This window comes from Aythya marila (genome assembly GCF_965140915.1).
Source record: "Aythya marila genome assembly, chromosome: 4".
NCBI lineage: Eukaryota > Metazoa > Chordata > Aves > Anseriformes > Anatidae > Aythya > Aythya marila.
Window position 1 is genome coordinate 48,534,256 of NC_139045.1, and position 72,089 is coordinate 48,606,344.

The window sequence follows — 72,089 nt, forward strand, 5'->3', positions numbered from 1 at the left end:
CACTGGCAGCAAAGTACTAAAGGATTGTATCCTGTTGAGGAAGCACAGTGTAAAGACATGGGATTTCAATGGGATCACTCAGGGAGGCAAAATCTCTGTGTGCTTTTGAGCTGGGCACTTCCCCACATTCCCAACTCACAAGCTGCTGATGTTGGCCATTCAGTTAGGTGTGTGCACTGACCTGCTGGGGGCTGTGTGTTTGAGGGTCGTTCCCTCTCTGGGTTGTGCAGTCCTTCTGGAAAGTCAATTTTTCATCACCTCTTTGTGTCCCTTTAGGTACTATGAATTCTCATGACCCACATACACATAAACCAGATGGACAGTCCAGTCTCAGCGAGGGTCAGCTCAGAGTGCCCCAACTCATTTCGAAACATCACTGACCTGACCTACTACGTGATGCAGAGCTACCCATTTTCTGGTGTAAGAACTCACAGCAATAGCAGGAATATATTTTTTTTGCACAGTGCCCAATATATTTTACTTGCATGATGCTGACTTGCTACTTCTTGAACCTCATGAGCCTCCTTTGTCTTTTCATGGATTTCATGGGATCTCTGGGAAAAAACAAGAGAAATTTGGCTTCTTCAAGAATTGGGGATTTCATTTCCAAGGAACCCACACTCATTCCTAGCTTGTGCACGGTGGGGCTCTGCTTGCAGAAACCCCATCCTCAGCTGGGGGCACGGAGGGGGTCGGGGCTTTGCTGGTGGGTGGGCGGGGTTTAATTTTGGGGTGGGCGTGGTTTATCGAGAGTGGGCGGGGCGTGCGGGCCGAGCCCGCCCCCGGGGGCAAGAGGGGCGGCGCGGCGCGGCGGTGTCCCGCATCCCGGTGCGGTGAAGCTCGGTGCAGCTCGGCTCGGCACGGCTCTGCTCGGCTCAGCACGGCTCGGCTCGGCCGGGATGGAGCTGGGGACGGCGCTGGTGCTGGCGCTGCTGCTGTGCACGGCTCCCGGTAAGCCATCGGAGACAGGGGGTCCCGGGGAGGAGCCGTCCTCAGCCCCGCAACCTGCCGGGGATGCCGGCGAGTGGGGCGCGGGGATGTGCGGGGATGTGCGGGGCGAGGGGGGAGGCTGCCGGCTCGGCATTGCCTCCTCGCCACCCATCGAGGCCGGCCGAGGACTGGGGGTCCCTCCCCGTGCTGCCCGCAGGTGATGCTCGGGCTGGGGGTGGCGGAGTGGGGGCAGCCCGGCGGGGGCAGCGCCTCCGGGCCAGGGGGTTTTGCTTCGGAGGCAACGGGGGGCAGCGGGAACGGGGTGAAGGAAAGCGCCCCTGGGTGCGTGGGAGCTTCAGTTCCTAGTAAAATGCATTAAAAAAAGGGTTTCTTCGCGGAATTCATTGATTGGTGGCCTCAAAGAGTGGAAGCGTGCTCGATTTATTATAAGAAAAGCTGGTAATCCCTTTCCCCAGGGAGTGAGATCATCAGATGAAGGTTCACTTTATTTCAATGTCCCACATCCTCTCGTTAGACCTTGAAGTTGGCAACGCAAGAAAACAGGAACTCCACCCTGGCCGGCTGAATTGTCGTGCTCTGCAGCTAGCTCCTGACCATCTGCCTGGGCTTCCTGTTATGACAGAGTTTTTGAACTTTCTGGGATGTGTGAAAAGTCATTATTTACCCTTCCCTGTTAAGTAGGTGATGGGAAAGTGTCTGCTTAAAGCATACTGCCTAAAAACTCGTCTATGATGCTTTACTTGTTGAGTAGCATTTGCTTTTGTCATTGCATTGATCCGAAGTTTGTTTATGCCTGTTTTCATAGGTTTGTTTATTTCTCTGGATCAGCCAAGTCTCAGCATCCAAAAAGATGTCCTCACCATAACAGCAAATGATACTCTAAACATTACTTGCAGGTAAGGGCCAATCTGTCCAGTCTAATTTTGGTAGGGTGACTTATGTAGTGGGTTTCTGTACAGAATTGGAGGTGATTCTGTCTCTCCCCCATCATTGCTCCTGTTCCACCCTCCTTCCTTGTCACCCCTCACGTAGCCTTTCCCTGGCAGATTCTTGGAGTATGGCATATAAAATGCTTCAGAGCAGGCTTAGTATGACACGGGAGGGAGCTGGGTGCTGTGTGACTTAGATTCATCATAACTTTGTTCTCAGGTAGCTTCCTCATTGATATTTACAGTAGGTCTGCTGATGTGAATTTATCCTGCATGGTCTGATGCTCCATGGGATGGGATGAAGACAGTTCTTCTCCAGAGACCTTAGGAGATAGCAGGGCTGGGGTTCACAGCTTGGCATCAGTACCGATGCTTGTGATGTGCTCACGCTCCCCTAATGTTTGATTTTCCAGTGGCCAGAGAGCTCTGTACTGGTCCTGGCCAAACAACCAGAGCAGTGCTGAGAAGCGCATCTCCGTGACGGACTGCAGTGATGGCCCCTACTGCAAGACTCTTACTCTCCTCAGAGTCATTGGCAATGACACGGGGGACTACAGGTGCCTTTACAGGGACAACCAGGCAGCCACAACCATTTACGTCTATGTTCAAGGTAAGTGCTTACGCAGTTCTCTCTTCCCCTAGCCTGACAAGAAAAAAGGGGTATTGAATATCTCAAAACACTTTTGACATTATCATTTCCTAGTCCTCGATTTCCAGTCCTATTAAACTGTTGCTTTCCTTATTTTTGTGTTGAGTAATTACATGCCAGCATGCTAGTTATCAACAGGAATTTCTGTTTACCTGTAATTTTAAATTGACCTCTCCATATGCAGTGCTTGGTCTGCATTCTCCTCTGTCCAGAGCTTAACAAATGCATCTCTACTGCGCTCTGTGCTCTTGAAGCTGAGTTATCACTGACCTCAGCAGGAGTTTCATATGAGAGGGATTATGTAAAATGTATTTTTAGCAAAACAGATCCCTTCTACAGCTTGCACTACCTGATACTGTTAAAGAAAACAAACAAGCAAACACATATAACCTTCTATGCATGCACAGACTGTAGCAGTAAGATCTATCTAAGTTTCAAAGGCTAATTTTTTACACTTGGGCTGATGGGAATGCTGTTGTGTGTACAAGACACTGTGAAACCTTCTCTTTAAGAAGGCACATTCAGACACTGAGGCATCTACCTGATTCCTGTTGTCTGGTCCACCCTGTCTCATTTTTCTTGTAACTTACCATTTTTAAAAATAGGATGCAATTATATGCACGGGTTAGCTTGTTTTCTAAGCTTGCGAACTTACATTTTTTTGACTGACTTTGAAAAGGATGCTGCCATTGGGGGAGCCAGTGTAGCATGTCACTGCTTTTAACTGGTATTTCCTGTAATACTTACGCAAGAAAAGTCACAGTAGGGTAAATCAGATTTGTGTCGGCACAAAGACTGCAGTGGCGGGAAGCTATTCTCCAAAGTGTGTATTGCTGCTGATAAATGTTTTGAAAATAATGGTATTGTAAATCTGTGGGGCTGTCAAAATACATCCTCCCTTTTTAGTCTCATCATTTCAGTGTTTTACCAAATAAAAAAGAATAAAACTGATTTGAGATGAAATAAATAGGGAAAGGTAAAAAATTGGAGGAAGTTTCCTTCATGACCACAAGACAAATAATACTCATTTACCAATTGAATGTTCTTCTAGATTACCGATCTCCATTTGTGACTTCAGTTAGTGATCAGCTTGGCATTGTATACATCACTAAGAATAAAACCGTGGTCATACCATGTCTTGGAACTGTCTCAAATCTCAATGTCTCTCTACACGCGGTAAGGAAAAAGCCCATTATTATTTTAAGAGTTAGTTGAAATTACTGTGACATAAATACGTTGCTTGAAGTATAAACATGTTTCTTGAAAACTGCTTTCCCTCCTTGGGAGCTTTGCAGCCTGTGGTTAGGAGGTGAGTGCTGTAACCTTACTCATCCATGATCCTGTGCTCTGAGAGTGGAGTGATTGCCTACAACAGGAGGATTGCCTGAGCTAAGACATTAAAACAGGGATCCTGCCGTTATGGGAAATGTTGCGCTTGAAAATTCAGGGTTTGATTCTGAAATGTGACTGTGATCTGACTGTGTATTTTATCACTATTTCAAACAGAAATATCCAGAAAAGATATTTGTTCCTGATGGTAAATCGATTTCATGGGATAATAAAAAAGGCTTCACTATACCCAGTCATCTAATCAACTATGCAGGCATGGTCTTCTGTGAAGCCAAAATAGACAATGAAAGCTACCAGTCTGTGATATACATAGTTGCCGTTGTAGGTAAGCCAATGTTTTTTTCTCTGTAGACAACCTTCTTTTGCTTTCTACAGCATGCTGAACCAATTACATTTGGTTGGACTGTAGGTTATTCAATACTGACAATGTAGCTAATGCAAGATGTATGTTGTGATATGTATTACTTTTCTGTTAAATGCGATGTATTGTGTTCTTTCTAGTTCATCACTGGGACAAGTGCTTCTATTTTTAGTTTAACATAAGTTGACAGGGATTTTTTTCCCAAACAATGCAAGCCTTTTTTTCTAAAATCACTCCCTTCCCTACTTTATTTGCTTATTCAGGATCCAAGTAATTATTGAAGGGAGCTAGAGGCAGGCATCCATCAGCAGCAGATGGAAAGGAACTGCTGTGAGAGTGTACCAAGGGAACAGGGGATCTGAGGGTCACACTAGGAATTAGGTTGTCTTGTCTGCCTTCAGACATGTGTCCTCACCCTGAAGGGAATTTGTGCTTTACTGTTATATTTCGTCAATGGTTTATCAAAACCCAGAAATGCCAGCTCCTGAGCTGCGGTGCCATGATGGGGAGTGAGGTTTTGTCTAGCTTGGAAGAGACCTCCAAGATCACCACGGTTTGTCCCCGTGCTGTTAGGAGGTGGCAGCTGCTGGTTGAATTTCTCCTGTATACGTCCTGTCGTGACACTGTCTGATGTGGCTCTCACGTCACATGTGGGAAATGTTTGGGAGAGGCTTGCCCTTCCTTCCAGGCTCTTTCACACGCCAGTCATCATGCTGTGCTAGGGTGTCACGGTGCCTCTTCATAGCTGTGGTTTTAGTGGGAGTTTCAGTGAATTCATTTGGGAAAGTCAGTGCTGGGTGCTGTACCCCTCAATATTTTATTTGTGCCTTTTTCTTCCTCCAGGATACCGGATTTATGACCTGACGATGAACCCACACTACCAGGTGGAGCTCGCAGTAGGAGAAAAACTGGTTCTCAACTGTACCGTAAGGACGGAGCTGAATGTGGGGATTGACTTTAAATGGGACTACCCTTCTATCAAGGTAAAACCATAGTAACTGAAAGAAGCCATCACAGCACAATTTGGTTTAGTTACAGTGTCACTTCCCACTTCGTAATGCTGACAAGGCAGGTGATAATACACTCAGAAAATTGCTGCTATATGCAGGTGTTCAAAAGATGGCAGGAAGAATAACAATAAAACTCCCAATCACCTGTCTCTTTTCTATTACAGGAAAAGCGTGCAACCATAAGAGATTTAAAAACCACAGCAGGAGAAGTAAAGAAGTTTGTAAGCACTCTGACCATCGACAGCGTGAACTTAAGTGACAAAGGTCGATATACCTGTGCAGCATCTAGTGGCCGTATGAACATGAAGAACAGCAGCTACTTCATTATCCATGGTATGGCACCTTCCACTTCAGTTCTGTTGTTTGTCGCAGCTTTTGGATGGATAACTGGGATGCAGGAGGCATTTCGGTGATGAATCAAATGACAGAAATGAACCAAACTGTGGCTACAGTACTTCTCTTGCACCCACTAGTCTGTTCTTGAGTAGGATTATTTTTATACCTCAAGCCTATCTAATGGTAACTTTTTGAAGAAAAGTTACTGAAAGATGTAAAACCCTATGGGAAAATGGGCGGCAAAATTAACTGAAGTAAACCTCCTGTCCTCTTCTGTGATGATCTCTAGGAGGGCTGAATTAGCATAGATGATATTGCATAAGGGTTTTTCTCCCACCAGGTGAACATAAGTGAGGTCCTGGTGGCCCTGTGGGGCAAGGGTCTGGGTCAGCATGAATGAAGCTAGGCAAATAAAACTTTTGGCTTTTACATTATGAGTAGTTGAGTTAAATCAAGTTCTGGTCATACGGAAATGATGCAAAGGAAACAACTTTGACTAACTGCAGAGATAAGTACGAGGCCACATCCTAGAGTCTTTTCTCAAGCCTGTCTTGGGCACAGCCCCAGTGGCTCCACTGGCTTACTTCTAGAAAAAAATAGTCAGCATGAGAATGGCCTGTTTTTTAACACTGAGTCAGACAAAGGGTTTTATATTTTGAAGGATGGTGTTTTCCTGTGTCTAATTTCAGAGGCCAGAAAATTTTATATGTATATCTCTCTATATAGATAGATACCCATACATATTTGTGTGCATATTTTAACATTCAAAATTATTATGTAGAACAGTGATTCAAGATACACTCTTCTTTTTTTCCTGGCTTCTTCCTATTTCTCTTCAGGATCCAAAACTAGATCATTTCCTATAATGAGAGTACGAGATATCACGTCAATACCATCCTAAATCTTAGCCAAAAGTCTAGTTGCTGTCTTAACCTGCATGCAAATTTAAAGCAAGTAGGGTAAATCATTTCTAAGTGCGCTGTCACTGGTGAGGTTCGAGTACGTATATTCAGCCTCATGTCAAATACATAACTATGATATTGTAGTTTTGAATACTTTTTTTTTTTTTTTCCTGGAATGAGTCAGTCAAGCCAGTTTTATGATACATATAAATAGAAGTATTGGAAAGGACGAAAAGGGGATGCTCTGCAGCCGAGCAGTCCTCGGAATTCCTTCTTTGGCCACAAAGTCATCGTGGCTCAGTAGAGCACCAGGTCTGACTGTCGGTGTGCTGCCTTGAGAGCTGAGTCTTTTCTCTGCTTTCCCAAGCTCCCTGGCAGGGAACTGCTTGGCTTTTCTGTGCAAGGGAAAGGACTGGGTTTTCATGGTGGGTCCGGCTCTCCAGAGCCTAGGTTGGAGCTGACTGTGCTTTACCAGTGCTATCCTGTCACTAGCCTCTGTTGGTCATCTGCAGTTAGATGCTAAGCCAAATGGAGATCATTTATGCTTTTGTCCCCATAGAAAGACCATTGCATTTATTTTTTACAGAAAGTCCTTTTATTCATCTGGAGAAAATGGAGAATGTGGTTGAGACGAGGTTGGGCGATACAGTCAAAATTCCTGTGAAGTTTAAAGGATATCCTCCACCAGAGGCAAAATGGTAAGAATCAGGACACAATGTGTTTGAAAAACTGAACTATTCTTAGTCGAGGTATATCACTAAAGTATTCAGAGCATTGTTTTGTGTTTGTTTTTTTTTTTCTGTAGGTACAAAAATGGAAAAGCCATCAATGCAAATCATACGGTTAAGCTTGGCTACACATTAGTAATCACAGAAGCAACTGAGAAGGATGCTGGGAATTATACTGTTGTCCTTACAAACCCTACTAACAAAATGCAGAAGAGACATATGTTCACCCTTCTTGTGAATGGTAAGTGACGTGCAAGGGTAACTCTCCTCCACGTGTAGATGCCGTGTGTTGCCATTCTTAGGATTTGATTTCACATCAGAGCTAGAAGATATGAATGGCCTGGGGGCTTGGAGGAGAGCACTTAAACCCCAGCCCTGGGGAGGTAGAGTTGGCCCGCCTCTCTTGGCTCCTTGCTCCAGGATGTGCTGCTGGAGAGGCTGCAGGCCCCTGTTGTTGTTGTGATGGTGCTTGGTGTGTGTTTTTTTTTTTTTTTTTTTTTTTTTTGTTGTTGTTGTTGTTGTTTTCTGTATGTTATTTCTTTGCTTCTGTGTCCTGTTCCTTTCCTGCCCTCCTTGCTCTCCAGTGCCGGCCGTGCTTCTGGAGTCCTCCCCCACCCTGCTCCATCCTGGCCCTGGTCTGCCTCGCCCATCCTTCCTGCCCTGTGCCGGCTGTCCCGCATCTTCTGTCCTGTCCCACACAGCCCTCCTCCTCCTCCTCTTCCTCCCAGCTTCCCAGGAAGCAGTCTATCTGCTGTGCTTTGAAAACAGTAGGTCTTGGAAAGGGCAGTGAGGGTAAACGCTGAGGCATAACATACATTAAATGGCTGGGGATGGCGACGGGACCTCAAGAGCTACTTTTTAAACTTGGGGGTAATGAAGGGAGATTTTGCTGAAGATATTAAGCATTGCATCTTGAGGTCCTGATCCTGAAGGCGTTGGGCAGGTTCACCTCTTCCCAATATGTACTTGTCCTCCGAGGTACACATTGTACACAAATGTCCCCAGCTTCTTCAGGGTTGAAGCGACACAGGGCACATGTACACTATGCTGTTGGGGAGCCTCAGGGGGTGTACAGCCTGTTCTCTCTTCCAGTGCCCCCCCAGATCGGCGAGAACGCACTGATGGCCCCCGTCGACTCCTACAAGTATGGCTCAATGCAGATGCTCACCTGCACCGTCTATGCCGTCCCACCGCCCACTGCTGTCCTGTGGTACTGGCAGCTGGAGGAGGAGTGCACTTTTAGCCCCCAGTGAGTGGCAATGGCAGGGCTGGGAGGTCACCATGATGATGTATGGCTGGGTGGAGAGCGGAGGGCACTAAAGGGTTCAGCCCCAGGATTTGATTTTGCTCCCTTTTGAGTCAAGGCAAAGCTTTTGCTGATGGTGACTCTAGGCTCCAAGTGACATCACGCAGTAGAGCATGACCAAAATTAGCCCCGTGACCAATGAAGAAGATTGTTGCACTTGATAGGCAACCAGGCTCTGACGAAGTAGTCAGAGAGACAAGGGCCACCCACGGCGAGGAGCTGGCAGCCTTTTCTTGTTGCCTTCAAGCCTTATTGAAGGGCACCTTGGCTCATGCTGGGTTTTGAGCACAGCTATCTGTGTGCTCCCCTGCCAAATCACCCATTGGGCTGCAGGCCTAAAACTCAATCCCAAACACAGGAAATTTGCTGTTTATGCTAATTGCAGATCTTTGTGTTTTGTTGTTCTTTTTTTTTTTTTTTTTTTTTTTTTTTTCTTCCTTATGCTCAAGTGATGAGTGTGACGGTGCTCTTTATCTGTGTGAAAGTGTCTCTCAGAGGAAGCGCTCTGATTGATGTTGGGGAATGATAGAGAGAGTGCCTGACTGAGATTCACGCAGCTTCCCTTATCTGGGCCTGCCATAAGCCCAGATTTCCTTTTTAAAAAAAACAGGCAAGAAAAAAAAAAAAAAGCATTCTTCTTTCCTGTTGTTGTTTTCGAAATGATTTCCACTAGTTTCTTCCTTTGGTGCCTGGTTGTTTCCTACACAATGGCTACTGTCCTCAAGAAATTCTTGTAGGGAGTTCAGTGATTTCTATGTCTCTCTGTCTTCCTTTGAACTAAATTAACTTGAATCATCCATTTTTGAATGGAGGTTTGTTCCCAGAATAGCTGCTTCCCTCCAAGCATCCTGATTGAGCTGACACAGGCAGATTAATTAGGAAATTCACCTTTCAGCTTGAGGGTTTCTTATTTTACAGAGCATAAAGGTCTCAGAAGGTTATAGGGTACAATTTAATAAAAATGTTTCAAAAACAATACTTTTCCCTCCCAGACGTAGGCTGTGGCCAATGATCCATCTGATTTGTAGATCAATATCTGCATATTAGAAAGAGAACACTAAACAGCTCTCTTGAAGGGCTAATATTCTCCAAAAGGTGATAATATGGGCTGATATGCCTCTTCTTATCTCTCAGAAAAGTTCGCTCCGGAGCCAATCCATATGCATGCAGAAAGTGGAAAGTGATCTCGGAGAGAAAGGGAGGGAATCAGGTTGAGATCAAACATCAAGTTGTTACTATTGCTGGGAAAACAAAGGTGAGCACATTTTCTTTTCTATTGGTTGGTAATGTTTAGTCCTGTTCAGCAGTCTACATGCAGTCGTATATCAAGAGAGTCAAGAATATTTGCCTAAGAAGCCTGGGGATCTGCTCTCACTCAATCTTGTAAACTCCTGCAGAAGCTAATAGGCAGAGGTGGACACGTAGCCCCGTAGACATCTACCCAAAGCAACGTTTCAGTGAGGAACTTAACTTGCTTACATTTCACTGCTTATGTCTTAGGGGCTTGAAGTTAGTTGAGGTTAGTAAGGAGAAGCTGGGGAAATTGAAGAGCAGAAAAAGTTGTAGGTATAGTATTTAATGACACATACATCAGAGCCTGCTTTTTGTTGTTTTATTTTGTGTTATTGTTACACACCTAAGAGAAAAAATGTCATGAAAGGACTGTGCTTTGGATTTGTGCTGTGGAGAGATTTTTGGTTGTGCAGATACTTGCAGAGTACTTTGCTGACCTGCTGCGGTGGTCAGGCTCGCATATGTGCTTCAGCACTGATGTGATATGTAACTATTTGATTGTTCTTTTGCAGACTGTGAGCACCCTTGTGATTCAAGCAGCGAATGTATCTGCTTTGTATAGATGCATGGCTACAAACAGAGCTGGGTCAAGCGAGAGAGTTATCTCCTTTCATGTGACCAGTAAGTATACCTTTTTGAGAAGTCATGCTAAATTAACGTTATTTTGTCTGCTTCACTGTTTAGAGGTGCTCGATGCTATTGTCTGATTCCTGTCCTCTACAAAATCCTTTAATCCTTTAGGCTTACTGAAGGTTTTCCTAATGCAGTCTTTAAGGTCACCAACTAACTTCAGCCAAGGGACCAGTTCTGCTGGCATCAGTGGAGTGGCAGTCCCATGAAACTGGTGCAAAATGGGCACTAGTATCATGAGAGTGATTGCTGTCGGGCTTTTGCAATCATTTAAAAGAGCTAGAGAGAAATTATGGTAGTTTCACAAAATGATAGTAGATGCAGTGTGAAAGCTAAGACTAGTATTTTCATAACTGATGGCAGAGAGCTTCTGTCTTGAAAGTCAGTCCCTGTATTCACTTGAATTAATATTTTAATCCACAGCAAAAAAAGAAACCATATAGTAATATTAAGAATCATCACTGGTTGCCAGAAATTTCTGTAGGAAGAACTATATTCATTAAACAGGCCTAACTTTGATCCATATAAATGTACTACTTTGAATGAGATTGTACTCTTTGCATAAGTGATTAATTGATTTGCCAATGTTTTGTTTCCTCATTTAAAACTAGACAAGATGAGGAAAAGGCTATGTTTGTGAAATGGAGTCTTAATGTTAATGTTGGCAACAAAATGTACAACCTAATAGGAATTTATTTTGTTTTTAAACTTGCAGGGGGTCTTGAAATTAATCTCCAGCCTCGGGGTCAACTGACAGAGAAGGATAACATGTCTTTACAGTGTACAGCAGATAAATTCACCTTTGAGAAGCTATCGTGGTACAAACTCAGTGCTCATGCTTCACAGACACCCTTTGGTGGGCTGCCCATGCCTGTCTGCAAGAACCTCGATGCCCTTCAGAAGCTGAATGCGACCGTTTTAAACACCAATGGGGAAAATGTCACCTTAGAGCTCATCCTCCGTAACATCTCCCTCCAAGATGGAGGGGACTATGTGTGCATCGCTCAGGACAAAAAGGCCAAAACACAGCACTGCCTGGTGAAGCACCTCACTGTTCAAGGTATGGATCTCTTACCGTGACCTGAGTTGTGCAGCTATGTAAGCAAACAGCTACAGTAGTGTCAGATTTTAGCATCTTCCTTCCTTGTATGTGCTGTCTGATGGTGTGCTTAGTTAAATAGGTTTAGACCACTTATAAGCAAAGGGGATGTTAGTTGAGCATGATAATGTTTGCTGAATGCAGGTCTGGGTATGGCCAGACATCAGGGACTTACTATCCCATCGGCACCAGTGAGGAAGCATTGATCATGCTGCTGTACTGTGCTTAGAGATGAGTTTGTCTTTTGCATACATAATAGCATGTATTTAGCTTATCTTCTCAATTTTACGTTTCATGACACTTTTTTTTCCCTGAAGTTGTAAATGCATGTGTATGTTTGCAGCATTAGTGCTACTCCATTGTGCTGTTGAATCATGGGTTGGAAGTAATTCAAGTGCAAGCAATACAAGCTGGTAATCAATTAGCTTTTCACACAAATAATGACAACTTTGTTTGAGAGCCTAGATGTCTGGGCTTGTTAGGCAGCTGTCGTGCTGATTCATTAAAATACCTGCGCATCTTCATGGGTTGTCCTGAATGAATGTCTGATGGACAGCTGCTGTCAGACTTCTCATAATGAGCCTGTAAATAGAAGTGGGAGGGAAGCAATTTCTCACCTATTCCCTCTTCCCTCAGCAGCCTGAGCAGTTACAAGTCAAATAGTTTAAAACAGATTACATCAGTGCTGTTAAGATTTTATTGGCTATTGTGATTTTTCTTATGTCATGTGGAAGATTAACCATGATCTTAACATGAACACTGCAGTTATTGGTATTATAAAAGAATTTGAGACTTCATTACCAGGCCAAATGAGTAGTGCCTCTTGAAGCGCTATTACTGCAAAAATAGATACTTTCTTAACTCATCAATTATTTTACCTTTATTATTTTATTATTTATTATTTTATATTGTTGGTTTTCATACCAACAGAGCCCATGGCACCCACACTTGCAGGAAATCTGGAAAATCAAACAACAAACATTGGTGAAACCATAGAAGTGTCTTGCACAGCAAATGGCATTCCTCCTCCAAACATCATGTGGTTTAAAAATAATGAAACGCTTGTTGAAGATTCAGGTGAGGGATTGATATTGTATTATGAATTTTCTACCACTTAAGGAATTCCTTTCATAGGGCTCACTTTTGATTTCCATCTCAAAAAGTTTCATTTTGATTTTTTCATATGAACTGGCATAAAAATAACAGAACTAAGAAAAATTATTTTTTTTTTCCCCTAGGTATCGTTTTGAAAGATGGAAACAAAACACTAACTATACGTAGAGTGAGGAAAGAAGATGGAGGGCTATACACTTGTCTTGCCTGCAATGTTCTTGGATGCACAAAAGCAGTGGCATTTTTTGCAGTGGAAGGTTAGTGTCAGCTTATTTCCAGGTTGTGCATGCAGTTGTTGTGATCACCAAAATAAGAAGAACAGAGTGAAGACTTTGTGCACTCTGTTGTGAGTGACATTACATTTCATTAATAGGAATACGTAGTAGTCTGGGGTAAGGGAACTCCAGGCTTCATCCTCCAAGCTCTCAAACTGTTTGTGAGACTCATCCTCATTTGTTCCAGTCTGACTGTGGCACACCGAAACGCAGTTCTCAATAGCCAATGAAAAACCCTAACAAGAAGATAATCTGAGTCTGAGTAACTGGAACAGTGATGAACTTGCCACCAAGAATTAGGACTTTCCAATTAGAAACCCTGGACTAAAAGTTCCTTTTCCTTTATTCAAGTGTGTTTACAAAAACTAGTCACTGAGTCGTTTACAGATCTCTGTCCTATAAGTCAGGGTGATTGTTCTATTATGTTAGGGTAATTAAAGCAGTATCCTGATATTCTCATAGCTCCTGTTAAGATATTAAGATGTTGGGCAACAGTGTTTATGTGGAATGGAACTTATCTGCAGATGACATTAATCTAGCTTTCAGTTGAGGTGGTAAATTTGATTAGGAATGATCTACCGGTCTGTAAAGTTGGAAATCTGTGTATGACATCCTGTTTCTCTTCAAGAAGTATACAGTGCAGCTCATTGGGGTCATGCAATGGGGTGTGCAGGAAAATCTGTATGGTGCAATGAGTGAAAATACAGGAGTATGATGCGGGGAATGGGAGCTGAGGAAGAGAGCTGCTCCTGCACATTATTATAAGTCCTTATTTTCACGTGTTGTTTTAAAACTATGTTTTTTCATGCCTCAGCTGAAGCATGTAAACAGACAAGAAAGAGGCTGTTCTCTGGCTCATTCTCAGCACTTTATTTCCCACATGATGTATCTTTTTTCTAGTTCTGGAGAAAGAATCTTTCTTTTTCTGGTATTCTGAAACAATGATTTATTTTTAAAATGAGAGATTTTACTTTTTATTGGCTGCCAAAGGTCCAGATACTGTCCATGGAACAAAACTGGTGCTAAGAAATTGTGTGGTATGTAAAACCACACAGAAGTAAGCATATTCCAACATAAAAAACAAGCTTTTTGTTTTGTTTTGCTTTCGTTTCCTTGCCCCATGTTGCACTTCTAAAACAAACCTTCAGAACAAGGACCTCTATTCTGTGATATAATGAATGAACAAAACCAATAGCTTCCAACTATCACTCAGATATTCATTTATTTCTTCCCAGGCGCTGAAGAGAAAACAAATCTGGAGCTCATTATCCTTGTTGGCACTGCAGTGATTGCCATGTTCTTCTGGTTGCTTCTTGTAATCATCCTCCGGACCGTTAAGCGGGTAATGAAAAAATTCTCGTACTGTCGTATCAGCACTGGTCTTGCATGACAAATGAAAGCTGACTTGAGTCCTTTTGTGTTGTTTCTTTCCATTGTTCTTAAATCAACAGACACATTTTTTCTCTGCATGCCATAACATTCTTGCCTGGAACTGTGGGCACAGAAATTTGTTTTTAATTGAACAGGCCTCCACAAGAGAAAAAAAAAATGTTTTCACTGTTTTTGTTTATTAAAAAAAAAAGTGCAAGTAATTAACGATGATCACACAATGACATCGCATAGGGGAATGGTAGCCAGGGATTTCTGGGAAACAGTAGAATGAGAAAGTGGCACTTTGCACATCTCCAGCAAGAAAACTGTGCAACTACAACTAAAGCCATTTTCCAGGCCAATGGAGGGGACATGAAGACCGGCTACTTGTCAATCATCATGGATCCTGATGAAGTCCCCATAGACGAGCACTGCGAACGTCTCCCGTATGATGCCAGCAAGTGGGAGTTTCCCAGAGACCGGCTGAAGCTAGGTGCGTCTTCCTTGCATGAGCCATTTAGTTATTATGAAGCCTGCTCTGCACCAGGAGGTGTTTGCACCATGGTGCTGCTCTGATGCAGGACCTCTTAGACAGGCTCTGGGGTCCCATAGGATGTAATGCAGCCTTTCCCCATTATGATCTCTCTGTTAATTTCTGCTATATAAATTCAGTTTACAGTGCTGTTTATTCTGCATCTTATGGCCACTGTGTCTGGCAAATAAATCTGAATCTGTTCATCTTCTCAATTCAAGGTAAACCTCTTGGGCGTGGAGCTTTTGGCCAGGTCATAGAAGCTGATGCCTTTGGGATTGACAAAACTGCTACCTGCAGAACTGTGGCAGTCAAGATGCTTAAAGGTAAAGAAAGATGGTTAAAACTTCACCTTGAATGCTCAATATATGGATATTGCCAGTCCCACAACCAGTAGATAGAAAGATGAGCAAAAAATAATCAAAACGTTTATACCACCAAGACATAAGAATTTAGCTTAATAGTTGGTGTAAATTATACCTTAACCTTATCAATAATTGCAGTAATGTCACTGTAGTTTTGTAGCTGTTGCTTTGTAGACTTCAGAAGATAAACTTGCACTTGCAAGCAATTTTCACATGTCCATATTTGCTGGATGCAACCTGGTAAGGTGGCTTTCTGCAGGGCTCAAACAATGAGTCTTAGACAAGCTCCAAAATAAGTAGTAGTTATGAGCAGCTTTCTCCTCTCTTTAAATCACATTATACTGCCTCACATTTGCCAAGGAGAATTCAAAGCTGTGGTTCCCAGAGACCTACAAATCAGACTTGGGTGGGACAACAGAGTAGGGCTCCCTGTGGCCAGGGGCTGTATCCCATTGATGCTGTGCTGGAGGCGGGTGGCAAAGCCAGGGGGTTTCTGGCAGTATGGTGTGAGCAGTCACACAGCACAGGCACTGTTTATAACACTGGTTGTTGTATACTTCCAGGACTCATTGCAGACTCATAGCAATGGGATGGGTGTGCAGTAATGACAATAAAAATTTAAAAAACCTTGTCTGTCCACCTTGCCGGTGCTCAGGCAGCCTGTGGAGAGCTCCCTCTTCCACCCCTCACTCCCCACTGCTTCAGCTCTTTCCTCCTACCCTTCTGTCCCTGGGGGATGGAGACAAGAGTCGCATCTCCTCCTTTTGGTGAAGCTACAAGGTCAGTCACATTTGACCCTGACCCTACCTCCCCAAGTCTGTGAACCCATTGGACCCTAGTGTGGACCCCAGCAGCAGCTACAGGACAATACTTATTCTTGTCTGCATGGCCTGGCTTGGAGGGTCAAATGGCAGTGTAAAAGCTGATCAAAAGGTCTGTATGAAAAAAGATGGCTTGTGTCCCTGTTCTGATGTGCTGCCCTGGGCAAACTTTTTTTAAAAACAGAGCAGAACCATCCTTGTAGTACATGTGGCTGGCTTTCATTGGTGTCTTGCAACATAGCTGATGCAGGCTACCAATGATAAAGACTTCTCACTAGATGGGCTAAAAAAATAATGGAAGAGAAGGTAGAGGAGGGGAAAACTTTTTCCTATCTGTGATGCTCCTGACCTGTGTCATTTTACCTCTGCAGAGGGTGCGACCCACAGTGAGCACAGAGCACTGATGTCAGAGCTGAAGATCCTCATTCATATTGGCCATCATCTCAATGTTGTAAATTTACTTGGAGCCTGCACAAAGCCAGGAGGTAAGTAACTTTTCAGCAGGTGGGAAGGTACTAATGAAAACCCTATTTCTGCCATTTCTGATGCCTAGAAATTTGAGTTTCGAAACTGAGTGTTGGTAACTGGTAACAGTGAGCAGGTCCAGAGATAGGGTAAGAGCTCAGAAGCCCTGTCTGTGTACTACATCCAGCTCCACCCTTTATTCACCATTGTAAACCCTTGAACACTCTTGTTCTGTCACTTTGCTTATCAGCACCTCAAATTCACTTCTCTAGTAGACACCCCAAAGTAGTCTTTGGGTCTGAATCTAGTAGGGGATGTCACAAGTTGGTCTTATTCTTGTCACCAGCTACAGTGCAACTTCCCTCTTTGACTTTGCATGGGGTGTGGGTGCCTCTGTGTGTGTGTAGGAGGGGAGATTGCAATTTGGAGTCCAGCTCTGGGTGGATGAACCTTTCTGACTTTATAATCCAGGACAGATGTTTCATTTAACAAATCCAGCACTGAACGCTAATTTGGAAGAAATTCAGTGTAAAGTAACTCAGTAATAATTTTTCAGGGAAACTGACTTGTTGGCTTACTGTGGGATCAGAATTTAATTAGTAAAGTTCCATGACAGAAGTGCAGTAGTTGAATGAAATATAATCCATAAATATTTCTTTCCTTGGTTATTCCATAATAAAATAGACGTGGCCCATATGTGGAACCTAGGATGGAAATTTGTCATTTTAATATATGCTTATATGAAGCAATTTGAGCATGAAATACCACATTTTGATTGTACATTAAGGCATCGATGTTTGAAGCTGAGATTCCTGATTTAAGTTGTTAGGACTTAAACTGTGTAGACAAAAATGCATGGATGCATTTGTGTACTGTATTGCAGATGAGTGCTTGATTGCACTGAAATTTATTCAGATATGCATGTTGCATCCTTACAGTATGACTTAGCATAGGCAATTATTGACACTTTAATTAAAAACACACAAGTATACATTTTCACATATGATCTTAGGTCTATGATTTTGAAAAGCATGTGCTTTCTTTTCCTATTTTTCCCAACAAAAGAGGAATCAATATTTTTTTTTTTTTATTACTGCTATATTTTAAATCTCTGAAGAAGTAGTAGAGTGCTTTTTGGAATGCATGTTTTTCTAACCACAAATCATGCTACAAAATAAGGTGGGGTATAAATGATCTTTCTAAGTAAGTGCTTTGTGTGTTATACAGGCCCACTCATGGTGATCGTGGAATATTGCAAATTTGGAAATCTGTCAGCCTACCTACGGAGCAAGAGGAGTGAATTTATCCCATACAAGGTACAGGAGTTAAGATTAACAGTACAATGGTTGATATGGTGTATTTTTCCACCCACACTTTTTCTGTTTCTTGTGTAGAGTGTAGTGGCGGTTCCTGGGGACGCTGGCTGTCCAGTGCTTCTCATGGGAATGAGAGATGACAAAGACATCAGAGGTCATCTAGTCTTTCCCCTTGCCTCTGAAATGTAGCTATTTTGTTATTGTTAGCTTAAAATGTGCAAAGGAACTGGGCTTCCACTATTTCCCTTGGCAGATTATTCTACACTTGGCCGTATCTGTCAGGAAGTTTTTTCTGATTATCTGCCTGAATTTTTTCCTTTCTTAGTTAAGCTCCAGACCACCTTAAATAACTGCACTCCCTGCTTTGTGTTTATGTCCAACAGATATCCATAGATATCTTTTATCACATGATTATCCTTTCCACTTTGCCCTTGGCTCGTTGCTGAACCGGGCTACCCATATTTTGTAGTATGGCTCACCCACAACCAAGAGAAAGGGCTCTAAGCTGTGTTCTGCAGAGCTGGTAGACCTGTCCTTCAGCCTCCTTGCAGCTGCTGTATGTAGATCAGAGCTTCTTTAAGCTGTTTGTCAGTTCTCCAGGGGGTTATTTTTCTTCATCCTTGGAGTCATTGTTTACTATTCCGTATTGGCAAAGGCAACTCGCTGCATCCTTTTGTGAGGTAAAAAGGATAAACAGCTATCTGAGGGGCCTTGAGGAAAGAGGCAAGGTTTCACGAGTGTGCTGACCCTTGCTTATACAAGCGTTGGAGATGGGAATCAGCAATGGAAAAAAACAGTGCTGCCACAGGAGCTAAGTAACTAAACTGAAGCAGGACAAAATGGAAATGTGATAGAAGAAGTCTGAAGGGCTGGGATCCTCTCCAGGGGCATTTGGTGGCTCTGGGGAAGAAGGAAATAAATCGGATTTTGAAGGCTGCTAGTGTTTTGACCAAAGTGTAGAGGTTTAGTGGAAGGGCCTTTGCAGCAGTAGAGCAATAGCAGTACAGAGAGGCTTGACTGCATGAGAGGGGATTCGGCAGCATCCATGTGTGCTTTGCAGGTGGTAGGGACCAGGACTTTGGTGTGAGGCTGAGAAAGGCAGAAGCCTGACACTCGTCAGTGTTGATTTCTTTTGAAGAATGTAGAGCTGGAAGTGGAGGGTGGCTGGGAGGCTGAGGGAGGAGGCTCTCGTGGTGCTGTGAGGTGGTGCCCATGATGCAGAGCATGGGGAACATCATTGCCTCACCCAGGGAAGCTTCTGACACGCTTTCTGTTTCTGATTTCTCCCACCTCCCCTCCCTTTGCTAGACTAAAAGTGCCAGGTTTCGTCAGGGGAAGGAGAACTATGTTGGGGACATCTCCACGGACCTAAAGCAACGCTTAGACAGCATCACAAGCAGCCAGAGCTCAGCAAGTTCTGGGTTTGTGGAGGAGCGGTCCCTCAGCGATGTGGAAGAGGAGGATGGTAGGATATGTTTTCTCCTGGTTTTGGAGCAGCTGTCATTGGTGGAGGCTGATGGGGGACATGGGGAACAGAGTGATTTCCAAATCTTCCTCAAACTGTGTGCAGAGTATTTCCTGGATGGCCAAAGTTGCTGAGCTATGGATCACTGTAGTTCAGCAACCCAAACTCCTCACCCAATCCCAGATAACATCCGGGCTGGAAGGGTTCATTTTTAGTGCACTGCCTTTTGGAGAACCATCTCAAGGTCTTCAGGAAAAATCAAGGAGCACAACTTCCAAAGGTAGCATAGAGAGGGTGTGCCAGAATGCTAAATTAATTTCCTCAGTGTTTACCCAGAGGTTAAATATCGTGAAACACCAGCTGCTTCACTGCTTATTCACAGAGAAGCTGGATTGCCTTCCTTCTGTGCAGGTGGTCCGTCAGGAACAGGAAACCTGAATTATCCTCTTATTCAAAGCCTCCCCTGGATATACATATGCTTTGCAGTGGTTTCACTGATGTATTTGCCATGTTCTCCTTTGGCAGCGACAACACAAAGTGCTCACTGCTGCCAAAGTGTTTCAGAGAGCACTTATTTCAGCAAGTGGTGGGATCAGGCTGGTCAAGGGGGAGGCCATATCTCATCTGCCTTTGTCTCAACTAATTCTGAAAATCATGCAATGCAAAGAAAATTATCAGTATATTAATGATCCTAATAGGTAACATCAGACATGCTCTTTATGAGGTATTCCTACACCATTTTGGTCCTTTCCAGACCTCTTCAGTGTAACCACTGACCCTCTGAGCCTGGGCAGTTTTTGAAGTGTGTAGGCCTAAAGCAGGCTTCGAGGTGAGAGTTTGAGCCAGAAGAATTGTAGTTTGTGGCAGATTTCTTAAAATCAAGAGCTGCACACAGAACTTGAGACATATAATTCAGTAGGAACTAAATGCTGAGGTACCTGTTGGATACTTGAGTACATTATTCCTCAAGGTCACTAGAAGGTGAACTTAAGCTTCTTCTACCCAAAATTAGCAGGGCTTTTTGCCAAACTCAAGATTTTCTCCCTGTGGCATATTTTTCCCCCGTAAGGACTAGGTGTGACCTTCTAATCTGCTTCCACAGTCATCTGCTGAAACCACAGCAGGCCTTTCCTGTCCTAGGAACTCATGAGCTGTAGTTTTGGCTGTTTTTCTTTTGGGATTGTTTCACAAATCTTTCCACTGGTGGGAACTCTGCATGTCTGTGAGGAAGCCTGGAGTAAAACCCATCACCTCAAAGTGTATTTTGCACCGGTCTAGTCTGGTGCAAAATGGATTGCTAGTGCAATTATACAGCCAAAAAAAAAAGGTGGGGGGGGGGAGCTTGTTTTGCTCTTCCAGCTCACTGTGACATGAGGTTAAGATGGACATTTACCTAAGAAGCAGTTATGGGTAAAATCAGTGACAAAGGGCATGCCTGACTGTTGCCTGATTCTTTGCAGCTGGTCCTGAAGACCTTTGCAAGAACCCTTTGACCATGGAGGACCTCATCTGTTATAGCTTCCAGGTGGCGAGAGGAATGGAGTTCTTGGCTTCACGCAAAGTAAGGAACTTCTCAGGAAGAGTGGCATGTTATTTATTTGACTGTAGGAAATAATGCTGTAGGTCTGTGGAAGGAAACAGCGTGTTCATCTTTGGACTAGCAGTCATCCGCAACATTTGCTTTTTGCCCTGAGACATATCTGAATCATAAATATTACAGAGCGAAACAGCCCGTGCGTTTATTGACACAAATGTTAGTGATCTGTATAAGGTTTATGGGTCACCGCTTCATAGAAGAATGATTAAGTAGTTGGAGGAGGGGAGCTGATGTATGAGGATGACGAATTAAGGACAAATCCCTGGTAAATGGAGCTACACTAGATAGGAGAGCTTGCTCTGAGGAAGTTGCCTGTAACTTGTGTGAGGAGAGACAATGCTCATCTACCAAACTTTGTGGATATTGTCCCTTCAAAGAATCTCTTAACAAAAAGTTAATGCCCTGGTTGTTGATAGCACCTCACCTGCATTTTAACCTTCTATAAGTGCATCTCCATGGTTTGATCCTAAATATACATAGTAAATGTTTAAACGGATGTAAATTTTTGTAAAAAAAATGCCAGTGAGAATGAGGAATTCCCTGCAGTGGTATAGAAACAAGATTACTTGGAAATGGGAAAAGGAAATAGAAGTGGAGAATATAGCACTGCTCTAGAGTGCAGGCTCGGTCCGCAAGGCAGATGTCAGAACTTTTTCTAAAAATGTGCATTTGTCCACTTTTATGCATCCTGGTTGGTGTGTATATGTAAAAATAGGTCTGTCCTTGATCTGTATTTCTAATCCATACTAGAAGCAAATCCGCAGCTACTTTCAGAGCCTAGATTTTTTAATTCGAGCTATTGAAGTTTGAGTTTTGAAGTCTTTGGTTGTTGGCTAAGCTGTCATTCTGCATAAATAAAGTCATGGAATTTTCTCTCTCTAGTTGGGATTAGTTTGTATTGGAATCGAATTGGCGTTTTAGTCTGGTATGTTTTTCAGAGCAAGAGTGGAGTATACAGATTTTAGTGAACCTTAATAAATCTAAAGGTAATCAGATCTGAACCTGTTTTGTGTCAGCTTCTTAGGATAAATAATTAGCTAACTTCAAAGGCCCTTTCTGCATAGTGGATAAACAGATGCATGTTTGTATTTGGGAACACAAGTATTCTTGAGCCAAATCAGTTGTGACCATCAAAAAAGCACTTAAAATCAGTAACAGTGGATGCTGAGGTTTCGTTTTCTTGAAAGGTTTTAAGAATTATCTGGCCTTTGAGGGTAGGAGAGCACATATGTGAAAGAGATCAGCCTTGCGGTCGGAGCTGTGACAACAGGCAGCATATAAAGTTGTTTACTTCTCTTTGCAGTGCATCCATAGGGACCTGGCCGCTCGTAATATCCTCTTGTCAGACAATAACGTGGTCAAAATCTGTGATTTTGGCTTGGCTCGAGATATCTACAAAGACCCGGATTATGTCAGGAAAGGAGATGTAAGTTTCAGACTCTCTATTTGAGAGAGATAATGTTTTTCACCTTAAATGGCTTTGTGGAAAGTCAGTGTTTTACTGAGCCATGATATTTATTTATTTTTTAATGAAATTGCTTTCAGGCCAGACTACCCCTAAAATGGATGGCACCAGAAACTATTTTTGATAGAGTATATACCATTCAGAGTGATGTGTGGTCCTTCGGAGTTCTGCTGTGGGAAATATTTTCATTAGGTGAGTCATTTTAATTTTATTGACCTTCTTAAAATTTAAACAACAGAGTCTGTTGAAGAAAACAGTCAGAGTGTTCTTGGATTCTCTTCAGCACTTTTTTTTTTACTTCTCAAAGATTTCCTGTTTATTTTCTCCATCAAAATGAAACCCTCAAATTTCCTTAAAAATGCAAATGTGGGAACACGGACTTGAATGCATCTTCATACAATTTCAGTATGTGATTATGTGCCTCATTTAGTCAATCAGTTGCTGTTGCCATCATAAATATAAATTGTTTGCACATCCAAATATGCTGAACTACCTTATTAACTCAGGCCATAGTGGATTATACGTCTGAAAATGAATTCCAGATCTTAAAGAGCCTAATGCATTCAAATTACCATTGCTCTCATTTTAGGCGCGTCACCATACCCTGGAGTGAAAATTGATGAGGAATTTTGCAGAAGACTGAAAGAAGGAACAAGAATGAGAGCACCAGACTACACAACACCAGAAATGTAAGAAAATATTCTTTCAGCTGCCACATTTACCCCACAGCAATAACAGGTGTTTAAGCTAGCGATAGGTTCTGTTTTCTTCAGGATGGCATTTTAATGGGCTTGTTCTTCCAGGTACCAGACAATGCTGGATTGCTGGCATGGAGATCCTAAGCAGAGACCAACTTTTTCAGAGCTGGTGGAGCACCTGGGGAATTTACTGCAAGCCAACGTCCGTCAGGTACATGAAATGTATTCTCTGATTACTAAAACTACCAATTGAACCTCATCCATATCACCAGCCACCAGAAAATACCATGGATGGGTACTGACCGCTGGAGCCATGGGAGAGCCTTTCCTTCTTCCACTGCTCCCAACAAGCAGTTGGGACGACTGGCAAAGAAGAATGATCCCTGCTCCATGAGGGCCACCCAGAGCTGGCTGCACAGAACTATGTCCAGGCAGCATCTGAAGATCTCCAAGGAGAGAGTCCACAGACTTATGTTCCTTATGTACAGAATCTTTTTTTTAATGTATATCGACCCATAACCCAGTATAGTTGGATTACTAATGATTTAGACTCCTGTCATGAACTATAGAGTACTGTGACAACAAAAGACAAAAATTATTTACTGTCTGGTAACTAATAGCTAATTATGTGTGTGTCATATCATAACCCAAAAGAGAAAGATGAAAAAAAATAGAGAAGAGATGGAATCTACTAAAGGATTTCTTATGGCACTACAAATAGATACACAGTACTGAAGGATGCATAATCCAATTTTTCATGCCTAAGAGCAGAAATTTAAATAAGTGGAGAAAAGTTTTTAAAATATAATACTTGTTATTCACATCAAGTGAGATTCTGAAGTATTTATATAAAAGTTACTTTTTGCTATCTCCATTTCATTCTTTTTTTCATTTACCTCATACATATAACTTAGTCTTTATGATTTATATCCTGTAATCCAATTCAATCTTATCTTCAGTTTAGGTCTATTTTTTTTTCTTGAGATTCATGTACTTTGCATTATTGGGATTCAAAAATTACTAAAAATGACATTTTTTTATTTCAAAGATATCAAGAAAAGACTCTGCATACACATTTTATTATGTCATATAAATATATGTCATATAAAATTCCCATTTTTTAATCTTAAAATACTTGCCAGGAGTTCTTTAAGTTTCCTTTTTTTAATGTAGCTGCTCCTGCAAAGCTGATATAATGCTTGTAATTTAAGAAAGCAGACCAGGTATCTCTGCTGAACTGACTCATTCTCCATATATGTGTGTGTAACTGTATATCTCTATAGTCTATTTAATTTTTGTATTTTTTTCACTGCATTCTACAGGATGGTAAAGACTACGTTGTCCTTCCTTTGTCAGTATCGCTGAATATGGAAGAGGATTCGGGTCTCTCTCTCCCAACTTCACCTGCTTCCTGTAGGGAGGAAGAGGAAGTCTGTGATCCTAAATTCCATTATGACAACACAGCAGGAATTAGGTATTTTATATGGTGGACATCCTACTGGGGCCTCTGGGCAGTTTTTGTTCATGCTGGGGGCAGGGTAAATGAAAGGAAGAGACTTCAGCTGCTCTGCTCCATATTTAACCTCCTCCATAGGGATAAGAATAAAGTTGCTGTAGGCAAAAACAGGTTTCTTACCTTCCCAAATACTAATGATAACCTTTAGATTTTTTTCATTATCCTTTCAGTATTTAGTATTCTCTTTAAAAGAATAAAACAAGAAGAAGAAAAAAAAAAAAGTCCTGCAAGAGTATTGTTAGTTTTTAAGAAACAGAACAAATACAAGGTTGTATTGATCCGATTCAGGTGTTCACACTCTTACATTGCAGCACCCTAAAAAAACTAAAGGTAATAGATCTGTCGATAAGTAGCCTCGCTGGCATTTCCCCTCCCAACATGAAATGTTGGTACATAGGTCATGAATTGATAGCCAAGGGGAACGCAAGGTAAATTGTCACTGGGTTTTGTCCACTGCTTACTTCTGTTGTGCTGCTGGGGTATCCGTGATGGACCTGTAGTGGTAGATGCTGTGGGGTATTGTAGCAGAGGTGAATCCTCTATGTGGTTCTGGGAAAGACTAGGTAAGCACAGTGCTTTTCACACTTCAGTTTAACACTTCAGTCCTAGAGAAGAACTCTCAGCCTTGTGTTTTAGTAGTGGGGCACTCCAAAATAAGACACAAAACTCTGTGTCCTGCTCTCCACAAAAGTATTAGCTATGAGGAGAGGCTGATGACTACAGCCTTTAAATCAAAGCTGGAGGAGGAGAAGCAAGCACAGGGAAAACACAGAGAATATTAAAAATTATTTAGATTTCTGAGGCAAATTAAAATCAGCAGGAGGCTGGCAGAACTTGGCACAACCAGACTCAAAAGCTGGGAAAGGGGATGAATGATGCCTTCAATTGCCTCCAGCTTTGCACAGGTGTATGCAGGCTTCTCTTCCAATTCCACAATGCCCAGAGTGACTTTTTTTCATTAGCTGTCAGGAACATAAATTAGCCCTGTTTAACTGAGACAACATCCTTTTCACTCCACATGCACCAAGAGAGAAAGCTGGGGGGTAGCTGTTGTGCTTGCTGTATTAGTTCCTCCACGAAAGTCCAATGTGTTGTTGTTTTTTTTTGTAGTTGTTTTTTTCATGGATGTCATCCTGACCAGAGGGCTTCTTTTGGAGAAGAGCCTTCATGAGGGATGTAGTGCTGCCTGTTGTGATCCCCATGGCTTAAGGGCGGCAGTCTGCAGAGTCTGCTGTTGTTGTCCTAGGTCCAGCCAGGGGTCTCTGAAGTTCAGCCCAAAGAAAGAGACACATGCCTTTGCTCCAGGCTCCTCTGTTTATTACACTTCTGAGCAAAGCTTGCAGGAAGTGAAGGCCTCCAGCATAATCGAGGAAAGGAGCTGTTTTTTCAAAGCTGTTTCTTAGAATTTGCTCAGAGATCAAGGTTGTCAGGAGCAGAAGGTCAGAAACTTGCCACTTTCTAGGCGGCTCATCCTTTTCAATAAATGGATATTTTGAGGTTTGCATAATATGTTTTGACACAAGGATAAATTTCTCTGTAGGGAGATAAAAGGATTCTGATATCATAGTGCTGTTTGCAGCCAAGTTGTGGATACTGGACACTAAGTTTTTGTTTTTGTTTTCTTTTCAGTCAATACCGACAAGGTAGCAAAAGAAAAAGCCGACCTGTGAGTGTGAAAACGTTTGAAGATGTCCCATTGGTAACCACTGTAAAAGTTGTTCAGGAGGTGAGTTTGTCTGCTGTTTGTATTTCTTTCCCTTTTATTGATGTGTATTTTTTCCTTTCTTTTTTTTTTTTTTTTTATTCCTTTACATTTAATGCATTTTAACACCTTTACAGGAAAACCAAACAGATAGTGGGATGGTTCTTGCATCTGAAGAGCTGAAGACATTGGAAGAGAGAGACAAAGAAGTGAAAATACCCTTTAGGTAAGGCTCAGGCTGCAAAGAGGACTGACTTTTTCTTGCAGTAAATCAGAACACTGATAGCTTTGTAAATTTTCTTAAAACATAAAGTATTTTCTTACTATATATTTAAAACACACAGAAAGAAAAGCTGTGCATTGTATGTCTGGTCATCCCCATTTGGTACCAAGAGAGGGAAGCTAACACAGCTGCTGCAAGCATCAGGCAGCACTGCAGAAGGGACTTGTATTTATCATCTGCAAAAGCATCAAATACCCATTGAAAGAACCAAGCCAGTGCACACAACTGGAATGACAAAGAGCTCTCTTTTTTCTAAAGCTGACTCTTTAGTTTTCAGGATGTACCTGGGTGTATTTTCAGAGCATTGTATAGAGCTTTAATTGTGCAGTTCACAGGAAACACAGTGGCATTCATCTAGCTGAAACCTCACGTATGCTCTCTGAGAGCTTCTCAGATGAATTATTTTGTGCAAACAAAGGTTTAGAGCAGTTACAATTGTACCTTGGATTAATTATACAAAGCGTCTCAAAATTTTCTCTCCCTTTCATTTGAAGTCACAATCTATCTCCCTGCACTGCTATAAAATCAAGTATCTTTTTCATGCATTAGTGAAGTTAGGGCGTATAAAAAAAAAGCCTGTCCTTATAATCAAACACATTTAAAAGGGCTTAAAGCCAGTTTTATCAAATACACGATTTTGCTTTTTTTTGGTGCCGTGATGGAAAACAGCTGCCACCAGAAGACAAGTCTTAGTGGCTCTCTCTGATTTCCTTCCATTTGCTTTCTTTGCAGCACGCTGGTGCCCAGCAAGAGCAACGAGTCTGTCATGTCGGAAGCCTCCAACCAGACAAGTGGGTACCAGTCCGGGTACCACTCGGATGACATGGACACCACCGTCTACTCCAGCGAGGAGACCGAACTCTTGTGCACCCGGGAGGCTTCTCCTGCCCTCTCCCATGTGCAGGGGCTGCCGTACGATGGTGCCACACCGTTGCCATCCCCACCACTCTAGGGCAAAGCCAGCAGCTCCAGGTCCTCTGTGATGTGCCTTCCTTGCCTGGGCTGGCGGTATTCGGGTTTGATGTGTACAGAGACCATGTCCGCGAGACTAGGAAAAGACGTTTATTTTTTCGTGAAGAGGACAAGGGAGCATCTTGCAGCGAAGAGGCGCAGTGCCGGGCTGTGGAGTGCTTTCCTCCAGCGATGCTGGTGGCCGAGGACATTCAGCCCTGGCTGGGGTGTGTGGGTGCAGTGCCGACCCGATGACACAGGCAGCTTTGTGGCCTTTGGGACCCTTGTGACATGCCAAGCATCTGCCCAACACAGGCAGCAGCAGGACGTTCAGCTTAACTGTTTCTAGTTGTACGAAATAAAGGCACAGCCCTGCTCTATTTTTTTTTTTCCCGGCTGGACTCCAGGAAGGAAACAGCACGGCACTGGCTTCTTGTTTCTCAGAGTTATCCCTTGCCTGCACCTCCACAAACAAAAAAAGGAACCTCCAGCTCAAGGCTCTGGCACTCACTGATGGCCTGAGGCTAAACATAGGCAGGGCTAAATATAGGTGCGGGCGATGGTCTCTGTCCTTGGCAGAGAAAAAAAGTTGCTGTACCAGACCTCATGAGCTGTGTCTCCATAGGGAAGACTTGCCTAGTTAGCGGCAGGGAGCCGAGTGATGGGATGTGGGTGCCTGGGACATGCCTCCCCTCCAGGGGTGGCCCAGGCAGTCCTGTGGTCCCGATGGGGTATCCTAAGCACACCCTACTTTCTCATCTCACCCCATTCCCCAGATGTAGTCAGGGTCTTTCACTCGCAAACTCTAAGTCTGCACTGGCAGAGACTGGGGTTTCTGCAGTCTTGGGAATCCGTGACTGGTTTCATGGCAGCTCCAACCTTTTCTGAGGCATGAGGTTGTAACTAAAGGTTGGACAACTTCTGACCTGTGCTCTTGTAGTCACAGAGCTCCATTGATGGACACAATGCAGGCTACAAGGTTTTAAAATGTAAAGCTATTTCTACCGAACTCTTTTTTTGTATTTTTATAATGTTGTTTTTTGGTTTTGTTATTTTTTTTGGCTTGTTTGTACTTACTATAAAGTCAAATGCTGGGAACCATGAGTATAAGGCATATACAGTATTTATAGCCTCTCTATGTAGAAATAAATGTAATATATTAAAATATAAATATATATTATATAATGTATATTGTACTACTCACATTTTGTATCAGTGTTCTGTAGCATTACAAGGGTCACAATATTTTAATAGATAAATCTTTTCATTTTATTAAAAGGGTCCAGAAATCTAGAGGTGAGGGCTATGAGTAGATCTTTTCTTGCATGTATTTTCTTATATCCTATCTATTGACAGGGAAACTTATAAGTGCTACTTATTTCAAGTGACATTTAACAAATCTAGCTATTTAGGACATTGTACAGGTCTAAGAACATTTTTGGACACCTATAGTAAAGAAACTTCAGCAATTTTTAACAGTTGGAAGTAATTGAATTTAGAGAACTGGTCTGAGGAATAGACTGCTTGTAGAGACTGAATCTCCTCTGAAAGGCTTTATTGTGCTCTGTTAGGGAAGGGTTGATCTAGTTGTGTTGTGGCTTCTGCCTGGAGAGTAGCTGTTTCTCTTAAAGCCTTATTCATTTTTTCCCACTTGTCTTTCTTCGTTCTCACTTCTTATGGCTAAAATGTTGGCCCCTGCTCTTATGTAGCAATGCATTGCTATATTTTAATTCTGTACTTAAAACTCCCTCCTTTCGCCCTGTTGTCCCCTTTTTGGCCATTTCTTCTGCCCTGTGAACACCTTCATTCTCAGTGCAAGCCTGACCAACATTAGGCTATCAGGAGTGTAGCAGCTTATGCTAAAAATCATGCAAGGGAAATTAAGCCACAACATCAGACTTGATTTCACCTTCTCTTATTGCAGTTTGAAATGAAACCTTTATAGGCTACTGCATCATGAGGGCACTTGCCCAGAAAGTGGGAGATGTCACCTGTAACATCCCTTGAACATTGCCCTGTTCAATACAGGGCAAACACCTTCTGTGCATGAGATTAATGCCCCAGCTACAGGGCTTTGGGTGTCCAGCTTCAGACATTTCTCCATTCCTCTCCTTGAAGCATTTTACAGCCAGGAACACAAGAGTTGGGAGGTCAGATAGCGAACAGAGTAAGCAAGACACTTCTTAGATCTGCTGTAAGGGCTCCTAGGAAGGATTTCACATAAAAGTTGTCATGTATATATTTGACATTTATCTTCCTTGCCAGGCAATACGCTAGCCAGAAGGCTACACTTGACAGACTATGTTGCACCCCTCAAAACCCATCCCCATCAGTATTCTTCAATATCTTTTCTTCTGTATGTTGATATAAGATAAAGACAGTAGCAAAAGTTTGATGGGTATCCTGCTAAGCCACATGTTGGCAAGTCCTGGCTTGGTGGTACAAATGGAGATCAGTCATCAAAGATCATCTGCCCTAGATCTGAAGTTCCGAAGTTCCCCAGGTTTTGGGATGTTCAGGTTAGATGTTTAAGTTTTGTAGTATTTGTTACATCTTACTGTAACACACGGTATGTGCCACACACACATTTTTACATTCTTCCCTGTGTGCTAGTAGTACCTATCAAACAGTCATTCACTGTGATGCAAACTGATGAAGATATAATATACCCATTTCAGCTAATGAGCTTGCATTTATAACCCCTGTTAGCCAATGAAATTGTCTTGTTCATCCTAAACATTTTAAAGATGTCTGGGAAATGTGGGAACTAGCACACACCTGGTTTAGGAAAGGAAATTAGCTTTTTTAAAAAATAAATAAATAAATAAATACATATATTCAGTTTCAGGAGCAAGCAAAGCTTCTATAAATGCATTCATATATTTGGCAGCAAGATCCACAATTCTTTTCTTAGACCATGGCTTTTACATCCTTTAAAACACCTGGACTTTTTGTTGTATTCTGAATACAACACATTCAGCTAAACCCCAGCCAGGCTACATCTGTCTCAGTATATGTCTTACATTCCAAAATGGCTATTTCCAATGAAGCAACCAACATAGCGTGGTTTTGCCGGCTTTATTCCCATTCTGCAGCCATGCAGTGAAGTGTCAGCTTTTGGATCAGCGTCCTTACCCATGAAATGCATGGGAGATTCCAGCTCAGATTTGAGCCTGATGAGCTGCAAAGAGAAGGGATGTTTGTGAGGTTAGGGATACAAACATATTGCTATGAGCAGCTGGGTAGCAGTGGGAAGAAATAACAATGGGGTTGACTCCTCCTTTTCAGCAGGACTGCAAAAATGAACTGCAATGCTGCTAGGTTTGTGTATGGGGAATCAAGCAGAGCATAGCCAGAAATAGGTAGTATTGGGGCTTGAAGATTGCTCAGAATTAGCTCTTATCAGTGCAAACACAGCACATCTGAAGAATGCATGGGCATTCAAATGGTGGCAAGGTACTTCTCCAAGCAAAAGATACTACAAAATGTATCTTTGCATGAAAATGTCTTGGCAAACAAAGTCTCTGCCTAAACTTTTCTTATTAACACACCTCCACACACCAACTGTATTTCATATAAGCATAAAAACTTTCAGCTGAGAGTGTTACGCTGATCCTCCATCTCTTCTTCGGATGTGATTGTCCCCAGGTACCATGCTGGACTTTTGGGAACAAGTACTCATTAATTCTAAAAGCGGCATGTGACTAAAAAAGACTACAGTCCCAGAGCCATTGAAATCGGGGACAGAAATTTCCTCCTAATTACATCTCTTTTTGGTGGTTCTATGACTGGAAAACATACTTGGGCAGCGTGGATAGCCTCCAGATAAAAGGCTGGAATTTGCTATTTTTATGTGAAACATTTCCAAGCCGTGAATCATCTGAGGTTTCCCCTCATCACCGATACTTGAGTACACACCCTGTGTTACCTCGCAGTGTGGGACCTAACAAAGCAACAGCGAGGGCAAGGAAAACAAACTTAACGTTTTGTTCTTGCTAATTGACAAATTTATTAGGGACAGAAGTTAACTAACAAAGACCTTTTCTTTGGACTCCAGCCCTGAATCTTCATTCTGCCTGGCTGAGCATTGCAGTCTGTCATAATATATGTCCTCAGCTTCTGAACCCCTGACATTCGGGCTGGTTAAGGCCCAGAAGGTCATTGGGAAACGTAGCAGGAGCTCTTAACATATGGTGCTGATAAACATCTCAGCATCAGAGATAAGGAGCTGGTCAAGGTAATCTTAGGAAGCTGGGGGTTTGTTGCCATAAAACTATACAATGTAAAGCCTAATCCCTACACAGATTTAATTAGCTGTTAAATGTATCAGGTTCGTGATGAAGGGTGTTCTGGTTACCTACATGTTATTCACTGACTGCCACCAGTTGATTCAAATGCGAAATATCTCTGCCTTGCAGCTTGTTAGGGTGACTTGTTATGGTGAATGATAGCTGCTTGGTTAGTTTAAGAAGAGAAAAAAAAGGCAAATGAATTTAATTTCCAGGACGAGCTCTAGTGTCAGACAGAGGCTATGGTGCCAGGAAAAATGTCAGTGCCATGTCATTTGCTGAGTCTTCATCAAAATAAGGCTTTCTTGAAAGGTAGAATACATGACCCAAGGTTTATGAGTCTCATTTCTGTTTTCTGAGGTAGCTGACGATGTTTGGCATCCCACAGGGCTGCTTCCCTTGGCTCCACACTACTCTCTGTATAATCATGCTAAGCAGCTTCCCAACTCTAGCAATGGTTCCACAAAAGCGAGTGGAAATGGAGCTGCTTTTAGTTTTATTTCTCTTGGTCTGTTTTCCCACTGCAGCCAGGAGCATGACTGCAACACGTTACAGATATACCCAAGACAGTTTAACTTCTGCCAGGCTAAGCAGTGATACCGGTGAGGGCTTGGCAGGCTGGGCTCAGCTGGGAGCAGCCTGGCACATCCATAGTGGGGCACACACACAGCAGAACCTGTGCCCCTGGCACCAAGCTCAGGAGCAGAAATCTGGCTGCTTTGTACACGTGTGTACGTGCCCCAGTCACATCATCAGCTGCAGTGCACCCACTTTTAGGAATAACCAAAAGGAAGCAAGTCGGGTTTTGTTACTGGAGGCTGTCACACTTCAGGGTGTACTGAACTCTCCCATCCTTATTCCTGTGCCATCCACCGTGGCGGCAAAGGTTATATGTGATGTTTTGTTTCCATGGTTTTGTAATATCATTCCCACCACCTCTTTCCAGACTATGGCCTTGGGGGTTGGGACTGACTCTGCCTGGACTCAGCAGTGCTGCACTGGCATGGGGTAGGGGAGAGGAGAGGTGCAAAAGGCTGAAAGAAATGTTAATGACTGCACATGTCCTTTATGGACATGCATCTACACTTGTCCTGGAGAACTGTGCTTTAGCACCAAGAACTGAGCAAGAGAAAAGTTATTTTTAGATTTTTCTAGTGATTCACTTACAGATTTGCACTAAGTGCACTGTTTATTATTTCCTTCCCCGTGAACAGACTATAGGGTAAAAGCTGGTCAGATAGGCAATGTTCAAACAGCAATAGGCCCTTAAGTTTCGAGACCTTTGATGGATTTTCCACTTTGTATCTCCAACAACCTGCAGAGAAGGCTGCGTGGTGAGGAGGTGACATCTGCTTGGCAGGGTTCCCAGGAGGGTCTCCACGAGATGCCCGGCTTCCTCCTGGAGGAAGGAGGGTGTGGGACAGCCACTGGCGGATGCGCCACAGCCTTCGCCAGCATCAGTCAATGTCAAGATCCGCCTCACCGGCATCTTCTCTGCCTTGCTATTTTGGGCTGGGGAAAGGCTTCCAAGGGCTGGGCTGAACTTGTCTCCTGTGTGTTCAATTTCATGCCCTTCCCAGGCTGTTTGCCCTGGCTCCTGGCTGGCTCCGGGGAGGGATAAGATGCAGAAAGCAGAGGCTGTATTGCTCAAATACAGCACATCCAGGGGCACCACTTACTGCCGCAAGCCAGCAGAACAGAGTGAAAGTATGGCCTATCTTATCAGTGACTTAGAGAGCTAAGGCTCAAGGGCATAAAAACTCTCTTTAAACTCAGGATAATACCCATAAACAGAGCCCTCAAGAGATAACTTCACAAGTGCAACTTTTTGGGTGCACTTACGTGTAGCTTTAAATTACAGTCACAAAGACATCTTGATGCTTTCTGATAAACTTCCTCAACGGGCAACAACTATTTACCATTACAGTTTAGTTAAGTACTAAAACAGCAGGGAATGCACAGATAAAATGATACAATTATTAACGTATAGTTTGGTAATGCTATCAGAACAATGGCTGTAGGGGGTTTGAACATCTTCTCAGGCTAATGCTCGTAATTTTTCAGGAGGATTATTAAGTTTTATTAGCAATTTGCATCTCAGTATAATTATATGGATATTAGAGAAATCAATATTGTATAATGTAGAGTCCCTTAATGGCTACACAGTTTGCTGAGTCTGTTATGGGACCAGCTTTAAAAACAATTTAAGGAGGAATCTTTATAATTTTGCCAGAATTGAGCTTTGCGTGATGAGGTAGATGCCTTAGACATTTAAGAGAGAATTACAATGTCTGCCCTCAATCTTGAAACTTTGGATTCAAGTGGCAGTTTTACAAATAGACTACAGAAAGTTCTTGCTGTATATTTAAACATCTTACCTACACTCTGACTGCTGTTTATTCATTGGTATGTTCATTGATATTCCTGACCACTACAAAGCTGTCAAACAAATCAGTATCATAAACGTTTGTCACCCACTGCAAAAATTCACTGATCTAAGGTGCAGAACTGTCTGTCACACTAGTGTCTGCAACAGATTTATCATCTAACTTCACAGAATGCTTGTATTTTTGTATTATGGTGTTCTCTTTATTTAAAGACATTTTCTTAGGTCTGGGCATATGAGAGTTATCAGAACTTAAATATTGTTATTCTCTTGTGTAGAAAACAACCTGAGATAAACTTGGGTTATAATTCACTAGTGTCAAGCGAGAAAACCAATGTGGAATCAATGGTTTAGAAAGGGCAGAGGCAGAGATGGGGCTCTGAAGCAGAATACTTTCAAGAGCAGCCATGCTGGGGCAGGATGTGAGCAGTGGAAACACAAAGCCAGTCCCAGGAAGCTGAGTAATGCTCAGGGTGAAGAACATGGAACATCTTTTGGCCAATGATTCTAGGCTCTGCTTCTGCTGAGCTGTGTTTGTTTGTTTACTTGCTTGTTTGTTTCTGATAGGTTACTTTAACTCTAATAAATCCCAGGACACTGCTTGCTGGGCTCTGCAGTTACCAAGGGATGTGGCAACGGCTGGAGGGAAAGAGGTGGGTGCTGGCAGTGGTGGAGGAGCACAGTTCTCCCAGTGCCCCTGCCTGCCTCTTCTGGCTAAAATTGCCTGTCTATATCAAGCCATTTGCCTGAAAGTGGTCTTTTCCAGAGGTACCAGCACAGCTACAAAAGGGGCAGGGCAACCCACTGCTCTATCTGGAGAATTTTGGAAAATTGCAAGACGGGCATCTTTCACTGTTCCCAGTTTTGGCTGAAAGGACTTCAGGTAAATTTGGAGATACTCCTGCAGAAGCTTAACACCCACAGCAATGCAGTTCTTTGCATTTCTTTTTCTTCAAAGACTGATAATATTTCTCTAGCTCCTCACATACTTAAGTATCTCAGTGAGGGAGAAGTGCAGGGAGAAGCTATTTTCTGTTTCCTCCAGCACAAGAACTAGAAGAGTGTCAGTGGATGAGTTCAAAACCAACACAAGAATATACTTTCTCCTGTGCTTTGTGAATTTGTGAAACCTCTTTCCACAGGGTGTTAATATTTCCATCCAGAAAACAGTGTGGGAAATTAATGGAAGAAAACATGCAGATGTACTAGCTATTAAAATGTAATCTCAAAATAAAGAAACCTCTGAGCTTCAAATCTTGGAAAACTGGGACAGGATATTTGGGAGAAGTTTCTCCGTATCCTTATCCTGTTCTTTATTTTTTCCTTAGTCTTCCACTAAATCTTCCACTTGAGTGCTAAATCTCTCCAAATGATACATTGGTATCCTGTGGTATGACCCCCCTGAAGTTTTTATAAGTTAACTTGTTAAGTTTGTATAATTAACTAAAATATTGGCTTTACAAAGCAATTCTCTGCAAGAGTTACAGTTCTCAGGCTGCACATGGAAGACTGTAATGGCATTTTTCAGCAATAAAACTGCAACTCTTGGCCAAAATGCTCTGCAGTGAGCACCATGTGGGTTAATAAAGGGAGTTCTGCTGGAGTTGCTCCAAGTGGTACTGAGCCCTTGGAAAATGAGTGTCTCCAAAACCAGAATGAGCCTGTGCTGGGTCAGGGTACCCTGCCTGTGTGAGCACAACCTGCCCTCTGCTTTCAGCGAAGCTCCAGCGCCACCATGTACCAGCCGCACAGACCCTGCTTCGTGTCAGCAGCTTGTGCAAGAGTCGTGCAACCTTTGATGAGGGACTTTAAGCCCCAATTTTCAGCCTTCTGGCTGCAAATAAACAATGCATTCCTGGCATTTCAAGTACACAGTCAGAATATCCTCAGCTCCGGCAGGCTGATGACAAGTTGTGCAGAGGAAATCTTCTGCAGCCTCAGGAACTGATGGGTTTCCTACTCATTCTGAACAGATTGACTAGTGCTAAATATACATATCCTGCATTTCCACACAGTCTTGGCAAAGAGGTCGACCTGTTTACTCCTTTTTTTTTAAGACAGAGAAATAACACAAGATGAATGTAAAGCAGTAATTAATAAAGGAAAAACTAAAGCACATTTTTCTTACCACTCCGTGCTTCTAGCTCAAAGTGTGCTAAACACTAAACCAGACTGTGCTCAACAATGCAGAGAGGAAAAAGTCATTGACATTGCATTGACATGCATTGACATCATTGGGAAGCACATGCAGGGAGTAATTTTACAAGGAAATATTTTCTGGAGAATAAAGCATGGAAGTGCTAAACAATTGCTGAAAGTCAACGAGATGTAAATGCTGTTTACTACTGTGTCTTCGTGTTCCCCTGCTGTGTTAACCTTTATGAGATACTAAGATACTTTGGGAAAATCTTCAGCGACAAGACATAAATAAATATAGTGAGCTCAGTCCTGGAGATGTTAGGACTCACACATTCACAGCTCCTCTGCAGACAAATGACTGCCCAGAATATGAGCTTGAGCAGAAAAGCCCCTCAGATGTTAAGTCTGCTATTTACAGCTCTGAGCACCAGTCCACTAGTGCTACAGCTCTGCCACCCTGTGCACTGGTCGTGCTTGCTGGGGTGTGCATAATAAGATGTGGGTACAGGTGGTGTACAAGCTGCATGTGATGTTTTCTGGTAAGAGACTTTTGCAGGACCCTTACACAGCAGTCAAATTATTTGACTCCTTCCAAACCTTTCCCATATGGCTGAAGAAATTAAACAGACATGCTCGCTGTAAGTGAGACATAAGTGTGAGAGAGATGGACAGTTTTTACAGGCTTCCTCTGCAAATATTTCTGTAACTTTGTAATGTAGGATAATTTCAGAAAAACCTTACTGTGCTCCCCTTTTACAAAGACTCTACCTTCAGAATTTAGGATTTTCCCTTAGATGTTAATTATTCAAATAGCTTTTTCCTGCTTTCTTACTCCCTTGCTTCACATGTTCACTGACAACATTGCATTCACTCACCTCACTATCTTTAAAGCAAGGTTGTACAAATCTGGTCTAGCTTTTCTTAATTATTAATGGGGATATATAGACACACACATAAAACTGTGGTTGGCATTGTCAAAGTGCCAACAAAGGAGCTCATGGCCCCTCCTACCCCAGAGATATTACTGTCCTCCAGCCCTCCTCCTCCTCCTCCTTCCCTGTTTGAGGCTTCAGCTGGGAGCTCCAGGTCCCCAGGGTGGCCAGCATAGGTGATCCCTCATCAGGAGACGTTTCTCCTCTGCCCTCTGAGCCTGGAATGGCTCCAGCTCTTGAGGTCACATTTCTTACTGCCCAATAAGTCACAAAATCCATTTCAAGTCTTTTCCCTACACTGAAGTATACATAAAATAATGAAATGGAAAACTAATGGATTAAAATGATCAGTAGATTAAAATTTACTGTGAGGAGCAAGAAGGGGGGACAGACAGACAGTGTGATTACATTACAGTGATTTCCTGGATGGGGTCTGCTTGAACCATCAATGTTACACAAAAGATTAAATGCCAGAACCTTGATGCACAACATGCCACAACCTTTTAATATTCTGTCTAGAGAGTTCAGGGAAAAATTAAGTGCTTTCTCTAAAGTTCATTCCATTTTTGTCCTCATACAAGCCCTCTCTCTGCAAGGAACATCATCCTGCAAAAGGAACCTTCATGAAACTCTGTCCTCACAGAAATTTAGGAGTGTTTCACCTTTGATTTTAATCCAGCCAAGATTTTACTCATTGCTATCTCTGCAAGATCTCATAAACCGTGTGTACAAAAGTCACCTTTCACTGGTCTCACAGTATTAGAAGCCCAAGGGACAGTATCTGTGGAAAAAAAAGCAACAAGTCAAATTAGACAACAATAACCTGGGCTTCTCCCTACAAAGCAGCAGTCCCCTCCCAGTGCAGCTAAAGGAAGCAACAAGCCAGATGAGGAAGGTAAACTTGGGATCTGAAAGGAAAGAGTTTCTGGCATTTATAAAAGTCAGAGGTTCACACGGAAACTTAGTTACAGCACTGATCCTCTCCCATCTATTTCAGGACACACAGTCCTTTTTTGACTATAATATTTGACTAATTACTTTTGGAGAATTTCTCCTCTTTTTAACCCCTTGTGTGGAAAGTTTTGCACTAATTTGAACTCATATTGCCACCTAGAATATATGAAATTGGAGCTGAACATTGAAGTTCATTGCCTGAACAAGAACAGAGGGAAAACTAAATCATAGCTTCACCATGTGGTCTTTAGTGGAGTAATTTGACCCATCTTTTCATGTGATTAACAAACCCACAGCAAGGAAAAACAGAAGCAGGGCCAGTTCTGATATCAGATGAGAGCGCACTCTACCACAGAATCACAGAATCACAGAATCATCCAGGCTGGAAGAGACCTCCAAGATCACCGAGTCCAACCTCTGACCTAACACTAACCAGTCCTCTGCTAAACCATATCACTAAGCTCTACATCTAAAAGTCTTTTAAAGACCTCCAGGGATGGTGACTCAACCACTTCCCTGGGCAGCCAATTCCAATGCCTAACAGCCCTTTTGGTAAAGAAGTTCTTCCTAATACCACCTTCTTTGGGTCATTGATAAAGAATGCTGTTAAACACAAGAGGTCCCAAGATAGAGCCCTGTGGTATTCCACTTGTTGTGAGCCTCTAGGTAGAGGATGAACTATTAACACTCTAAGGTTGATCATCTGGTCAATTTTTAGCAATCTAGTAGTTATCCACACATCCAGACCTTAATGTCCTAAATATGGATAGAAGAATATTGTGAGAGAGTCTTGAAAACCTCATTAAAGTCAAGTTAAATGACATCTGCTGTCCTCTCCTCATCCACAAATGCAGTTATTTTATCAGAGAAGACAGTCAAGCTGGTCAGGCATGATTTACCATTGGTAAATCTATGCTGACTATTCCCAATTACTTTGATTCCCTTGTATGCCCAGAAGTATTTCCAAGAGGACCTGTGTTACAATTTTCCGAGGGAAAAAAGTGAGACTGACAAGTCTGTAGCTCCCTTGGTTGCTCCACTTGCTTTTTTCAAAGATGTGCACAGAATTATCTTTTCTCCAGTCATTAGAAAGAGGCCTCTCCAATTTTCCATGGCTTTTCAAAGGTGGTAGAGGAGCCTTGTAATGAAGCCAGTTCTCTCAAAACCTTTAGAGGCAGCTCATCTGGTCTCTTGATGTGAGCATTATTTATTTGGCAAACTTTTAGGTTGTCTGTGTGTTGGCTGTTGGTATTAGCAACCTTCAGTAGCAGTTACAGCACTGAGAAACTGCTAAATAGAAAGCCAGAATTGGACAAAACATACAGATTTTTGTTGTGACTAAAAGGGGGGTGATGAGAGCTTTCATTATCATTAGGGAACTTAAACTGAAGCAAAGGTTGATCTCATCATCTGTTCATTCAAATTACGAATTAATCCACTGCCAAAGCTTCACAATAGGATGAATCTGCAGTGGCCCCAAGTTTTAACTGAAAAAATATTCACGTTTTCACCTCACATAATAGCATGGGTTACACTGTGTAGGTGAAATACTTGTCTTTATTAAACATAGTCAAGGCTGTGAAATCCTCCCTCGGCACTTCATAAAATCTGTCTTCCTGACAGCAGATGAGGCTGTCATTAATGCAGAATCCTTTAGATAAGTCACCTGCTTTTGATGTTGACCTCAGTGGAGTGTATTTACAAGTATTTACAGGTCCATGGACTTATGAGCTCCTCAGAGGCTACCATGGAGGTTTAATCACTTACACTTTCTACTCATTGTGTCTATATGACAATAGATGGGCAAATAAAGGCTCTAGCTCTGGCTATATAGGGATATCAAACTGCAAACTTAAAGGAGTCTAAAATGTGAGGTATTGGATGCAAATTGCTGACTTCTTTAAGTCAATACTTTCATTTAGAAAGCAGTCAATACTAAAGCCTGGAGGAGAGCTGGATGGCTCAATCCATGGAAGAGGAGATATGTCTTGATCTACAGCAAGAATTATCAGGAAGCAAGTGAGATACCCCAGTGAAAGAGTATGGCCATTTGCAACCCAAATGTGCAATGCCTTTAGTTTCTGAATAATTCAGAGAGCAGCTTGGGACAATTCTGTTCTTTCCATCCATAGATGACTGTAACAATTGGTTCTGGATTATTCATTACTTGCTTGCACTGCCAGGTTGGACTCTACACTGTTCTCACTCTGGCTTTTGCAAACTTTCAGCTGCAGTTAGTGCAAAAAGCAGCCACCAGCCCAGCCAGAGGCCACTGTAACATCTTTACATGTTACTACGTTTCATAGGCTCTACCAGTACATGGAATTTCATATTTAGATCCTTGGAAAGCTCAGAACATATGTCTGGATCCTCAGAAATATTGAGGCTGTCATGTCCAGCTGAGATCAACAGAATAGGCACATCTGTGGTTGGTTTGGTCCCAGACTATTTCTGAGAGCCTTCTTCCTGCTGTGTGGGCTGTGATCCTGGGAAGGACAGGTGCTTCAGTGGAAGCTGTAAAGTGGAGGATACTTCGCCATGCAAATATTGGTTAGGCATGAAAAAGATGTAGGCTCAAATTTAGTCTTTTGAAAGGTAGATAAATCTTTCAGCAATGGAGAAAATATTGCCTGGCTATTTGTCATTGTACATGGGTAATTTTGTGAGAGTAAGCACTCTTGTTTATGTAGACCAAGAGAAATTGTCTATATGGCTATGTTTGCATTAGCAAGTAATGCTACACAACAGGAGCAGCTCCGTGGAGTAAAATGGTAACTGCCAAGGCCTCAACATCCATATTACTTGTGAGGTGAGGAGGCTCCTATGTACTATTTCTAGGCAGATCTCATGGCCTGAATGCCCATTACTGGCTGGGACACATCAGCTGTATTTCCAGAGCTCACATTTCTGCTTGGTGTTGTCTGAGGGGACCCCATTTGGCACACTCTGAGATAATGTGACCATAGTGTTAGCCTGTGGGGCAAGGGGGAAGATTTCCTACAAAAACGTTCCTTCAAAAAGAAACAAATATGGTAATGTAGGTGCAGCTAGAGTTACACACCATGAATATTGTTTTTTTGTTTTTACACACCATGAATATTGACTCTAAGAGTTTCCATATGGTAGTCCGGGCTGCTCTCCCTGTCTGGATCCTTCTGGAGACTTGTTAATTTAAGCCTTTAGCTTTTCTCAACAAATTGATTTGAACTTTTCAACCTCAAAGGTTAAGCCTGCTACTCAGTGAGTGTCTTATATTATCTGTCTTTATAAACGGGAAGAGGGCCTGTGTCACCCCAGCTTATAGATATTTGCTCCACTCCTGGCAGGGTTTTAAAATTGCAGGTTACACCTGTTTATCATCTGGAATGAGAAAAGCAATGTGACTCTCTCTGTAGCAGCCTCTGTTTATCTGAGAGCTCAAGCTCAGGATTGTGAGATCCTCAGGAGACCGCATTTCAGCTTGGTATCCTGATTTGTGGCCTCTAAGTGTTTGTTTTGAAAACAGAACTGTCACCAGCATCTCTTGAAAACAGAGCTCTGGGCTTTAAATCTGTTGTAGCAGTCACTTGATATTACTGCTAAAATGAGAGTGCATGTCAGTGTTAATTGAGGTCAGCATCAGATGTGTTTTATTGGCTTCTGATTGCTACCATTACAATCATTATTACTACTGCTTGCCTTTCTATAACCTCCTTGCTCTTTCATTAGGTAGCCTATCAGTTAAGTGGGATTCTTCCCATCTTAATAAATGGCACATGAGAGATAATAAGAAAGTCAGCTTCTGCTCCTTGAGATTAATGGAAGTGTTGTCATTTCACGTGTGTAATATCAGAAAGATATTACAGCATTTACCTCATTCAAAAAGAAAAGGCAGGGTTATGCACTTAAATCAGTCCTAAAACTTAAAATCCAAAATTCCATAAAGGAATAAGGGAGAGAGGGGCAACTGTCAGCACATAATGCTCAATGCCTTTCCACAGGCTGAGCATGTTGACAATCACTGCAATCAGTATGCCTTTCATAGTCATAAAAGATTTGATATGTGAAGTGTTGAATAGAAATGCTGGGGACTGTCATATCATCCCAGACTATTCATCAAGACCTCAAGATGGTGGAGGAATGGGCTAACATGTGCTAACAGGAACCTCACAAAGTTTTACAAAAGCCTTTACAAAGACCTGTAAAGAACCAAGATGTCGCGTTTCCTGGTGCAGTAACCCTACACAGCAGCACAGGCTGGGGAGCAGTGTGGTGGAAAAAGGAAGACCTGCTGGACAAGAAGTTGAACACAAGACAGCAATGAGAAAATGTTGAGAGAGTTGGGTTTGTGTATCCTTGAGAAGCAAAGGCTCAAGTGGACCTAATGGCTGTCTTCAGCTACCTGTTTTAGCACAGAGAAGTTAGAACCAGATTCTTCTTGGAGGTACGTTGTGAAAGGAAAAGAAGTAATGGTCACAGGTAAGAGCAAGGGAAATTTCAGGTGAGTATAAGGAAAAGATCTTCACCATGAGCACTGGAGTAGGTTCCCCAGAGAGGCAATGGTGCAGATTTTGCAAATTTGATGTGGACATGGCCCTGATCTAACTTTGAGGTGGCAGAATGGTGGAGTAGATGACCTCCATACTTTTTTGTTCTAGTAAAATCAAAACTAGTTCAAAGGCCCAAGTGTATTTTGACATAAATCTTTTCAAAAATCACAAAATAAGCTTTTTGAAAAACTCTGAATTGAACTAGGACATACTGTTACATTATCTAAGTATACACATTTCACAGATTTATACTATAATTATGAATATTTTCTATTGTAACACTGACCTACTCTGAAAATGAACAAGTTCTATATTTTGAAATAATTTTGACGAGGTCTGGATAATGTTTCCAATCCACAAGTTTTTCTGCTTCATGATTCAGAAAAGATTTCATCAGAAGTTTCTCCTTTCTGATTAGGAAGCTCTGCCATGTGCCCTTTTTGAAGTATTTGGTGACATTATCCAAAGAAAAAGGATCTTCTTTTGCATCAGCTGCCGAAGCCACAGGAAGCTGTCCTTCAAGGGCAAGATGAACTCATTCCTTTGTAAGCCAGGCAGTTTGACCAGCCTTAGCTTTTGTGCATGGCAATGGGACTCTAGCAGTTAAAATTAGTTCCTAACACTTTGTGTTCCTCATTCAGTAAAACAGATTATTATTTTTTCTCTTTCTGTTCCTACTAGCTTGCATCCATCCAATCAGCTGGTTTTGTTTCCATTTTTCTAAGTCAAGTTCCTGTTATGTTTTTACCCCTGGTGGTAATCTTGATTTATTTTTATTTAGTTTTCAAGATTTTATAATGGAACAAAAGAGGAGGTGTGTTTTGCAATAACCCAATTCACATTTGCAGGAACACAATGGAGTCTGAAGTCATGCTTGAACATTCACTTTCTCTCTCCCTGGTAAGCAAGGCTGAGAAGTCAACAACTATGAGCTCAGATACGGAGACAACTGACCTAGGAAAATGATGTCCTTCAGCTCCTAGCTAAAGTGAGGGAAGGTAAAGGTGTGTAGAAAAGGTAACAGATATATTTCTGTCCACCTGGCCCTACTATCCAGATTGACTGGAGGAGTGTTGTGCAAAGGAGCCCAAAGTACCAGCAAGGTGAACACCATCTCATTACATTGGCCAAGACGAATGTTATAGTTGGGGCAACCTTTTCAAGAGACTTGGGAAGAAATAAAAATATGTAAGAGAGAGCCCTCTCCTCCAGTCAAATTGGGTGGTTGTCAACCTTGTATTTTGCTAGTCTGTTCTCACACAGCACCAGTACAGGATTAACTGAGAAGCACAACTCTGGTGGAGCTTACACCGGCTGGCGAAGGCATTCCTCCTAACCATCAGGGACGAGTCCCAGGGGCTGAAGGGTGTGAAATCTGCTTGGAGGGATGAGATTTTAACACTGAGCCGTGTCCAGGCAATTCAAGGATAGATTCTGAGTTCACAGGATTCCACATAGACTGATTTTACCATCACCATTTGGATGTCATTTGCTTTCACCTCATCTGTCCTGGAATTAAGTTGCATGTTTTTAAAATAACACATTGTGTTTATCTAGTTAATAGAAGTGTCTGACAATGTCCTTACCTTGAGGTGTAATATTTTCACAGAAGAAAAAAAAAAAGAAAAGGAAAAAAAAAAAAAAAAGGTTTGACTAATAAAACCCTGTAATTAACAAGTGACTAACAAGAAATAAAAAAGCGATTCACTCTTACAACACTTGAGCATAACTTAAGAATGGCACTTTAAAACAATCTGTTGAAAGACCCTTGGAAAAAGAAAATTATCATTCATCTTTGCACTTCTCTTGATTGAAGTTACTTTAGGGGTCATCTTTCAGAAGGAAAACAACCACAGCATATAAGCCACTTTGCCCAGTGTTTATCTGAGTCAAAGTATGAAGACACAACTTAGATGTGTATAAACATTTACTTTCATGGGGAATTAGTCTGTATTTCAGAGAACAACAGGGCAGAAAGGTACAGTGTGCTTCAGGCTGCCATTGGAACTCAGAAATATTGGCAAAAGTTTTAGTAGAATATGTAACGTTCACAATATTTATTTCTGTTCTAGAACTATTTCTTCTGCAGTGATGCAAGTTTTTATCTACAATGACACCAGAAAACAGATGAGGTAATAACAAATAGCAACAACATCAAAAACTTTTTTTTAAAAAAAGAAAAAAGGCTTAATATGTACTTGTGCAGGCTCATTTGAAGCTGCTTACAAGAGGGTTTAAGAATGCCCTTTCCCCATTTTACAGGTGGAAAAATGAATATAGAGATTTGAAATGACAGCATGAGCACTTGGGTGTTCCGGCAGCCAAGCCCTGCGCTACTGCTCCTGCCATGTCTGGAGTTAGGCGTATCTCAGAGATTAAGTGGGAATACTCCCACATGTCAAAATTCACAGCATCTTTTGTGACATTTGTAGACTGTCAGGCTTCTTAGCCTGGAACATGCTGGAAACTACCATTTTCTTAAGCAGTGAGAAACCCTGCCCTGCAGAAAAGGCTGCGTGAGAAATGTCTTCCTGTTTCCTCGCAACATTTACTTTACACTGGGAACTCACTGGGAGCAAGAGAAACTCAAACTGCCTGGTGACCAGAATAAAACTAATTTTCCTTGCCTTGAAAAACCTGAGAGGAGAACTTGGGTGGAAACTGAAAGAAGGAAAACATTCAAATGATACAAGAATTATATTTTTAAAAGAAACTTTAAAGAAAATCAGACAGCTGTGTCTCTTTTAGGGGAAGACACCCCTCACTTTAATCCTTCCCGAGTAGAAAGCTACAACAGCATTAGTAGCACCTAGACTGATTTGGGGGCAACAAGTTTATTTAAGAGTCAGACAATAAGCAAGATTATTTCTGAAGGGACATCAATGTGAAAAATGTTTTCTATCTCTACCTTCTCAGAGTCACAGCATAAGTTGCTGAGAATCAAAACCAAAAGCTACCTCCAGGTTTTGCCTCTATCTACTTTTTTTTTTTTTTCTTTTTCAACTTTTGAGTTCGAGAACTTACTATGTTGAAAATGAGAACAGTAAGCAATGCAACTGGGAGCTTGCATTTTCAACCATTTGGATGGTTGTTTCTCGCTGAGTATTTACCTGCTGGTGTGCAAGTTGTCATGTAATGCTGATGTCCTATAAAATGTTTGCACTTTACTCATCTGTCGTATCTCCATTATACTAATGGACTACTGATAGACTACTGGGACAAACAAATGGATTTTCCCCTTCAGCAGGTGCTGAGACTTTAGGTTAATCTGCTGGAACTTGCAAGTGAACTTCAGAGTTGACTTGGCAGCTGCAGAGAAAGGGCTGTCCTCCACATCTCTGAAGATGGCCTTTTCCTTCAAGAGAATGGAGCCAAGATCTTGTAATTGCTCAGACCTTCTGAGCTGCAGGGCTTTGACATCAAACTGGACATGGAAACCTGCCTTTTATTAGCTAGGAAGCCAATAATGATGGTGGAGCATGAGGCTGCTGTGGTCTCAGCTTCTGTCAGCTGGGGTGCCATGCTGTAACATTATTGTGACAAATCATGACAAATAAGGTAGCTGTATGTATGTGGATATGGTATATTTAAAGATTTTTCTTTTTTTCTTTTTGAAATCTCAGCCCTGTCCAGTAATATTGCTTGTGGCAACTTCCCTGGAAATACCCAGCTATTCAGAATAACACTTATTTTCCAGGAACATTAGTTATCTAAGGGAATATTTATCTTGTTCCTGCTTATAGCACATATTACTTTTAAGGCTAAGCTACTTCTCTGTAGGCTTTGAAGTCAGTCTTTCACATCAGGGCCTGTAACTGTATTTATTTATTTATTTATTGGACGCTTATACACAGAAATGCATTACATATAATAAATATTAGACATCAAAAAAATATAAAATATACCATTTAAATTCTCTTTTTCAGGCAAGTTTCAAATCACATCAGGAGCTGGCTGGCTGTGTTTCTGTATGACATGGCATTTAACGTGAAAAAAACAAGTCAACAAGATCATCAGGGTTCTTACTTCCAGGAAGCAATCTATTTTTAATATTACAAATGCTTTCCTGTTTTCTTTTCGCCAAGATTTCTCCAGTGCCTATGAAATTCAAGGGTTTAAGCATTTATTTTTTCCTTAGATGCAGCATGCAATCAGGGAGAGAGATCAACATTTGTTATTTATTTTAAGAAGGTCTCTGCACTATATCAACCGAGCAGGACAACATCGATAGGCTTTGTGGTTCACAAATGTCACCCTTGTTCTAGGTGAAAAGCTACTGCTTCTAGAAAGCCTGTGCGCTGTGTGTGTGTCTCGTGTACGTGGGATACATGTTCTGAGACCGAGTGTGGCCAGGATATCTACTGATCTGCAATTAGATTATCCATGCTATTATTTTTAGTTCTTATTGAATTGGACGCAAAGCGAGCTCAGAAAGAAACCATCAAATGGCTCCAACTGAGATCAGTGATAAACAATTTTTTTTTTTTTCATACAGCAAAAAGCAGAGTAAACACAGTCTAGGCATGCCCTGCTAAATACACTTGTAACATAGCAAGAACATCCTTTTTGAGTTCTTGTCTAGACTGCTGCCACAGGCAGGAGTGCCTCTAGAGAGACTTCTCCAGGCTGTGGGGGCCGGGGAGCAGAAAGCAGTACGGACGTGCATGGCTGCATGTATAGCTGATGCTTGTCTGGTGCAGGTGGCTGGCCAAAGCACAGGGTCCTGCAGGCTGGGAGGAAAACCCAGTGCTGGAGCTGATTGCTTTTGCAGGATACCAAAGATCTACAAGAAAATCAGATTCCTTCTTTTAATTCCACAAGAAGAACTTGAGCACCTAAACCCAGGCAAGATGCAAGTGCCAGGGTTCACCTTGGTTATTCTCTGATATTGCTTTGTATGGTACCTTCCACAGGGAGTACAAGCTTAGCAGTTTCTGAAAACAGGCTAGCTGGTTTTGCTGAAAATTGCTCAGACACTGCACAGAACATATTTTTAAAATAATCATCATGTTTGGATTTGCCAGTGTATTACACTACTCCTGGCATTTATTAAGAATTCAGAAGCTGTAGTGCTATCCAAGTGGATTTTTGTGTTTACTTCTTCTCTATGCAGTGAAGTGTTTGGTTTTCAGCCCCAGTTTTTGCCATTTCTGGAACAGGATACACTTCTTACCAATTTTAAATGCAAAAGATGGCTCAATTTTGTGATTCTTCAGTCTCCAGACACTCTTGCATGTCTTGTGTTATGACTATAGTGTTTGCTATTATTATACATTGTGTGCTCAGTAAAAGGCCTAGAATTGTTCTTTATGCATCCAGTCTTTTGTCTAGTTTTGAAATAGACACATTTCTTTATTTTTGAAACTGAATGGGTGCCATATTCTAGGCAATTGCTATTGATTTCTCTGCTTTCACAAACTCAATGTTTAGTTCTTTGTGCTTTGTAATGAGCCATGCCAGAACCAACAATTCTCAGCAAGATGCAGAGCTGAAGTTACTGGGCTCAGTGATCTGCACCCATCATCCTTACTAGCACCTGCTTCCTCTTCTGGTGCACTACTACAACAGAAAAATAAAGTAACATGGCAAATTCCAGAGCCATTCAGAGTTGTTTGGCTTCCATCCACTGACCTTGGTCCACAAGTTGAAGACCAGCTGAATGCCTGCAGGTTGGTTCATTGCCAGTTTATCCTGGAAATCCTTGGTAGCTTTCTTATCCGCTTGGTGGTCCTCCAGCAGTGCAGGTAGTCATCCATTTCCCTCCCAGCTCAAAGCCCCCATGCCTTTGACTTCACTCTCAGCTGTTTCCCCACGTTGCTCATATTCCCAGCTGTCTCCAAGCCACACACTGATGGACTGTACGTGATCAGGGTAATCAGTCTGTCTGCCATGGGACTGTTTGTGACACTGAGAGAGGTACACTATTCACACAAAGACATTGGCAGGTGCTACCACCTCTGTTAATCTTCCAGTGGGCTGTAATAAACAGATATTAGCAGATTTAACATCTTGAGGAATTACCTAGGTGACGGGACAGTGTGTATGCACAGGAAGTGTGCAGACTGGGACGACTGGCTGATACACCAGATCATCATGCAGGCATCCACGAGGACCTGGGCAGGCTGGAGAAATGAGCAGACAGGAATCTTGTGAAGTTCAACTAGGGGAAATGCAAAGTCCTGCCCATGGAGAGGAATAATCTCAGGCACCAGTACAAGGTGGAGGCCAAAGGGTTGGAAAGCAGCTGTGCAGAGAAGTCCCTGGGGGTCCTGAAGAACACCAAATTGAACACAAGCCAGGAATGTGCCCCTGCAGCCAGGAAGGCCAACAGCCTCCTGAAAAGCACTGGGGTGAGTGTCTCCAGCAGGTGACAGAGGTACCTAAATCCTTGAGGCAACTGACATCTGCTAAGGAGAGTTTTCCTGGTGTCTCCATATTGCTAGTCCATAACAGCTAGGCTTCTGTCTTTACTTTTCCAAACTTGGAATGTTGCATTTAGGTTTCCCATTTCTCCAAGAGTGTACTTATTCTATCTATATTCAAAAAAAAAAAAAAAAAAAAAAAAAAAAAGAAAAAGCCCAGGCAAAATACCTTTTCTGTACTATTTTTGTGAAGACTTCAGATTCAGTTTGAAACTCTTCTGCTAAAATTCCACTGCTTATTTCTATCATTCTTTGAATTCATACATCACAGACCAATTTTAAGATATGTAAGAACCTCTACTATTTGTTCATTCTTGATTGGAGAGTACAGTCAAGTCACGTTATCTTTCAAAAAGAAACCAGTCACAGTCCTTGACACTAGCTAATAGTAGCTGGAGTTTGGGACTTCTCAGGAAGACAAAACCAGTGGATGGAGTCAGGTATCTGTTACAGTATCGTTTCATCTTAAAAAATATTTTTTTTCTTTTCCTTGATTTTTCACAAATTAATATGGGAAAGAGATCAGATCTTTTACCCAGAAGTCCTTCATCAAATGTATGACTCCTCCTCTCAGCTTAACTTTTCTGAGGACACTAACATGAAAGTTCACTGTTTGCTTTTCCTGTGTCTTTATTTTTAGTAACTCTTACCTTTCAGATGCTTTTTTCCCAATACCAATTCAAACAAGTGACGATTTCTTGGGAGTTATGAACAAACACAAGAGCAACAGAATTAAGTGAATGCTTTGGTTAAAAGCTTAAAACACTTCCTGTTTTGGGCAGCGGCTGCTTTGACCTAATCATCTAGAAGAGCTTAACGGCTTCTTTAGGTTTTTCTTCAGTAAAAATAGACCGAATTCAGGGAAGCTGTCCAATGTATAATAAGGTATACTTCATACTATCATGGACATGGTTTTGACAAATGCTGGACTTACCTTACCTGTGTGCGTACCACCTAACAACCTCCACAGATACTGCACTTTCAAATGAGAAATCAACAGCCACTAGATCCGTAAAGCATCGTTGATTAGCACAGACTCATTGCAAACTAAAATACATTGAAATATCAGTTATTAACTAATAGGCTGGGTTTCTTCTTTCACCTGCTCAAGGTGAAAGTATCCCAAGTATCCCAAGTATCCCAAGTCTCTAGCCAGTTCCAAACTACTGACCCCCAAACTGCAAAGATGTAGGCATTGATCATGGTTGTTTAACACAAAACACTGCTCTGCACTGACATTTACAAATAAATTTCCATATCTGACATTCTCTGCTGTATGCATTAATTTTTAATTCCTCCACTTTCATTATCTGCAAATAGTGATTTTCCCATTGTGTTTGTAAAGGTGCAGCCAAGAAAAAAATATATATACGAAACAACAAATGACCGCTGGGCAGGAAATGAATCACTCTGGCTTTGAGTGTGCTAACTACAGATACTGCAAATATACAGAAACACTTTGAAAACTTTCCAAGGACAATGCTCTGTTAAAACTATAACATGTATTCTGGAGATCTGGATGTATTATTACACAGCTCTTTGAAAACAAACATACGAAGCACACAGTAAAAAAACAGTGGATGTATTTGGATGGGAACATTTGTTTCAAATGGGACTGACAGCTACTACACTCAAATAGCATTCTGTAGCCAGATATCTGTTCTCCTTTCTAGGAAGGACTCAATGAGAGTGACTTTAACTGTTTCCAGAGAACTATTTTTTTTATTTTTATTTTTCTGTACATCAGTGTCATGCCCAAAGGATGCTGCATTAACCAGTTGTGTTTGTTACTGCAAAGTACCCAGAGAGAGCTCTTTTGTCAGAGATGTGACTTTTTTTTTTTTTTTCTTCCAAAAAGGAAAAGCAAGGGGCTTCTCCATGATCTGCTGTGACACATGGCACTTTTCATGCCACGTCTCTGTTCATCTGCCATCACATTGACAATTTATGTGATGTTTCTGAATTCATTTGCTTGATGGGATTCACTTGCTCAAAAGGGCTGAAGATATATAGTTAAGATCAAAGGCTGCCTCTGAAACTTTTCAGTCTCCTCTCGCCTTAAGCTGAAGCCAGAGCAGAATATTTAAAGACAAGCTGCAAGCTGTGGGCAAAATTCAGTCCTCACTCATCCCCATTGACTGAATTTCATTTATGAGGAACACAAGCAGCAGAGATACGATCCTTACCTCCCCAGCTTTTGCCTCCATTTTGCCTCTGTCGTGGTTTAACCCGGCTGGCAGCTAAATACCACGCAGCCGTTCGCTCACCCTCCCCCCTCCCTCTCTGGGACGGGGGAGAGAAATGGAAAGTGAAGCCCGTGAGTTGAGATAAAGACAGTTTAATAAGACAGGAAAATAATAATAATAATAATAATAATAATAATAATAATAATAATAATAATAATAATACAATGATGATAATAGTACTACTACTAATAATATGTACAAACAAGTGATGCACAATGCAATTGCTCACCACCCGCTGACCGATGCCCAGCTTAACCCCGAGCAGTCCGGCCCCCTCCCCCCGGCTAGCCACCTATATATTGTTTAGCATGACGTCAGATGGTATGGAATACCCCTTTGGCTAGTTTGGGTCACCTGTCCTGGGTCTGTCCCCTCCCAGCTCTTACTGCACCCCCCAGCCTGCCCGTTGGCAGGACAGAGCAAAGGCTGAGATGTCCTTGGCTTAGTATAAGCACTGCTCTGCAACAATTAAAGCATCGGGGTGTTATCAGCACTCTTCTCATCCTAAGCCAAAACACAGCATTCCACCAGCTACTAGGAAGAAAATTAATTCTGTGCTAACTGAAACCAGGACATCTATCCACCCCTTATTCCATACCATTTATGTCATGCTCAGGTTACACTCTTTTCCATACATTCTAATTAGTCACCTATAGTAATCATGGTAGTGATAACATACAGTATAATATACTATTTAACATGGTGCAATTCAGTTCATGGGCTATTCTCACCCAGTATTAAATCTCCTTGAGGTACACACCGGAGCTCTCCGTTCTTTTGCATCACCCACCAAGTATATCCAGGTCCCTGAGCGAAAACAATTCCACGAATAGGTTTGCCTTTTCCTGAGGCAGGAGTAGCCCAGACTGTTTTACCCAGCATATTTTTTACATGCACTACAGGAACTTTATCCCCATCTACAGTACGTAACAGGTTTGATTGGGCAGGTCCAGCTCGGTTGGTAGATCCCCTAGTATTGACTAACCAGGTGGCCTTTGCCAAATGCGTATCCCAGTTTTTGAACGTCCCAGCGCCCATTGCTTTCAAGGTAGTCTTTAACAGGCCATTGTATCGTTCAACTTTCCCGGAGGCTGGTGCATGATAGGGGATGTGATACACCCATTCAATACCATGTTCTTTGGCCCAAGTGTCTATAAGGTTGTTTCGGAAGTGAGTCCCATTGTCTGATTCTATTCTTTCTGGGGTGCCATGTCGCCATAGGACTTGCTTTTCAAGGCCCAGGATGGTGTTCCGGGCGGTAGCATGAGGCACAGGATATGTTTCCAGCCATCCGGTGGTTGCTTCCACCATTGTAAGTACGTGGCGCTTGCCATTGCGAGTTTGAGGGAGTGTGATGTAATCAATCTGCCAGGCCTCTCCATATTTATATTTCAGCCATCGTCCTCCATACCAAAGAGGCTTTGACCGTTTGGCTTGCTTGATTGCAGCACATGTTTCACAGTCATGAATAACCTGTGCTATAGCGTCCATGGTCAAGTCCACCCCTCGATCACGAGCCCATCTGTATGTTGCATCTCTACCTTGATGGCCTGAGGTGTCATGGGCCCATCGGGCTATAAATAATTCACCTTTATGCTGCCAATCCAGGTCCACCTGAGCTACTTCAATCTTAGCAGCCTGATCCACCTGCTGGTTGTTTTGATGTTCTTCAGTAGCCCGATTCTTGGGCACATGAGCATCTACGTGGCGTACTTTCACAGCCAGGTTCTCTACCCGAGCAGCAATATCTTGCCACAATGCAGCAGCCCAGATAGGTTTGCCCCTACGCTGCCAGTTGTTTTGCTTCCATTGCTGTAACCATCCCCACAGGGCATTTGCTACCATCCATGAATCGGTGTAGAGATAGAGAACTGGCCATTTTTCTCGTTCAGCAATGTCTAAAGCCAGCTGAATGGCTTTCACTTCTGCAAACTGACTCGATTCACCTTCTCCCTCAGCAGCTTCTGCAACTCGTCGCGTAGGACTCCATACAGCAGCCTTCCATCTCCGATGCTTCCCCACAATACGACAGGACCCATCAGTGAACAGGGCATATTTCTTTTCATTCTCTGGCAACTGGTTGTACAGTGGGGCTTCTTCAGCACGACCCACCTCCTCCTCTGATGATATCCCAAAGTATTTGCCTTCTGGCCAGTCCATGATCACTTCCAATATTCCTGGGCGACTGGGGTTTCCTATTCGAGCCCGCTGAGTAATCAGTGCAACCCACTTGCTCCATGTAGCATCAGTTGCATGATGCGTAGAGGGGACCCTTCCCTTGAACATCCAGCCTAGTACCGGTAATCGGGGTGCTAGGAGGAGCTGCGCTTCAGTACCGACCACCTCCGAAGCAGATCGAACTCCTTCATATGCTGCCAATATCTCCTTTTCAGTTGGAGTATAGCGGGCCTCAGATCCTCTGTATCCCCGACTCCAAAACCCCAGAGGCCGACCTCGAGTTTCCCCAGGTTCTTTCTGCCAGAGGCTCCAGGTGGGGCCGTTCTCCCCGGCTGCAGTGTAGAGCACATTCTTTACATCTGGTCCTGTTCGAACTGGCCCAAGGGCTACTGCATGGACTATTTCCTGCTTGATTTGTTCAAAGGCTTGTCGTTGTTCAGGGCCCCATTCAAACTCATTCTTCTTACGAGTTACTTGGTAGAGTGGGTTTACAATCAGACTGTAATTTGGGATGTGCATTCTCCAAAACCCCACAACACCTAGGAAAGTCTGTGTTTGAAGGACTGTCTGCTGGAAGTTGGAGCAGCAAACTTTTCGGAGAATCCCTTTTTCCTGATTGTTTTCTTTTGCAACTCACGTACCCGTGCCTCTAGGGTCGCGGTAGATTTTCCATCCCACTTTCTCATGTCCTCTCCATGGTCTCGTAAGTAAAACCACAGGGTGGCACGGGGTGAGTACCCACCATATCGTCTTCCTTGTGTGGGTGAACGCCTACCCCTGACAGCTGAGACACTGCTTTGTACAGGTGCGAAGGAGAATAATCTCTCTTCAAGTTGGTGAACCTTTTCAGAAAGTTTCTCCCAAGTGTTCTCCTTTGGTCGGTGGGCACTGGTTGGTTCAGGTGGGGAGGACAATAGATTCTCTTCAAGTTGGTGAACCTTTTCAGAAAGTTTCTCCACAGCTGAGACGCAGGCCTGTAAGGAAGAGGAGAGACTTTCTTCGTACTGCCGGAGTTGTTTAGCCGCTTCACCCACTGTGGGTTCCTCATCCTCTTTCCAGGCCATTATTGCCAATGAGCTGGCATATGATGATGGTGCACTCCGTACAAACTTCCGCCACATGGGTCGTGTACACTTGACTTCATCTGGATCTGTGGATGTTTGTTTGAGGTCTGGATCCTCATAAATCACTTCCCGTACGGCTAATTCCCTCAGGTACTGGATTCCCTTCTCCATAGTGGTCCACTTGCCTGGTAGACATAAAATATCTTCCTTGAAGGGATACCTTTCCCTCACAGCTGAGAGGAGACGCCTCCAGAGGCTGGTGGGTCGTGCTCCATCTGCAATTGCTTTGTCAATGCCGGCGTCTCGAGCAAGGGATCCCAGCCGCTTGGCTTCCCTGCCGTCTAATTCCACACAATTGGCTCCAGAGTCCCAGCACCGGAGCAGCCAGGTGACAAGCTGCTCACCTATACAGCGACCAAAATCTTTTCGCACATCTCGTAGCTCGCGCTCGTTTAGGCTTCGGGTAGTTACTGTTGCTCTTTCGGCATCCTCATCTTCCTCCTCCTGAATCCTTGACGGCCCAGCGTCGTCATCATCTTCGTCATCTCTATACTTAGTTTTGGCAGAAGCCTTACCTGGATTGGCAGAAGACTCTCTGCGTTCTAAACGACTTGAATTTCTATACCATATTTTCACCTTCTCTACAGGGGCAGCTTGCACTGCTACTGCTCGTTTCTCTGACTTTGTTACAGGGTCTGCCACAGGGGTTGGAATGCCCTCTGCAGGGTCAACTTGCACTGCTACAGCTCGTTTCTCTGACACGGCCACAGGAGCTGGAGCGGCTACAGGAGCTGGAGCTGGAGCTGGAGCAGTTGCAGGAGCTGGGACTGGAGCAGCAGTAGGAGCTGGAGCTGGAGCGGCTTCAGGAGCTGGAGCTGGAGCGGCTTCAGGAGCTGGAGCTGGAGCGGCTTCAGGAGCTGGGACTGGAGCAGTTGCAGGAACTGGGACTGGAGTAGCGGCCGGAGCTGGAACTGGAGCGACTGCAGGAACTGGGACTGGAGCAGCTGCAGGAGCTGGAGCTGGAGCGGCTTCAGGAGCTGGAGCTGGAGCAGCTTCAGGAGCTGGGACTGGAGCAGTTGCAGGAACTGGGACTGGAGTAGCGGCCGGAGCTGGGACTGGAGCAGCTGCAGGAGCTGGGACTGGAGCAGCTGCAGGAGCTGGGACTGGAGCGGCTGCAGGAGCTGGGACTGGAGCGGCTGCAGGAGCTGGAGCTGGAGCGGCTGCAGGAGCTGGGACTGGAGCGGCTGCAGGAGCTGGGACTGGAGCGGCTGCAGGAGCTGGGACTGGAGCGGCTGCAGAATCCACCGTAGGGGTCACAGTGGCCGTTGGATCTGTCACAGGGTTTGGAGTGGCCGCAGGGTCTGTCACTAAGTTGACAGCAGTATCAATGGCAGCTCGATAGGCATGAGCCAGGCCCCAGCACGTTACAATGATTTGTGTTACTTTGGAACTGCCAGAATCATTACACCTTTTTTTCAAGCATTCTGCCAGTTTTTGAGGATTTTGCCATTGTTCAGGGGTGAATTTCCAACACACTGGGGGTGCTAACTGCTCTAGATGCCTGCCCATATCCACCCATACTCCCTGCCACCCACAACTATACTGCCTCCGGGCAGATCTCCGGATGAGCTTCATAAGTAGTTGTTTAACTTTAAGCAGAATCTGAAGTGCATTCATGAGGCAGAACAACAAGACTATGGTATTCTGAGTATTCCAGAAATATTCAATATCTTGGGGAGCTATTGTAATAAACTCGGAGGATAAGAGGGTGGTGAAGGAGGAAGGGAGAGTGATCAAGGAGGGTACAGGGGTGGTGAAGGAGAAAGGGAGAGTGATCAAGTAAGAAAAATTATCTTCCCCTTTCCCCTCCACAGATTGACTCCCTAATGAAAAAAGGCAACAGATACAATTGCTAATAGTTTCCAAAATACAGTTTCCAAAGTACAGAATCGAAGATGTTACTGAGTACAAATACCAGGTTAGAGTCATGGCCAGATATTTCATCATCTCATAAGCCACTGATACAACACACAGTACCATAATGGTCTGAAACCAGGGCCCGGAGAGGATAAACAACATGACAGAGAGCACATACGGAAAATAACGTGCTATAATACTCAATTTGGAAAACAGGCGCAGCACAGTTGAGATTAAAGCAATCAGCATTATGACAAGTGACTATTAAGCAGGTCTAATACTTATACCAATTTTATTTTAACACACTCTGGTCAGATCTGCCGTTATCTCAACCTTTCGAGCCCCACGTTGGGCGCCAAAAAGACTGTCGTGGTTTAACCCGGCTGGCAGCTAAATACCACGCAGCCGTTCGCTCACCCTCCCCCCTCCCTCTCTGGGACGGGGGAGAGAAATGGAAAGTGAAGCCCGTGAGTTGAGATAAAGACAGTTTAATAAGACAGGAAAATAATAATAATAATAATAATAATAATAATAATAATAATAATAATAATAATAATAATAATAATAATAATAATAATACAATGATGATAATAGTACTACTACTAATAATATGTACAAACAAGTGATGCACAATGCAATTGCTCACCACCCGCTGACCGATGCCCAGCTTAACCCCGAGCAGTCCGGCCCCCTCCCCCCGGCTAGCCACCTATATATTGTTTAGCATGACGTCAGATGGTATGGAATACCCCTTTGGCTAGTTTGGGTCACCTGTCCTGGGTCTGTCCCCTCCCAGCTCTTACTGCACCCCCCAGCCTGCCCGTTGGCAGGACAGAGCAAAGGCTGAGATGTCCTTGGCTTAGTATAAGCACTGCTCTGCAACAATTAAAGCATCGGGGTGTTATCAGCACTCTTCTCATCCTAAGCCAAAACACAGCATTCCACCAGCTACTAGGAAGAAAATTAATTCTGTGCTAACTGAAACCAGGACAGCCTCCAAATTGCCTCCCCAGCTCTTGCACCATGTCACTCACAGACATTATGTTTATTTCCTCATCTATTTAGGTATGTACAGAAGATGACCTAAAAATCAAACAAACTATTGACCTCCTTTTGGAGAATTCTTCGTTGTGATTCCTGTTTGAGCTGCCCAGATCTGGCCTGGATAATAGGTGACTCAACCAGGGAAAAAAAAAAAAAAAAAGTAAAACATCTGTGGTTCATTTTGAAAACATCATAACAAACAATATAAAGTGTGAAAGTTCATGCAGCTTTATTTGAAGAGGCTAAACCAGCCCGAGCTCACTGTGTTTCTTTTCCCTCAAACTGCAGCACAGAATTAAGTTTGTCATAGCCCCTTGGCCTCCAGTTGGGTCTGCAGCTGGGTCAGCTCTCAAACGCAGAGTTGCTGGAAAGTTTGTTATTCAAAAAAAAAAAAAAAAGAAAAGAAGCCCAAGGGGAGAAAAAGCAGTAAGTAACAGCTGTTACTTACTGAAAAGAAAAATTAAACTGAGATACTTTGGCTACGTTTCAGGCACAAGCATAGGAGCAAGAGTAAGGAATATACAGGTCTGGGTGACAGCCCAAAATACAGGACAGTCTCTCCTCTCTACTTGCTGGCATCCTCCTCCATCACACAGAGTGAGGAGCACTGTGTGATACTTTGTGTATGTATGTGTGTAGGACATCCTCAGGTTTCACTGAGCAATATTTGCACAGAGTCCATGTATGGCCAATGCCAGAAGCGACGCCCCTGTGCAGGTGGGATTTGGCATGCCATCTGCCCCCTGAGTGATGCCCTTCTCCCACAGCATCCCTCAGCACTACCTGGCTTGTGGATCTGTCACACCACAGGTTCACCTCCCCTCCTGCTGTGTGGCCATTGCTTCCCCTGAGAGCAGTTCCCAGGAGGAGCCCAGAGCCCATCTGATTTCACCCAGAGGTGGAAAAGGTTTGACCTCCCTGGCAGCCTGCTGTCACTGATAATGGCCCTCAATCAAGTGCTGTGATCAGATCTAGACAGATTTGGCTTCCACCTGAAGTTCTTGCTTCACCTCTGGGCCCTAGATTCTTCTCCCTGTAAAGGTAAATTCAGCATAATCAAACCACCCTTCAGTTTTCCAGCCTTCCTCTCTCACTTCAGCTCTCTTCTGAACTGCAATGGCCCCATTAAAATGTGGTCGTAGACCTGGACATCTCCATTACTTCTTTACATAGGGAAAAATAGTGCTGTTCCTTTTCCATTACATATGCCTTTGAAGTTCATGCTAAACTTCTGTGGTTGCTACAGGTAAGGATTATTTTTTGTGCACAATATTTCCACTGGTATTGACTCAAGAATCAGTTCATGTAGTAGAGTCTTGCCCTCGTTCTGCAGCAAGGCCTGATTCATGCATTCATCATTTGCACTTGGTGTTAAAATCCACTTTGTTGAAGAGCTTGCATGTGTAATATGCATTAGTTTGCTTTGCTGCTTTATCCTGGAGTTATTTATACGTAGATATATATATATACCAATCCACCAAACTCAGTGGCACCCAGAGTTTATCAGCAATTTGGCAGTATTTTTTCTAAGTGCTCAGGAAGCATGTGTTGCCTCTACAGCTCTTGTATGCTCAGGTGAAATTCATACCAGGGTGCTGAATTGCCTGAGGCCAAGGAAGAGAAGCAGTGTCTTTTCATCTCCTTATCTGTTGAGTCGCTTTCAGCACATGGAAAAAAGACATTAACAAACCCACTTCCATCTGATGATGTTGGTAGGCAAAGAGACTGGTACAAAGCTTTTGGATGTAGGGGATGCGTCTCACCATCTAGTATGGTGCTTGCTTAGTGCTGTGAGATCCTATCCTGCTTCTGTTCTCCTGCATTAACACATACACAAAATAATAAAGGTGATGTTAATAAATGGGACCAACAGCTCTCCACCAATGGTTTCACACTTTTATTCCATAGCTGGGATAGAGAGGCTGGGGCATCTAATACCACACAGTATCATACAAGCCTATATGATGAAAATTGACTCTATCCCAGGCCAAACCATGACATGTAGAGACAAAACTGAAGTTTCACAGGAGAGTGCAATAAACTAACCAAAACATTCCAAAAAATGTAGAACTAAATAATATTTCTTGCAATACAGAAATCTCTCCTAGCCATGGGAGAAGTACTTAATGCTGTATATACCTGATTTCAGGAGGAAAACACTGGATATTTATTGACTAACGGAGTCCTTGAGCAACAGTAGCATGGAGAATATTAGTTCATATCTCATCCTCCACCAGAGCATGTCCTACACGTGTGTCAGGATCCGGTGCTCTCAGCAGGGATTTCTCTGCTGGTAACACAAAAGGAAGAGATGGGAGGTGGATAGGAGGTGACAAATGTAAGCACGTAGCTACTAAAGGGGAATCACATCACAAGAAGAAAGGAAATAGATAATTGACATTATCTCTCTGCACTGCTAAATTCCATGTATATGATGCTGAAGGATACTCTGGAGGAGTCATGACAGTCTGATGCCATAGCACACTGCTTTTCCACCTCGCTTTGTGCAGCCTCCCAGAACCCCCATCTTCATTCAGATTTCTCCTAGTCTATTATTAGGTCTTTTCTTCACTCTGATGCACAACATCAAAACTCTTTTTAATTAAGCCATCGTTAGTGGGTTGGCACAAAACTAAGAGAAGGTCTACCTGGTAATAAGACAATAATGCAGATTTTAAATTTTCCTGTCTGAAGAAATATTTCTCTATCAACCATGTGACTAAGGAGTGTAATGAGAAAATTTTGGTTTGAAAATCACAGTGTGAATAACATATTCAGGTATCATTCAAACGTATTGTTTCTGTTATTGGTAAATATCTGAAATAGGAGCTTTAATGAGTTTCTAAAAGATAAGCTTGCTATTTATGCAAGCCCATGTAAGGCCTCTTCATAAAATCTGGAACCTGGATGCATACAGATAATAGTGGATAAGCCCCTGAAAATGAGAAAACAGAGATTTGATACGATGCACCAAGAGGCAGGAAGCCAGTGACAGGCCTCAGAGAGAAGTGACAAAGGAAGAAAAACAGAAAAGGAAGATGACCTGCCCTAACAGCAGTGTTTTGGATAGATTTGAAAAAGGTGTAGTTCCCTACCAGGAGACCAACAAAAATATGGAAGGGTAGCTAGAAAGTGGCAAAAATCTGAGGAAGTTTTTAGTGGCTTATTATAACACACTTAGACATGAAGGACATTCTCTGTGCCAAATGACTCCTGAGAGAGTCTGAGCCTACTGTTAACTTCTCCTCCAATAACCTGTTACCTTCATCTTAATGGCTTTCTCAGCACCAACACTTTACAACAAAATCTAGAAAGCTCTGACTTCAGTGGATCTCCTACTGCCTCTCTGACATAAGTAAATTAAAATTCCCCAAACTCAAACTACATTCAGTTTGCCTGTCCTTATGCCCCATCAGCTCACTGCTCATTCATTGTTCTTCTATGAAACTGAAATGAAGTTAGTGATTTTTACTAAAATGATTCCTTCTGCCAGCAGTGTATGTGCAGTGCTATGACAATCAAGTCATTCATGCACTTCAACTCTCGTAAAAATAAGCATGAGAATCTGGTCAAGTGAAAAATTAAAACAAACTGAGAATTCACATAAAATACTAACTTAGGACATGGTGCTTTCTGAAAGCAAGTAGTTTTTGCAAAACTAGTTTAAATCTCAACTTATATCTGTTCAGAAACCAGTCACCCTGTCACTACAGGAGGTCCTGGGGACTTTGATTTTCACCTCCTTGATATCTTCTTCCTTGGCCCGAACTGGTATTGATTAGCAGAAAAACTCTCAACCCACCCACAAATGAGCATAAGTTTGGGAAATATCCTCAGACATAGAAAAAATTGTGAAATTCATGCGTAAAATAACTTCTGTAAAAAGAGCCAACAAATGAAATTTAATGTGGACAATACTTACTGTTCAAATTATTTATGGCATATTAAGTCATTAGTTAAAACAGCTACAGACTGACTACAATTTTCTCTTGTATTTTAACTAGCCTACCTTTATACTGCATATATAGTAAAACAATGTATTTTTTATGCAATGCATAAAATAATCTTCAATAACATATTTTAAAGGATATTATGAAGCACATACAATCAAAATACATTAACATAATTAAAAGTCTTAATCTAGGAGAGATCTTCTCTTGCAGTGTTTCTTTTCCTCTTTACTAAAGACAGACTGAAAGCATTAGGTTCACCTTTGTGTCCAGTTACTATATTTTGCCAGAAAACAACAAAACATCCAGCACAGCAGACTTTCTTCGAGGTTGCAGAGCCATCTAGTGTCTGAACAAGGCTTCCATATATATATTTTCTTTCTATTTAGTCTTGACTCCCCAGTCATTTCCCTATTCCATACTTTAATATATATATTTTACTTTTTATTTTAATGTATTTTATATAATTTTTATAATTTTTATATATTTATTTCTATACATCCTTTAATATATATATTATATATACTATTTAATATATATTATAAATTATATATGTATATATAATTTACATATATATTATATATATATAATGTTTCCTCAGGCTCCTTTCTATTCTCTGCATTGCATTCCTCTCTCTTTGTTTTCTTTTCAGTCTTTAGAAATCTTTGGGTATGAACAAACTACCTGACAGTACTTACTGCCCCATCCTGGTACAAAAATGATGCTACATTCAAATTTTTATTCTCTCTATTGGTTTCTTCTTTAGAATAGAAAAGCTACAGAAACAGAAAACAGAAAAATATAAAGGTGGATCTGAGCTAAGAGTTTTAAATCCAATCCTCTGTATAGGCTAAGAGGTCAATTATATATAGGATAGACCATAGCAGATGTTCATCCTTTCCCTAAAAACATCCAGAACACTCCTATTCCAATGGTAGGAGTTTCATATTCTCTGTGGCCATCCTTTTCCCTTGCTTATTCATTCTTCTTGGACAGTTTGCTTTCAGGTCTAGCTTCAGTCTCTTTCTTGCAAGTTTAGGTGGATTTTTTATTTTTTATTTTTTTGTCCTGCCTTAATAGTTGCAGAGATATTTGATGAAGGCTGTCTTTATGGTAGCATTTATCCATTAGTGGAGGTGTCTTCATCTTTGCTTTTCTCTCTCCTGGTTATATAAATCAACATTTGAAGAAGGATGAGAAGCATGGAGCTAATGAGCTTCTCTGTTTCAAGCTGAGGTTTTACTGCACGACATTTGGCTGCTGCTGCTGCTGTGTTTCATTTGTACGTATAGTGCTATATGTTGTCCAACACAATCTGCAAATAGATGTATCTCTATCTTAAGCAAGACAGGACTTCAAATAAATGCCTTTTATACCAACTTTAGGTAGAGCAGATTTCACTGATCCACTTTGGAAGTGATGAAGAAATAATGGACATAGGCAAGAACAGGGCAAATAAAAACACAAAACTGGAAGGGTCCAATGACAGGAGAGATACAGTTACCTAACTGTGACCGTCCATGTTAGATAACAAGAGGCATTTATCACTCATACCTCTTTGTAAGTATCTGGAAATACCAAGCCCAACAAGATTTTGAAAAGCAGTCTGGCAGAAAGTGGGTAACCTCTGATTTCCGCTGACATGGTTTATTTTTAGTCTGGTTTCCTAAGAAACAAAGCATGTGTGATTACACTGTCTGTCTCCTGCTAATAACTTCTGAACCCACTGGACAGATCTGGTGGAAAACCTGCAATCTCAAAGATATGAAATTCCTCTATGTTCCATGAAAGTCAGTCTCTAGGTAGAGGAAGGAAAACCAAGCGAGTATCCCCACGGAGAGATGAGTCATCTGATGAAGCCAGCTGTTCTTGGTATGTTTTGGTCTACCAACTGGGCAGTAAGTACGTAGGCACTGAGCAGCCAATAAATAAAAGTGCGTGCACATTGGAGATCCAGGCACTGGCTTTTGCAGCTGTTCTTTGTGCAGCTGCTGGGACCTGGGTGTGACAGGGTGAACGGAGGGATGTGACATAGAGACGGTGGCACTATTTACTCAGAGGTGGAATATTTACTCAGAGGAGTATGAAGGACTGTAGCTGTTGCTGGTGAGTGGAAGATGCTGAATGTAAATTTGTGGGAAGCCAGGTTTTGATAGCTCTATGTTTATGGTAACATGCTCTTAAACTCAGAGCATTACCTGAATCTTTATTTCACCTTTTATTACTGTCTCCTTCTTCCATCCTCTTCTAAATCCCTTCTGAAGACAAACCTCTTTAATGCCATGCTCTCTCACCAATCCCATCACTGCTGGCCAGAGCATCTCTGCCAAGTGCTTTGCCACCACTGCTGCTGCTTCACATTGGGGAGGGTTTCCAAGGGCACTGTGTGCCTTTGCATTGCTTCTTTGGCAGCACTGATGATTTAGGAAGTATTTGGGTCTCCAAATTTTATGTTAGGTCTGATGCAGTGATGTAAATAAGACATCTGCTTCCTCTGCTATTCGACCAAATGACATTATTTATTTAAATAAAGCATCCTAGATTTGTCTTGGCTTTTGTTTGCGTTAACTACCCAGTAACCAATGACTTAATCAGAGACTACTATTTTGGAAAGAGTCACTCACTTGCTCTGTCTTAAAATTAAAGGTGTTTATAAAAGATTTGGCTCACAATAGCTTTTAGGACATCTGAGTGGCAATAGAAACATGGTCAGACAGATGAGCATATAAATGGGCAGAGCCGTGGTGTTTTGCACATTTGTCCACTGGAGGCCTCCCTCGGTGCATCGAGAGGCGCCTGATGCCGCAGGCAAAGCTCTTTAGGAGCATTGGGTTTGGGGATACCTAAATGGGCAGATTTCTGGCTCAGTGGCTCACTTAAGAAACAGCAAGTCAGAGGCAAAAGGAGTGCTCATCGTAGTGAAAGGTAGCCAGGAGTTACCTTCATGGAGGTTTTTGGAGCTGAGTGTTCACGAAAAGTTGAGTAACTTACATTTCAGTGATGCTGAATTCTGTGTGATGGACTAAATGATCAATGATGGACTTAACTCACACAAGATCGGACTCAGAGGAGCTCACTTCTTCAGTTCTATTTTTTTTTTTTTTTTTTTTCTTGTTGGAAAACAAATGTCATCAAAGCTGTCCCTGGGAGAGCAGTCTTCAGTGCAAGTAGGCACAAGAATGAGAATTGCTCTACAGATGTCAAACTACATTTTCCAATACTTTATATCTCTGTCTTACAGGTTTTGTGTGTTTGTTTGTTTGCTTGTTTTGCTTTGTTTGTTTTGTGGATTCCTGTTGCATCTGTCTAGAGTGAGGTGGAGAAGGTATTATCGTATCCTCCTGTGCTTTTTCCCACACCTAAGTTTAGCCTGCTGCTGAAGAAAGACTAGAAAGCAAAGTTTACGACCACAAAACAAGGTTAAACTGCAGGGCTATTAACCTGTAAAACTCTAATGAAGGGTTGTTTGCAATTCCTTGACAAAAAGTATATGGATTTTTACAATAACATAGCAAAAATTTGTTTTATCCCTCATTCTTTTCTGTCCTTTCTGCTGTGACATACCTGATGGAAAATGTAAGTAATCAATGTAAAATTTATATTGCTGTATGTTGCATATAGCATACACACATGGAAACCCACTTGGCCCTTCCTTGGAGGTGAATTCTCCAGGTCTATGTTGTGACTGTGTCGCACTGGACGTGTCACCCGGGCAATCCCAGTCTTCAGAAAGGGATGTCAGCAGCTTCTGCTTCATCTTCCTAGGCACAGGACAGCATTATCTGGGCAAGTTATTGACAGGGAGACCTCTGCAGCCAACACCATTGTCAGCTCCTGGCTTGCTGGTGTCCCCCAGTGATGGTGAAGCAGGGAGCTCTCATGGTGCCCAGAGTATTTGGGTCAGAACATGAAATATCCACAGTGATCTGACAGGATGAGCTATGCTCACTGGGTGCTTGGGTAGGGCAGGTAACCACAGCATCTCACAGCTGCCCTGCAGCTCTCCTCTCTCCAGCTGTGGAAGAACTGCCTGGCTTCTCTGCCACAGAGAAATGAAATGCTCACCCAGAATGAGAGATCTCCCATCTTACTGCTGCTCAGTCCTGATCTCTCAGTTGTCCCTGAGTTGCTGGGACTTATTGCAGTGGTCTTTCCACACTGCAAGAGCATGCAGCCACTAATTAAAACTAACCCTTGATGAATCTTTCTGGTGACTGCCCTGTGGTGTCATGCTTCTCCTCTCTCATCAGTCTCTGTTTTTTCTGTCCCTTAGCAAACTCCACAAGTTGCAGCCTCCGCAAGTTGCAGTTCTGGTACAGCTCCTACCTTAATTGATATTTCTTGCATGGCACCATGTCAGATGCTTCACAGAAATCAAAACAGAACAAATCTGCTGGGAATCTCAGCTGTCTTGTCAAAGGAAGATACCGGGTTAGTGTGGCACTATCTGTCTTTCAGAAAGCCTACACTGCATTTTCTCCTGTTTGTAGTTTACTTTCATGTCTTCAAGCACAGTTTCCTCTCTGTCAGGTGACAGCTCTTGGAAGGGAAAAGCCCTGTGCTCAGACCAGGAATTAATTCATCACAAAAAAATCTACACCAGTGTCATAGTCTGGTATTCTACTGTGTTTTTATTTTGTTTTGATTTTAAATATAAAATAGAGATGGGCATCAGGAGCCTTATTGCTATTACTGGTTGGAATAATCGATCGATTTATGTGCTGGAAAAATGTGTGTGCAAACATTTTTCTCCCCAGCGCCAGTGGTTAGATGAAGTGATGAGTGAAATTTCTTTTATTCAGAAATGATTAGTGAAGATATCAATCAAAACATGGGCAGTGACTGGAACAAGCCATTAGGATGGCTGTGGTAATATAACCACCGTTCACGTTATTCGGTTACAAATTGCCACTGTTACCAGGCTCTAAATTCAGTTTGCAAGCAAAATCTGTTTGCTCATGTAAAATCCTTACAGACCGACCAGCTGCAGGCTTAATGATTGCCCTTTCTCACAGTGCCCAGAGAGCCAGCTCCCTTTCCCTTTTTTCACCAAGGCACAATTACAATGCCCAGCATCATGTATTCCTGCAGAGACTTGAGATGGTGTAGCCAGGACCACAGTTCAGTCTTCTGCATGTGTCCCTGAGGTATGGGATTGTTCTCTTTTGTCTGCACCTGAGGTTTGGGTCATGGCCACGCAACACAAGGAAGCCTGGTTAGGTCATATGAGATGATCAAATGCTATTTGGCTGATTGACAAGTCTTGTTTCCCATGAAAAGGAAACAATGACTGGACTATACAGGCTGTAATCTTTCACCCTTGCCCTCTGCAGGGTATAGAGTAGATAGCAGGAGAAAGGATACAGTAGCAGATCACTGCTCATTTTTAGTAAAAAGCTCAGCTCATTGAAAGCAATGCCTTTTGTCTTTCAAACAATGTCAACAGCTAATACATGAGAATTAATGCAGTAATGCAGCCACAGGCAGTGTGTGCTCCCTTCTCCCAATACATTGAAATAAAGTGATTGTTTCTGAATAAGCATGTGCAATCAAAGTCTTGATTCTGTCTGAATTAATAAGGAATTATCGTCAGTGAGTTTCACCGCCATTCTTCTGAAGCTTATGGGCTGCTATTCTGCATCAAGGAGATAAACACAAGCTTTAGGAGTCCCCCACATATTTCCCACATACAGTGATGTCTTTTGGAGACTTCAGAATAACAAAATTGTTATTCTGAGTCCAGTCAGACTGAGCAGCACTGCAGAGCTGCTGAAACTGGGGAACTGGCATGGGACTGCCTCTGCTTCTCCTGCACAGCAAGCTTGTGAGTTTTACACTGCACTTCAGCATTTTTGAGCAAACACAGAATTCTCTGTCTTTTTAAGCAAACTTCAATAAATACAGTAGACTGAAAGCTCTGATTTTAAAATGTTTGGGTCAGCAATCAGGTGATGGTTACATGCAACAGAGTCACAAGGGAAAGATAGCTTAAACATAACCTTAGAAGCCTCTGAGGCCCTTCTATGTTCCAGCTTAGTGTCTAAGCACCCTTCAGTCAACACAGTCAATGAAACAGAGAGAGCAATTACTCTTGCCTGAAATAGTTTATTAGGTTTGGCAAGATGGATTGTGAGATCTCAGCTGACTAGATCTCCTCTGGCAGGATGGGCACATGGGCACCAAGGTCAGAGGTGGGCAGCTGCCAGTGGGGTGGGCATCTAGCACCAGGCAAGATGAGCATGGTTCAGAGATGTCGCCCCTCCTCAAGGCCACCAGGTGCAACTGCTACAACAAGAATGAGGAAGATGCCATTAGTGGCAACTAATATGGTGCCAAAGCTTTTCTGGAAGAGATTAGTTCTCCACTACTTACTGACAGGAATACAAACCGGAGAGCCTGCGAACAACAACGAAGCTCCCAGAAGGCTTAAAAAGAAAGGAAACTAAAGGCCTTGCCTGAAGAGCAAAATTCAATTATTTATAAACCACCAAGAAAATGTGTCTCTCTGGCAGCACTCATGAAGTGATGGCATGCCTTCACTTCAGGGCTATTGCAGGGTGATGGACAAGTCATCAGCATCTCCTCAAAGCAAAGCCCTGCATGGTAGGGCCAGCCTGGTGAGGCCCATCTAGAGCCATGTTCCCCAGTTCCTTAGGCCTCTACTGGCTGGACAAGGCTCACTGGTCATTTTGGGATGAGAAGAACAGGAATGGGAGAAGGAAGGCAGCCAGTGCTTGGGTCTGAGTGTGAGATGAAGCAGTCGGTACTCACCTATTTCCCCTAGGCCTGGGGAGGTTGCCCAGCATTGGGTGCTTTCCAAAACACACCAGGGCTGCTCTGCATGCATCTCAGCAGCAGCTGCATCCAATTGCAGAGAAGAATCCTTGTTAACTATAAAGCGCAATTTGGCTTTTCTTTTCTCAGGACTGTACTTAACTGCTTACTAATTGAAGCTCATCCTCCCTTTGCTTGTACCCTCCTTTCACAGAGCTTTCAGGTATAAGCAGGAATCCCTGCTGCCCCTTCTCAGGGGTCCCCTTTCTTTCCTTTCTGTCCCTGATGATCGTGGGGCCTGTACAAGACCTGAAGTATAGACACTCCATAGTCATGGGCAGAGTACAAAGTTTCATTGTGGTAAAAAGACCTCAGTTCTTTTCTTAGATGTTTGCCTCTTTCACTCATCTTTAAAGAAAAAAATATTATTTATAGATGAACTAAGGTAACCAAAAATGACAAATTATATGCATGCCTACATGTATTTATATCACAGGTTACCTATATGTGTTTGTATGTGTTATTGTGCATATTCTGAAGCTGAAAATATTCTTCCTCTCCTTTTTACATATTTTTACATATAATATTTCTCCTCCTTTTTACATCCTAGCAGTGAATAATTTAAACATTAGTGATGACTGTCCATGATTGTGGAATGACAGTATAACCACTACTGGCCTGCACAGAATGCAGATATTTACTTCTATCAATTGTTTATGTGTAGAACATGTATTAGGAAATATACTTCAAGCAGTATTCAGTTAGAATTTTGTTTTAAAGAGCAAGTGGAATCAGACAGACATTAGCATATTTAGGCCATTGTGTTAAACAATATCAAGAGATTTAATTAAGGAAAATTACCCCATATTGTGAGTAACACTGTGATTGTAGGACTGAAAGACTTGAGCAGTTCTTTGATGAACGCTGCCTGATAGGTTACTAATGTCAGATGAATAAATAATGCTGTCCCGTGCTCTCAAAGCTTCGTTTCTCAGCAAGGAGGCTCCCATAGTGAAATGCTACAGAGAACAGTTCAAAGATTTACATAGTCCAGGATGTAAATCTCAGGGGAAGTAACAGATTTCTCCAAGCAAAGAAACAGGAAAGGGAAAAAAAGAAGCTTTCCTTCTTCCGAGTGGGGAAAACAGATAAAGAGCCCTGGTGACTCTTGCCAAGTGCTCATGCCCGATGTGCTGCAGACAGTCCTGCCTTTCACAGCCTCAGAGCAGCCACCATTCATTCTCAGCAGAGAATTAACAACCACTTCTCCCATTTTCTTTTCTTTTGAAATTAAAAAAAAAAAAAAGTCTCTTTGGGATAACCTAAATGTTTTGTTAGCTGTACCATAGCATTTATAATCAACAAAGAGCTTTAAAAAACAGACCAGAAATACATTTTGTTTGACTGGGCCTTCTTTCCCATCCCCGATAATTATCAGCCCCTGTAGTTGATAATTACGGATAGTGTGCTAGAGATTGAGAGCCTCAGCTGCCCTGGAGCTGCAGCTCACAAGAGCCTGCTCTCCTCAGGAACCAACGGGGCCTGCAGGCAAGAAGTGGTAGGGCGCTGGCAAAGTGAGATGGCAAAATGGGCACATTTCCTGAGGAGAGCTTCCATCTTGATACCCTGACAGTTTCCCACGCGAGACACGTCAGTGGAAATTTGATTCATTTCTGTGTACAGCCAGACTCATCCCCATAAGGCAGATGAATGTTAAAAGCCAAAAAAAAGCTTTGTTTGGCAGGGATGGTTTGTATTGCACAAGTAAAATGTTGACCTTTTCCTGATCTAGTTGCTCTGAAATCTTCAGCTGGTGAAATGTGCTACAGTGGATGTAGAAAGGAGGCTCCTATCCTTCCCCAGAGCATCACTGTTTTTAGTGTTGTGATACTGCCAAAAAAAATGTATCAGTTTTATAGTCCCAGAGAAGATCAGGGCTACAGCCAAAGAAAGATTGAAATGCTTGAAGCAAAGCTTGGAGGGACTTTAATCAGCAGGGTGAAAGCTTATTACAGAAACTTTGATCTCCAGCCTGTGTACAGTGGTTTTGGGATTACACCTCTAAAACACCTCACTTTTCCCAAACACAAAAAGGGGGTGTAGGTGCCTGGGCCTGGGCTTTGCATTTCCGTTTCTATTCTGCTTGCTTTCAATGTCTCAATTCCTCTTAATAATTACAAAGTCCATGTGTACTTCTCTCTGCATCTCTGTGGCAAACACAATGCTCTGCTCAGTTAATGAGGATGTGATGTGCAAGCCCTCGGTTCCTCAAAGCACAGTGCTTGGGAGGGAAATTTCTAAGGTGGTTTCCAGGGTTTGGCAAGTTAATGAAAAACATCCCCAGAGTGCACTAATTCCCTTGCACACACTTCACGAGCTTCTGGCATGGGGATTTTACAGAACCTCCTTGCATACAAGCTCTTGCCACAGAGAGGCAGCCTCTGCCAGTAAGACAAGAGAAAGAAAAGAAAAAAAAATAAAAAAAGTGAATGAGAAAGAGGAGCTCTGTAGGAAGCACCAGGAAATGGAAGAATAGGGTGAGTATGGTCGGGCTGTGAGCCTGTTCCTGACCCACTGCCAAAGCACCCCTGGACCTGTGGTTTGTGCTGTGGATGGAGCCACACTTCACCCAGGTGTTCCACATACAGAGACAAGGTGAAGTCTCCCAAATCTGGGAAAATGAGAAAAAGTTTTAGCAGGTGTGAAATGACGGTGGTGCTTCTGAAGCAGCTGGTTCTCAAGACAGGTGGGTTCCTGTGACCTCGCTGAATAGTTTGGGGGATTCCTGAGTCCACCTGCTGCAAGGAGGGGAGCTTGCCGGGGAAGACCACTTCATTTTAGCATGAGGGGCAGTCTTAAGAGTGCTTGAGCAACAATTTAGAGCAGGTAAGGATTTACTAAAAATGTGATAACAATATATAAATTTTATCCCTTATGTTAAAAGACCAAGTTGAGGACTTGCTGATTTTTTTCTAACTGTATACATGGGCCGTTGCTACTTTTTTTTTTTTTTTTTTTTTCCAACCTGGGAACTCCATGATATCAACATTCCTGAGGACAAAAGTTCTGAGCTTTCCACCTGCAAGACAAGGATGTTTTTCTATTAAAATCATAATTGTATCAATGAGGCATATTCATTGTTTCAAAGCTACTAGTAACAATTAGCATGCTGATGTTCACTGATTAAAAGAAAAAAAATGTCTAAGGTAAATAAATCAACTTAAAAATTATCCCTTTCTGCAAACAACAGCTGCACAGGAAAAGGAAGACTGTTAGCCATCTTTCACTGATGTGCTAGGCTGATCCAGTAGATGTGTTTCAAGTACTCTGTGGCTGCAAGTTAATATATCCTACACTCCACAGGAAAGAACCATGCAGGAAAACAAAAAAGGCAGAACAATTGTGTGAACTGAACGCCCCATCTTATTCTGAAAACATCTGGCCTCTGAACATTTCATTCATTCATTTGGTTTATTTGGTGAAAAATCTGCCCAAGCATTAGCAGCCTTGCTCAGTTAATAATAGAAAAAGCAAATGTTAGTGCAGGGGTCTTTTGCCTTTCATTCAATAAAACTTACACTTGGAAAACAGGAACCTCTCAGGGGCTAAGAATATAGGAAGAATGACAAGATTCAGTAAGGGGAGGACTGCTGGGATATTCAATGCTGTGATTACTGAGGGAATAAGAAATGGCAGGAGTCTTGGAAATACTGGTTTGTTGAGAGCCTCATTTGAGCACAAGTTCAGGAGTTCTGGAGTAAAAGACTACAGAGGTGAAAGAAATAA

At 42.5% G+C, this 72,089-nt stretch overlaps 1 protein-coding gene across 1 annotated transcript; it reads left to right on the plus strand.

The window, feature by feature from the left end:
- The first annotated feature begins 794 nt into the window (after positions 1-794).
- On the plus strand, positions 795-28,668 carry KDR (kinase insert domain receptor). The gene is made up of 30 exons (XM_082759970.1): positions 795-951; positions 1,757-1,847; positions 2,294-2,490; positions 3,581-3,705; positions 4,036-4,204; positions 5,084-5,223; positions 5,415-5,583; positions 7,075-7,186; positions 7,294-7,457; positions 8,309-8,465; positions 9,657-9,777; positions 10,328-10,436; positions 11,161-11,505; positions 12,475-12,621; positions 12,783-12,914; positions 14,168-14,274; positions 14,661-14,796; positions 15,057-15,161; positions 16,393-16,506; positions 17,714-17,802; positions 19,111-19,267; positions 20,728-20,828; positions 22,168-22,290; positions 22,410-22,521; positions 22,919-23,018; positions 23,133-23,238; positions 24,350-24,501; positions 26,173-26,269; positions 26,383-26,471; positions 27,261-28,668. The coding sequence occupies exons 1-30, from the start codon at positions 900-902 to the stop codon at positions 27,478-27,480; spliced, it is 4,038 nt and encodes a 1,345-aa protein (XP_082616096.1). The 5' UTR covers positions 795-899; the 3' UTR covers positions 27,481-28,668.
- The last annotated feature ends 43,421 nt before the right edge of the window (positions 28,669-72,089 follow it).

Coding starts and splice junctions, on each gene's coding strand:
- KDR (XM_082759970.1), top strand. CDS start 900: ATGGAGCTGGGGACGGCGCTGGTGCTGGCGCTGCTGCTGTGCACGGCT. Junction 12,622..12,782: donor AACGCTTGTTGAAGATTCAG/GTGAGGGATTGA, acceptor TTTTTCCCCTAG/GTATCGTTTTGAAAGATGGA. Junction 22,522..22,918: donor GTGGGAAATATTTTCATTAG/GTGAGTCATTTT, acceptor CTCTCATTTTAG/GCGCGTCACCATACCCTGGA.